The sequence below is a fragment of the Ixodes scapularis genome, unplaced genomic scaffold (assembly GCF_016920785.2).
Source record: "Ixodes scapularis isolate PalLabHiFi unplaced genomic scaffold, ASM1692078v2 PGA_scaffold2__306_contigs__length_199485367, whole genome shotgun sequence".
Classification (NCBI taxonomy): Eukaryota; Metazoa; Arthropoda; class Arachnida; order Ixodida; family Ixodidae; genus Ixodes; species Ixodes scapularis.
In genome coordinates this window covers 111,262,481-111,334,569 of record NW_024609857.1, presented here as the reverse complement: position 1 = coordinate 111,334,569, position 72,089 = coordinate 111,262,481, and the positions used below count along the sequence as shown (strand labels likewise).

At 45.8% G+C, this 72,089-nt stretch overlaps 1 protein-coding gene and 2 pseudogenes across 1 annotated transcript; 2 read left to right on the top strand and 1 right to left on the bottom strand.

The window, feature by feature from the left end:
• The first annotated feature begins 25,653 nt into the window (after positions 1–25,653).
• Positions 25,654–30,378, top strand: LOC121836569 (annotated as a pseudogene).
• Positions 30,379–35,372: 4,994 nt separating this feature from the next.
• LOC120849650 lies at positions 35,373–36,164 on the bottom strand (annotated as a pseudogene).
• Positions 36,165–66,177: 30,013 nt separating this feature from the next.
• On the top strand, positions 66,178–70,692 carry LOC115330938. The gene is made up of 2 exons (XM_029992967.4): positions 66,178–66,466; positions 66,746–70,692. Exons 1-2 carry the CDS (start codon positions 66,431–66,433, stop codon positions 67,748–67,750), a joined length of 1,041 nt encoding a protein of 346 aa, XP_029848827.4. The 5' UTR covers positions 66,178–66,430; the 3' UTR covers positions 67,751–70,692.
• Positions 70,693–72,089: the final 1,397 nt, after the last annotated feature.

Genomic DNA, 72,089 nt, shown 5'->3' with positions numbered 1-72,089 from the left:
CGCGGGGACGGCGATGGCAGCGGACGACGGGCGTGGGACCTCTATTTCAGAACTGTCGTTCGTGGTACCGGCGAATTCTGTCTACCGTTAAAAGAGAAATTTGGGACTGATCAAAAGAATTGGTATTCATCCCGCACGACACGCCCGGCCACCAAGCCTACTTGCAGGAAGACGTCGCCGAGCCGTCGCTACCTTCTCGTGGCTGAAGACATCGCTCGCGCAAACGTCAAGTACGACATGTCTACTTCGAGTTGAATATGCACCCGTACGATTTCTTTACTAGGTGTGAATGTCCCCTAAGCGTGGAGCTTCCCGACTTCGACCCGGGAGTGCTTTTGCTAGAGAAAAATCGACAGCAAACTTTCCAACTTAGTTTACCGGCTGAACTATTACTAAGGAAAGAGATTACTAGAAAAGAGATGCCCCATTAGCTCAGTAGCAAAGACGTCCGGTTCACACGCGGTAGGACTGGGTTCGATCCCCGTAGAACGTTTATTTTTTTTTTTTCAAACATTTTCCGATGTTTACATACCTTTTTTTTTTTTTTGCAATCATCACTGAAGAAACAAACAAAAAAATAACAAACAAATGTTGTGGACGATACTTCGCTGAATTAAATGGTATGGGATTTCCGTTTTGACACCTGCGAACTCAATGTAATCACTTTCCACAAAATGCAAGGAGCATATAATTCAGGTAGCGTCCGCTTTTTGAGGTGCCCGTATATGTTCTACAGGAATTGCAGCCAGGCATTGGTCCCGATCCCGTTGATCTTTCGGAAACTCTGTCGCCCAATGCCACTTTTTTTCGGATTCAGGACATGGGAGCCAGCTCTTCACGCAACATCTTGGGTGTATTCTTTTCGGAGCCGATCATGGAAATTCACCACGGGCACTCACTACTCATTTCCAACTCCTCAATGTACAAAACAACTCATCTTGAGTACAGAACAACGAGCGGAAGAAACATAACTGCAAAAGAATCGCACGCCGCATGTCGTGTCGTCTGCTACGGAGAAAAGAAAAAAACAAAACAAAAAAAGAAAAAACGCACGGTCGGGTGTAGCCACGTGACTTCCGCCACTCACTCTCTTCCCTCTACTTCTCCGACCTCCGTCGGGTTTCGGTTTCGGTTTCGAGCAGTTGCGTCTTCTGGCTTTATTAAAAAAATACGCTACTCTGTTGCAAAATATTAATTGGGTAGTCCTCCGACACCATAATAAAGCGCCTGGCAAAATATGAAAAAAAAAATTTGGGGGGCTGTCAGTGTCCCTTTAAAGGACACATGCAAAGGAAAAAAACATTTTTTTTAAACTGCTTAGATGGAAAAAGGACGCCATAAAACGATTTTACAACGAAGAAAAAAAATTTTTAGAGCTATATTTACGGCGCAAAACGAATTTGTAGTTGGCGCCCGCGGGCACCGCGGAAAAGTGGTCTGTATTTATCACGTGACTGGTCTTTATGTATCACGTGGTGCTTGCGTTCTTTCGGAAGCTTCCTATGGCCTCTAACAGTAACTTATTTATCTTTGTTTGAAGTAAAACAAAAAACTAAGATGAATAAGTAACTTTTAGAGCCCAAAGGAAATTCATGAAAAAGCGCAAGCAGACGTGATAGACCTGTGCGCCAGTCAGACGACGGCGGCGGCGCCCCGAAGCAGACGAACTTGTGCGGCGGCGGCGACGGCGGCGTGGAGAAACGCGTTGAAGCGGCGTTCGTACAACGCTCAGCGTGCGGCGGCGACGCAGCGCGGCGGCGCGCGGGCCTACCACGTGACCAGCGGCGGCTCCCGCGAGCGCCAACTACAAATTCGTATAGCGCCGTAAATATAGCTCTAAAATTTTTTTTTCTTCGTTGTAAAATCGTTTTATGACATCCTTTTTCCATCTAAGCTGTCTAAAAAAATTTTTTTTTTCCTTTGCATGTGTCCTTTAAGGTGAGGATTTCCAATTCTGTTTTCAAACATAAAGTTTTTGAATGAGAGTCCTAAACAATTATCTTTCTTTTGCAGTAAATGCCAGATCCTCCAGTTCAGGAATATGTTAAATATATTTGGTATGGATACGTCCAGTGTTTTGCTTTTTTATTCACAATTTCACAACAGCAACATTTTTTTAATTTATCACTCAGAAATACACACAAGAAGAGGCTGCGTTGCAGAGAAATGTTGCGCTGAACGTGATATTCCAACTCGTATATAGTTTTATTGGTAGCCGATAAAATATATTGGATTCCAATATCCATAATACGCTGAGTATATTGGAATCATAAACCCTTATTGGATCCCCATACGACACATGGGGATCAAATAAGGGTTTATACGGTATTGGATTCCAATATTTTCAGCGTATTATGGATATTGGAATCCCATAACAAATCCTTATTGTAATACAATACAATAAATGTAATGTTTTCCAATACACTGTCTATATTGTATTGCAATACAATAAAAAGATATTGTTTACCAATATCCATAATACGCTGTTCATATTGGGGTTTTCCAATAGGGTTACGCGGGATCAACATCAGCCACGGTCCGCAAGCTTCAAAATTTTACTGTCACCTCAACCCCAATTTAACAGGACCCAGCTGCTGCTATTTGGGACCGTCACATGACGCCAAAATTCAGCGGGTCGAAGAGCCGGAATGCAGCAGCTAAGGAGGCCCCATGAGGCTACGAGTCCGCAAGCACCGTTTGAATCGCGCGCGCGCGAAATCACGCGATAAAGAGACGAGCGACGTTAGAGCCCAGCTATGCAAATAATCTTACGTCAGACGACCATCATCACATGACCTGCGGTAATGACGTAACCTCTTTTTTTAACCGTATTAAAAAAGCCAAGTGGCGGGAAAACACGTGATTTGATGTCACACACGGACAACTAAGACGAGTTAAGCGCTTTAGGAAGCAATGTGCTTCTAGCTCGGGAGAAAAAAGACGCCGTTTCGAACGGTCGTGCTTTCATGCTCTCCGTTGAAAATCAACAGTCGGCCTCAGGCCGAGAAAACCCATCTACCCGTTCCTTTAGGGTCACAGCAGAGAGGGTAAAAAGAGAAAAAAATGCCCTCCCCCTCTCACCCATATGTCGTCTGCTCCGCCGAGTGGGCAGTACCTAGCATCCGGCTGGCGTACAAACTCTGTTTAAAATCGCGTCATTTTGGAAATTTCAAGTGCAGATGCGCATATTTTGGTATGCCAGTTATCGTGCATTACTATCATAGATAAAAAGACTGAGTCCAATTGAGCTGTTATCTGCGTGCAAATAAAAGAAAATAGGGAAAACTGTGTCAGACTGGCCGGTCTCTCCGGCGAAAACTGAATCCTGTTGCTGTGCCTTTTTTACTATACAAAGTTCGCACTGGTGTAGGCCTTTAGCGATCATGAGTGGATGTTTGAAATAATAAAACGTGCTCTCCTGCCGCAATACACGCAGTAGTTGAGGGTAGTACTGCCGGCTGACTCCACTGCTATTTAAGTAACGGAAAAAAGATGTGGCAGTTGATCATTTACCGAAGTAGAACAACAGAGAGCTCTAGGGTGATTTTGGAGTAGCCAAAACTATTCTAAGAACGCGAACCACTTCACAACGGCTGCCACGAGCGGGAGTTCGATGTTCCGTACAGCCCGCCAGTACAGCCCGAAGATGGAGAATGGCAACCTCCCGTTTGTCGTCTGCTAGCGGAGTCGGGCGCGTGCCCTCTCTCTCGTCTTACCTCCCCGAACCCGCTGAATTTCCCGGATGTATGGAGAGGGCGCTGCTGTCGAACAATATGGTGCCGCCCAGAGAGCGCTAAATGGAATTGTCTGTACACCAACACATCTCTGTGACGTCACGGCGCGGTGGTGGCGCGTCGGTCGCACTTCTGGTCTGGGGCTCTGGGCAGAAGTCCCCATGCCAGACGTGTATTCCTGCGTTGTTTTGAAGGGAACCAGACAAAAACCTGCCTTCTCGTAAAAACGCCGGGATTGGGGCCGTACCAATAGAGTCGAGAAAGGTTTGAAAGTCCGTTTTCACGTGCTCGGTTCGTCCGAGAATCTGGATATGTGCCATGAAAAGGGGCAAGCAGACGCCGTAGGACAACGATTGCTTGGGCAGGAAGCACTTTGAGTTGAATTTAAGGATACTTGTGGTCATCAGATTTATTTGTTTTATTCCAACATGAACGCCAGAAAACCATCAAGTTGTGCGGACCAGCTGCGGACTACGTTCAGTGCGTCTTCAAGTTCAAACGGCCGCCTGATCGTTTGAACTGTCGTCTGCTCTTTCAAACGTTTCTGCTTGTCGTCTGCTTTTTTAGACGACGCCGGCCCGTAGATTAAATGTTGGCCTGGTACTTGCTATATAAAGTAAGTGCAGGCCTCAAAAGACTTAAGTTTGAAGGTTGGTAAGCAGGCTCGACGTAAACAGTAAATACAAGGAGATGTTGATCATTGTTACGAGTGACCTTCACTGACTTGCCATGCCTAATTGGCTTGGTCCGATTCTGCTTGCGATATTCAGTATCGACGTCGACTATCTCAGCTACGGTTCACGTTTTTGCAGCCCGAGCGGCGTCGCGACTGAAAAATGCGATCGAAATCTCATCATGCGAGTCAGGTTTTAGCGTACATACTGCGGCGTCCACGTGGAATGAATCGCCACATGTCACATTATTCACGCGAAGTTTTGCGGTGTAACGAGCCTCGGTAATTTCGCTTACGCCGCTCAAGTAGTCAGACATCGCCATGAAGACGTAGAATGAACAATTCGAACGCGAGAAAGAGCAGGGGGACTCACACCGACGCCGACCACATCGCATTTCAAAGGTTTGTATGGGCAACGGCGAGCTTCTTGCCCACACTCCCATCGCGCATGCGCGGCGCCGGTGGCCTCCGCTAGGGGTGCTCCGGATTGTTTGTGAACATGAGTTTGTGTATACTGGTAACGAAAATCACAAGATGTACTCGGAGAACACTTCAGCGGCACCCGTGGCCCCAAGAGACGTTCCTATTTCGGCAACCGGCTAAAATGAGTATAAGATTATACTTCCACATTTTCTACCTGGAGCCTTGTGCTTAAACTCGGTCTTCCTCCAGACTGACCTCACGGGTCGGCCCTACCGTGCAGTTGACTTTCGCGATGGACTTAGAAGATTCGTCGACCTCAGCGAAGTGGTGTCTCTCGGGCAGTTTCAGATGAGCCATGTGTGGACGGCGACGCAGGCTAGTCTAGAAGCCACCGAAAAGTTGACAACCGCGAAAAAACTTAGCGTGAAAGGGAAAAGGTGTTTAAAATCATCGACCCGAACTCAAAGGACGTGAAGCTCAAGCTACTCTAGCTGCCGTCATACTTAGAAGATAAAAATGTCGTTGAATCTTTAGCACCGTTCGGCACGGTTCGAAGCATGGCGCGAGAAAGGTGGCGCGTGCCAGGAATGGAGAACATGGAGACGGCTGAACACGGAGGTCTGCCTAACGCTGCACGACACCGTGACGTCGAAAAACATCCCTCACCTAGTGAAGGTTTCCGGCATACAATCCCTTCTGGTGATGTCGGGACGACCACCCTTGTGACCACGATGCAAGAAGGTCGGTCACATTCGACGACAGTGCCGTACTCCAAAATGCGCACGTGGTAATGGATTTGGGCATGAGAGTGACGAGTGCTTTTCAAGCTATGCAACTGTAGTACGAGGCTCTGGAAACGACCCTGACGCCAACCCGGAACTTTTGATGGACATCTCCGAGGTCGTGGATGCTAGCGGAGATGTTCTCTCCACTCAAGTGCAGCTCAGAGAGGCACTGCCTCAGAGTTCCGGCGAGAAAAAAACGCAAGTTGAAAAAGAAGCTTCGGAGATACTCCAAGACACAACATCGACAGAAGTTGTGAAAGAAGCTTCCCAGGAAGGACCAATCAAGGACACCTTGTCAATACCGGAAACGGAGGCACCGAAACAGTCAGCGGTGTCTGCAGACGGACTTACAACGTTTGACAACAAAAGTGACCCGTCAGCAATAGACCTGAGCCCCAGCACGTGCAAAGACAATAGTGACACCAAGAGGAAAAACACCCGCCTGACACCATCGCGAGTAAGCGAAAAACCTCCCTTGCACACTAGAGTACATGAACAAACCCCACCCTACCCCCTCTCCTTGCCCTCCCTATTGGAAAAACGTACAAGAAACAAACCTGCTGCTTGTACAGTCCTGGTATGACACCACCATAATTTATTGTTATTATACATGCAGCTAGTTTGGTTTTGCGTTCTCCATAACTGGAGATACCGGCACCGCTATGGCTCCGTGTCTGTCTATACTGGCAGCCGGTTTGCTCGCCGATATGACTCGGTATGGCTGGTATGATTTTGCGTCCGATGACGTAGGCGACCGCCATCTTTCCAACGAAACGCCTATACCACAAGACCACCGGTATAACTAAACCATACATGCAGAAAGACGACCGCCATCTTCCAACAAAAACGTCCATCGTTTACCACCGGTATCGTTACATACATCATACATGTCGAAAAATAACATAAGCCGCGTTTACATGAATGCGACTTAGTCGCATTGAATCCAGTTGCCGCATTCAATATGCGGTCATGTAAACGGTATAATGCGCAAAGCGCATCGCATTAAAGTCGCTAGACAGAGGTGGATCGAGATGGCGAGTGCGCATTCATTCAGCCCATGTAAACGAAGATCGCATCGCATTTTGGAACGGGGAGGATTATCGGAAGGCGCTCGCTGCGGGAGCGAGTGAACAGCTGAGAACATGGTGGCGGCCAACCTCGTCGGCGGCGCGGAGAGCGGTCCCGCAATTTTTTTCCCGAGAACAAACGCAAGCTTTTATTGCGATCATAAGTAAGCGGAATTTAGCGGAGCTGCTCGGTGAGGGCGGCCCCGTCCAAACCTTTGCGAAGTACGACTTGCGCGTCCGAAGGGGTCACAAAGGCTTCGGTGCAAGCACGCATGACACCGAGAGCTCCGATCACTGTAGAGCACTGCATGGTTGCGCAGAACGAGCAGCTCCTACCTCGCTGCCGTTCCTGGCTGCGCAAGAGCCTCTCGGACTCGGGGTCTGGTCGCGATCGGCGAGGTCTGGCGCGGCGAAACGTGGAGGCTTCCTCAAAGCGTGCACACACACGTCGCCTCTCGTTCAGAGTGGACCGGCGGCCCGGACTGGAGTCCTAAACGCCTTGGTTTTGATGCTTCTTCCGTCTCCCAACTTCTTCCACAGCACCGAAGACAGCGGGCGCGATCTTTACGTTCACTGAATGCGTCGAAAGGCCTCCACGTGCGATGCACCGGAAAACGTGGTGCGGCTGGTGCCGGAACGGAACTGACGGAACTGCATAACTTCGAGCTTTGAGTCAACGTGCACGGCAGCAAACCGATCGTGACACTAAGCCGCGGATACCGCATCGCCGGTCGACAGGGGCAAATGGCCCGTTGCTCGTATCGTGGGCCGTGACTCGTACTCGGCCAACTCGGCGTCTTTTCATGGCCCCTCGCGTCGTCGCAACCAGCCGCAAACATACCAGCCCGCGACCGTGGCCGATGTCGGAGAAAAGCGAAACCGAAACGTAAAGCTTCCGCCCAGTGGCTTCCGCTGCCGCGCCTTTTCTAACTTCCCGGCCAGTCCCGGTTTACACACTTCCGGTCGTCGCGGAGATGGCGACGCAGCCAGACGTAGCGGTTTTGGCGCTGGCTCCTTCTGCGTTTTACGGGACATGTTTTACGGTCCGTTTCTACTGCGTCTCTGGCTCTCAACTCGACGACGCCTCTCATGGTTCAACCAGGCGTGGTCAGCCGGGGTCAGCACAGCGCGGCCGGCTCAACTCGTCCGATCGCCGGACCGCAGGCGACTTCCGATTTCGGCCGTTAGGCCTAGGATCCGAAGGACTCTGTTTCCGTGAAGCGGTAAGCGAATCTCGTCCCGTTTTCGTTCTACTTTTAAATTACGTTAGGTGCGCTACAGTGTAAGCATGCGTGCCAAGTGTTCGTGACAATTTTGAACTAGAATAATTGTGCTTCATTGCGGTTTGTCATTTACGAAAAAGTAAATCGAGCAATGAACGAGGAGCCATGCTTGAAAACGATGTATGTACGATGTTAACTTCTACCTGGGCGGCTTAAAAAAAAGTCAAGACTGGTTACGGTTGGATGCGAGGCTGGTCCCAATGCAATGGTAACCACCTAGAGCAACTTTCTGAACAGCATGTAAGCAATATAGCGATCAACGAGACGAGCGACGACGAGAAGCTACGAGTGCCGGCGCCGAGCGACGAAGATTTCTCACTCTCGCTGCTTGCGCCGCTCGGTTCCTGGGCTTCTAGAAAACGTCGCTCATCACCTTGATCGCTCGCACCAATCGCTTTCATAATGTGTGTCTCGTCGCGCAGCTGACTACCGTGTTTATTCAAATATATGTCGACCTTTTTTTTTCTTTTCTTTTATTTATTTATTTTTTTTTTTTTCGGAAATCGTGACTAAAGAATTTCGACACCTGTATTCGCGACCAAATTTTGCGACCCTACCGGAGGCATGAAGCTATCGAGTCACCGAGCCGGCGTTGCCGTAGAGCTGCGCCGCTTCTTGTTTCCAAAAGCTTTTGTTAAACAACCGAAAACAACAGCGGTGGCCGATGCCGCTATCGCGCGCACCTCTTGGGGCATTGGATTTCGCCATCGCACCTCTAGCGTTCCCCTTGCTGGGCAATGGGGAAGGAGAGGAACGCGATGCGCCATGCACTTTGTCCTCCATCCTCGCAAACGCGCACAAAAAAAGAAAAAAAAAAAGATATTACTTTTGTTAGTTGCTTGAGGCGGCTCGGCTCGCGTGTTGCTCATGGCGACACGGCGGCTTTGTTTGCGTCTTTGTAGTTTGTCTTTCGTCGCTTCGCACCTTCTTTCGTTTCTTGTCGTCATTTTACAACGGTGTCAGTGAAGTATTGTGGCGGATTTGCGAGGATGTCTACCAAGCTGTGAAGTGATGTAAATAAAGGTTTCTTTCTTTTGCCCAAAATTTCCCCTGTTCTTAAAAATAAAAAAAAAAAGTCGACCTATATTTGAATTTTTTTTTTTTTATTATTCTCGGTGGGTCCAACAAATAGAGTTCGACCTATTTTCGAGTAAATACGGTAACTTTAATTTTTATTTTGGGTTACGTCGGACGTAACTCGAATGCTTGACAGTTACGTTGGGCGTAACTTTAATTTTTATTTCGGGTTCCGTCGGACGTAACGTTAGACACTGCGTTACACTTAAGAAAAATAGGGGCTGATGGTTCATCATATAAACCAACCATTTGTGTTTAATTAAAGTGAATCACTGGCCTAAAAAAAATACTGCTGTCCTATAGGAATGTAGCGCTTCAGATAAATTTGTTAATTTTTGCTTTTAGTCTCTGCCCCACCAGATACAACATCTGGCCTAAAGCAGTGTTCCGGATCTCCTTCCAAGACCTCAGGCGGGTCGTCATTCAATCCAGGAGGCGGCGGCGTCTCATGGGCGTGTTGCTGGTGCTTCTTACTGGATGGTGCTACCGAGGGAAAAGTGGTCGTGCTTGGGAAAGGCAAGTATGGCCGCCGTAAGTATAGATATTGTTTTTACCTTTGCTCGAACCCACCTTTAAGAAATGCACAGTTCGCATGTGTGCATCTCTCAATGCTTCTACAGTCGGCTGTTAATATTTGGAGTGCTCCAACTCTGTCAGCGCTAGTTTCTCTAGATTATGCAAATGGGATGCAACACTAAACCACATATGCTCTCGCAACAAACAGTGCTCTGCTGAAGCACGCACTGTGGAATCTACTCTGGCTTTATAATGCAGCACAAAATAGTTGACGCCAAGTATAGCTACTTTTGTGACTCCGTTTTACCAAAAGCTCTGCCGAAATAAACTTGCCACCTTATAGGTAGTGCAAAAGAACCTCGCGTGCCTAACCTGGAGAAGGGCATTTTTTTCATAGGTCAATTTTTTCTTAAACCAATACCTTCAGCCTCCTTGAAATGTTAACATCATGTGACACTCAAAAGAACAGTAAACCCCTTAATGTTGGCGAACCTTTAATTTTCGCGGCCTTTAATTTTGCGGAATTCAGTGACTGCGATTATGTCCTCTGTGACCGATTCGAGAAGAAATAGGGGCCACCAAGATAAGGGGGTTTTACTGTCCATCGGAGGAGAGAGGTAGTCACCTTTGTTTGTATGCAAGAGTAAAACCAACAACAACAATCATGGTGCCGACACTTTGTGAGCCCATCTGTGTCTATTGAATGATATCAATTTTGTTTTTGTTCGTTAAAAATTGTTGCCTGTCCACTGTGGGATGTCGTCTTCAACACGAGCAGTGGTTTTCCTCTGAAGCAGGCAGCATGGACGCGTGCCGCAGCACAACATAGTTTATTTGCAGGTGGTACCGCAGTTTGAAGGATGGTTCGCACAATATGGGGGAATCGCAATTCAATGTTCTACCTCGGGCGTAGACAAGATTTGCTCATTCTAAATCATTTTGTCTACAAATCGGGAACTTGCAACGAATGTACCCGCATGGTTGGAAGGGCCAGACAAGCCTTGCGAGCGCTTCGTTTTCTAGCCTCTCAGTCCTGAACCTACTCACGCACCACATGTGTAGATGTTCCGGTACGTGGGAGCACTTATTTGGAAAATGGTGAATGGCAACTGTTGTTATCTTTAAGGTGGACTGCATATTTGCAGTACTTTTCCTCACTTAAAAATGTCTTACTAAAAATATGTAGTATAGCCGATGACAAAAAGAGAATGGCTGGGCGTCCTCCAGCACATGCTTGTGCTTTTCACCCCGCTTTAGACAGATGTGCTCGCTCCAGGCTCATCAGGCGCTGAAACGTCATCGAAGGTAGCAGACGGGCTGGAGGTCGAATAACGGAGACTTCTCCCTGCCTTTCTGATGGTGTCAGTGAGCATGTACTTCTATACTCTAACTTAGCTTAACCTGCACAGAGCTGAGTAGAATAGGCTTGGCAAGTGCCCTTATTGCATATGCATTTGTACAGCTGAGGCACTTTCTAAATCAAGAACATTGTGTACCTTACCTTCAAAAACACATAATTTTGAGGGTGCAAAAGGAATTCTAAGGCATATTTTTGTTTGTATTGTCCTATTACGCATCGACTCCTTCAACTTAATGCGGAGTCGACCCAGCCTCTTGAAAAATTTAATGCTTGCCAGGTAATTGTTTTGCATTTAGTTGATATATCAGTATTCAGTTAGGTATCCCAAGTCATTAGTCGTTGAGGTGGAGTCTCTCTGTAAGTCAGTCATGTTTAACAGTCATAGAAATGCTTGTCAAATAATGGCACTGTCGAGGACATGTATTCAGCTCGAACAATCGCTGGGCACAAGCTGGTCGTGTGGTTACAGGCAGCAAACATCCCGGTTGGAACGTCCTATTTCGCAATGTAGCTGCAGACTAAATGAGGGCCCCACTCATAAACGTCTATACTTTTAGTCTCTTTAAGCTGGACCACTTTTGAAACTACAAGCCTTTGCAGCAAAAACAGCATGACGCATGATTATAAGCTCGACGTACCATGGCGTCCAACTAGAAGGTCACATGGCTTGCTTTGTGCACTGAATTTGCAAGGATGGCTTGAGGCTTCTGTCGTGGTTAACTTTAAGCTGAGATAGTTTAAAATAATGCTCTCAGTTTTTAGTGTTGCCCGGCATGGTTAACAAGTTGGTGATATAGCGCTGCATTGAAAAGTCTGTGCATTCATGACTGTATCACCTTATGAATGCAAGCTACCTATTAAACTCTTCGTTTTTCAGAGAAATGAAATGCACTTTGCTTCCAATTGCACCCGCTTCTGTAACTTCATGGTATGAAGCACCTTATGGCTGCAAGCTCTGACCGATCTTGTTCTGTGGTCTGCGCAGGCCCATATGAGGGAGTCACTCCGAGAGCCTCACCAGAGTTTCCTGCCCGTGGTCGTTCTAAATGTTTTTGTTGTAGGTATGCATCCTTTCTGTCTTTCCCTTAATTGTACTCAAACGTCTTCTTTTCATTGTCGCCGATTTGCCTCAAAATTGGTTAAGCACACAAATGCACGCTGTACAACTATATTGTACATATTTTTTCCAAGGTAACTTTTCTTTGCCAAAGTTAGATTTTTTTATGAAGGTTAGTTTTTTTTTTTATTTTCAAATTTATGTGAGTTTCCATGGGCAACACTAAAACGTTATGCCAGAAGCAAGGACAAGTTCACTGCTCTAATTTGTTCTCAACTGATTGCAAGAAATTTCGTTAATGTCGTGAAACCTCCTTCCAGCGCTTGCTTTGCAGCATAAAAAAAAATTATACATAGGACATACTCTGTTTCTTAAACTGCTTGCTCATTCTGCAGGTCTGCCTGCCATAGATGTCGTGCTACTGGAGAGCAGGCGAATTCGAATGCTGGTTTTGCCATTGCTTTTTTTTTTTTTTAGACGTTGTCTTAGTAGTTCTTGTAAATTTAGAGATTTTCCTAAAAAGCAAGCCGGGAAGAATATTTAGTTTAGTTAGGAAGCTGAAAATAATGATTTAGTACCCCTTTGTCACTAAAATAGATACTGTGTGCCGCTGTTAGTGTCAAGCCGAGATCCACGCTTTTTTGGCATTTTGCTCAGAGTGGTACCCATTCTTATTTGTTAGCCTCTTGGTGTGCCAACTAAACTCTTTGTATACAGACACCTGCCCTCTGCTGGTACACTCTACCCTCATGTTCAGCGAGTGTATGAACCGGAGTTGTATCCACAGTCGACACTCGCTGAGCACGAGGGTAGGAAAATCTTTCCATTGCAGCAGAGCCATATATGGGGAGAGTCTGGCAGTCTATGATTTCGCTGCCGTAACGTCTCCCTTCTGAGTGAGCTGATCAGCCCGCGGCACAGAGCAAGAGGCGTGAGCGCATGCGCGTGAACTCTAGGCTGCTCCCAGCTGAGCGGGGAGGGCCGCCATTTTCATTCATTCGCCCGGCATGGGATCGATATTCAAATTTCGGTTCTTTCCTTTTATTTGGCAGGCTCTGGCAATAAAATGATATAGTGTTATTCCTCGGTGGCTTAAAAACCTAAAGAAAGAAGTTCCTCCATGTTTGAACGCACTTTTATTTAGGCAAAAAAAATAAATAAGCCCGTAGCAGACGACACGTAGCCTCAACAGTGCTCCGTGCAGACAGCTTTGCGTCAAAATGGTGGTCGTCTCCTCTTTGTTTCTCTGCTGCCTTCTCTCTCCCTCCTTCGGCGTTCTCCTCCCTTTCCTCCTCTCCGGCGCCTTCGTTGCCACACTTGCTGGCTAAACTCTCCCACTATACGGCTTTGCATTGCAGTAGTAGTTTTATTTGTAGTCTTCACAGTTGAATGTGAATATTTGACAGAAGTCTCAGGTTGGGGCGAAAGGGGGTTAAATGAATGCATTTGATCATTCACCTAAATTCGGTACCCATCATTTTAACGCCTACGTAGCTTTGTCCTGGGGGGTGACTATGACTAAAATAAGAGGATCTATGTGCTGATCACGAAAGAATATGCTAGCCATTCTAATGTAGCTCTGCCAAGTACTTGATTGTGATTTGTTTTTATTTTCAGCTACTTGGGTGCCTCAAGATCTGGAGATCCTAGTGGCCACAAGCTTGGACTCAATCTTTTTCTGTGGTCTGGGCAGGACCATGGGGGAGGTAATCCCAGCAACAAGAGCATCGCAGTATCTCCCTGGCTGTGACTTTCGGTCTGCGTCACGACAGGGGAGTCCTCATGCCACCAGGTGTTAGGTATGCCACTTGAAATAAGCATTTTTCTTACCTATTAATAGAACAGCAAAAGCACTACTAAGCCTAAAATGAAAAAAAAACATATTCAAATCTTGGGTTGGATGAAATTCCAATTACAAAAAGGAGTCTGCAGACATGATTAACATGTGAACTTAAAGCTTGCGGATGTAGGTTCGACGGTGTCACAGAAATAACTTCCCGCAGATCGCCTTGCTCGTGCTATACCCAAACAAATTCTTAAAATAATCATTGTGTTTCGTTGGTGTCATCAATCTTATGTCCCGACCACACTCACCAGTCGGGACATGTGAAATATAAAAAAACAGGAACTTGCACATTGTCAGCTCTGCAAAGATTTATATAGTAAACAGAGCATAGCACGTTCAGCTTAAGAAAAAAATTCAGTGCAGGCCTATATTCATGGTTCACATATGTGCAATTGCTCTTTATAATGAAGTGAAAACTGCTTAAGTTGTGGCCCACTACAGGCTTTCTATTAGTGTTAAAAAGTGCGGTAGAAAATATGATTGCGCTTGGAAGACGGGGACATAGGAAGGACAGACACAACAGAGCACTAACTTTCAACTGATTTAATTCAAGAACCTCAGCGTAGAAACGGACTGTGTCACCGCACCACATCTCAACCAATCCGTGGCCCTGCCATGGACCGCAAGTACGCCAAATCCTTATCCGCCAAGTCAATTGACGCCACACTGACACAACTTGTGCCGGAACTATTTATAGTGTCAGCCTCCATAATCTCGCTAACAGTCCTATCTTTGTGCCTCTCAAGAACAATAGACAAAACAAATAATGGTTTGCACCCGCAGTCATGACAGTGACACGACAGATCGTGACTGCGAGTGCAAACCATTATCTGCTCAGTCTACTGTTCTTGCTAGGCACAAAGATATGACTGTTAGAGAGATTATGGAGGCTGATGCTATAAATAGTTCCGGCACGTGTTGTGTCAGTGTGGCGTCAATTGACTTGGCGGATAAGGAGTTGGCGTACTTGCGGTCCGTGGCAGGGCCACGGATTGGTTGAGATGTGGTGCGGTGACGCAGTGTGTTTCTACGCCGAGGTTCTTGAATTAAATCAGTTGAAAGTTTGCACTCTGCGGTGTCTGTCCTTCCTATGTCCCCGTCTTCAAAGCACAATAATGTTTTCTAACGTACCGTACCAACTTGCCCAACAATCAGCACTTGCTAAAAAGTGCTATTGTGTTTTAAGCAGCTCGCACCAAATATTTTCTTGAAATACATAGGTTCATGGAAATTATTATGTAGATGTTGGCAGACAGTCATGGTGAGGCCAATCTTTAATGCCAAGTGGTCCACTTATTCAGAGTTAATTGAGTTTGTAAATATTGTAGGTCGCAAATTAAATTTTTATGGTACGCAATGGGCACAATCATCCGTAATGACTAGCTCTACCTAGGGGAACTTCATATGTTTACTACGGCAAGATGGTTTCGAAAAACAAAGTATTTAGTTTATTCAACTCCTGCACTAACCTTGTCTTTAGAAACTTTTTATATTCTTTGCGATGCTGAGATAAGATTCTGGAAATAGTTTTTCTAGGACTACTCTAGATATTTCCAGTTCATCATTTTTCTCGCAAAGCATTCGAGAGAGCCAAACCCTGTAATGTACGGAGGGAACTCACAGAATGATGCGACTGACAGTTTGGAACATTCGGCACTGTAACAGTAATAATGACATGTCACTTATGTAATGTTCATTATCGCAGATCAAACTGCTTTTTCCGTCTACACTCATTTTCAGTAGACTCATTCAGCGAACTCCCACCTGAGACTGCAGCGCTGGGTTCTGCAAAGTAATTTGAATGAATATAGATGCAACAGGTTTCTTTGAGCGTGCGTCTAACACATATTCTTCATATTGAATCTGCTAACTGTATTCATGTCCATGTCCATAATTCCACATTCCAGCTTATTTTTATTTTGACATTTGAGTTTTCTTCAGTACTTTTCTCAACATCTGTGCTTGCTGAGCCGTACTCAAGTCCATACATCTTGTCTTTCGCTATTACATTAATATATAAAACTGTTGATGCCGAGTGAGAATTCAAGGTACCGAATCTGTCGTGCGAGCTAAATAAGAACCAATAAAAAGCTCTACAAAGGAAATTTTGTTAAAGGATGCTGTATGGGCATTAGAATAGCACATGCCATGCTAAAAAAAAATACAAATTCTTGTTAGGTATGCGAGGATGACAGTGCTGTGCTGTTTCTGATGTGTCACAAAAAAAAATCAGTGCCATACAGTGTTCCTTATGGAAGTACAAACTGTTGAATTCGAAGCCCAGAAGTTTTATTCAAGAATGTTCCTCAATACAAATGTATTTAGAGATCTGAGCCACTGACTCATACATGACTATGTGGCAAACATTAATTTTCATGTGGATTATAGTTTACAAGGTCTAGTCTGCATTGATTTATTGCATTCATGCTGAAACTGGGAGGGTTTCTCTGGGTATGAATAAAGAGATAAACATTTCTTGAAATCAAAACATTTGAGAACGGACAAAAGGAAGGATCTGAGAACGGTATCTTAGATTCTCTTCTTTTTCTTACAGTATGTCTAATGTTCACTTTATTTCACCTGATGCATTTAGTTTTTAGTGCAGCTCTTAGCACCCGTTTCCGCGTTTCGCGGCGTCGCTGTCGGCGTAACCACCCAACTAAACTTGGCAGGAAATTGAATTAATGTTGTGGTCATGTGACGTTAATATTTCCGCTAAGTCTAGCTGAGAAACTGAATTTTTTTATGGCTGACGTGACACGGTCATGCGACGTCATTTTCCCTGCTACTTTTAGCGGAAAAACTGCATTTGTGTTGAGGTCATGTGACATCAATTTCTGCGCTAAATTTAGTTGGAAACTTAACCAGCTAAATTTAGTGGGGAAATTTTCCCGCTAAATTCAGGGAAGTTTCCTGCTAAATGGGAGGGAGCAGAAGAGGAGGAGGGGAGGGGGAGGAGGGGCATACCTTCCCATCCTCCTCTTCAAGATCTGTGCTCTAATTTCACGTTACATAGAATTGTAAACGTCTCATATTTCATCTCATGTTTATTCAACTTTTATATTGCAGGTGCGCTCGCAGCACAAATCTGGGTTGTGCTGATCCTCTACGCACAAGTTAGGAACTCCTGAGTGGCAAGAGTGGGAGTTTGGTCTGACAGCTCAAGGGACACCATTGTTCAGTATTGAATTTTTAATAATCTTCTTTTAAGCAAAGTTAAGCTTTGCTGCATGCAGTTCTTGTAAAAATAAATACCTGCAACCAAATTTACCAGGTCACGACATTTCGCCTCTGCTCTTAGTGGTCCTGGTGAGCCTCGGATAAGAGCTTACTGGTGTGCAAACACCATGCTTGTTTGAAACCACTCACTGATGTAGAGACTCGCTGACATCCAGCATTCCAATGAGAAAGACTTGTGGACATCCAGCGTTAACGCTGGATGTCCACAAGTCTTTCTTGAACAATGCAAGCGGGGAAGGAACCATACAATCGTATCGTATTGGGGGACATTCTACAGAGTTTTTTTTCTATGTTTTACAGATTTTTTTTAAAAAAGCCGTAAAAGCTACATTTACGCGGTCTGTGCACGTGAGTTATATGGCCAGGGCGGCATAGTATAAAAGGCTAATTTGTAATGATCCGTCGGCTTATTACAGAGATGTGCCAGACTTCTTTCAGAAAACTAGATGGAGGTGCATTCTAGCGTAGTTTTATCCCGCGAATCTGAATATCCCGTTCGTTTTCCTCAAAGATATAACTAAACGTGAGAAAACACAAAAAACATCCCACCAACAGTGACATCGTAAGAAGACCTTTCGGCCGCCAAGCGTGTGTCGCTTAAGGGCCGCGCGTCCAATCGCAAGTTTTCTAGGTATATTCTCCGGCACTGGCACCAGTCGCGACACATTTTTCTGCCCTTTTAAAAAATAGCATGTGCGTGCATAGCTTTGATAGGCGCTGAAGATGCGTGAACAAAGATTTTGAAAGCTGCTGTTGTGACGTCGCTCTCTAGGGAGGTGCTTTCACAGCGCTTTAAGAATGACTATGCAGCCTTGATTAATTAAATTAGCAAATAATTTTGATATTTGAGATTCTGGAGGTCGAATGAAGAAGATTTAAAAGTGTTTTCTCAAATACAAAACTGCTTCAGCCTCTCTCTAAGTATAGTATGTTCGTGAAATTTTAATCAGTGAAAATAGACCCATGGTTCTAAATCAATTTTCTTTGTAAAGATATGAGACGAGTAGCATTTTATGGCGTTATAAAAAAATGGTCAATTTGGACGCATTTCCAGACTTCGGTTTCTTACCAGAGCGCATCTTTGCACCTGCGGTCCAGCTGCCCGGTGACCGCAGTGCGAAGCCGCCCCCTCGCCTCCCTTGTAGGATGAAGGGAAGCAAGGCGCATGTGTGTTGCGTGTCTATGCCCCTGGGGAACAGGACCGTGGGCGCAGAGATGAGCTCTGATAAGAAACTGAAACCTAGAAACTCGTCCAAATAAAGCTTTTTACAGAATGCATAAAACGCTACCCCTGAATTATATCCTTCTAAAAAAAACTTGATTTTGTGGTTTTCAATGACTCAGCAAGTTTCTAATTGAAACCATATTTTCATTTTGACTAATTAAAAAGTTGATTAACAAATTGTATTTAATTATCTGACTGATCGTTACGACTAGGTCCCTATACTACGTACGCCTGGCCGTATAACTCGCCTGCACAAACCGCATTAATATAGCTTTCACGACCTTTCTAAACATATATGTAAAGCTTAAAACTAAATCGCCCTGTACAACAGTGAAAAGGCGAAACCAACACGCTGGAGCCATATGGCTCCACCATGCTGGTATCGCCTTTTTGCTGGTATAGGATGTCCCATATTACGTTATGCATGTATGGTTCCGTCCGCCTACATGGTTCCGCCTATATCCACTACGCTGGTATAGGATGTCCCATAATACGACACGCTTGTATGGTTCCGCCCACCTGTATCATTCCGCCTTATTCCACTATACTGGAGCCGCCTTTTTCGCTTGTATAGGATGTCCCATATTACGGTTACGCTTGTATGAGCCTTTTCCGTCATCTTTCCATCATCGAGATTTTCCAACAGGGAGTGACAAGGCGAAACCAGCATTGTGGAGCCATACGGCTCCACCATGCTGGTATCGCCTTTTCGCTGGTATAGGATGTCCCATATTACGTTATGCATGTATGGTTACGTCCGCCTCCATGGTTCCGCCATAATCCACTACGCTGGTATAGGATGTCCCATAATACGACACGCTTGTATGGTTCCGCCTACCTGTATCATTCCGCATTAATCCACTATACTGGAGCCGAGGTTTCGCTTGTATAGGATGTCCCATATTACGGTTACGCTTGTATGAGCCTTTTCCATCATCTTTCCATCTTCGAAATTTTCCAATAGGGCTTCCACCTCCCTCCTCTATCCTATCCTCACCCCCCTCCTCCCCTTCCATTACCTTTAACTGATAGCCTTCGTATTGTTAACCTAAACGTAAGAGGATTTAACTCCCGAAAGGAACAATATCATTTGAAACGTCTACTTGAAGACAAAGGGGTAGACTTTCTAGCCGTACAGGAAACAAAACTGCCAGCGGTAGAACAGGTAGAACAGGCCATACAGCATTTCCTGTATGACTACGAGGTATGCGTTAGCCATGCTGTAGGTCTCTCCGCCGGATGTTTATTGTTTATTAGAAAGTCTTTTCATTTGTCTGATTTAGCTGCCACGACAGACCTTTGCGGGTGCATCATTATGTGCGACTTCCGAGTTTCTGACATAATGTGGAGAGTGATATGCGTTTATGCGCCGAATGACGTGAATAGTAGAGTAACTTTTTTGATCACCTGCGACCTTCTTTACTTTGTGATAGAATGGTAATTCTGCTTGGAGACTTTAACTGCGTTTGCGACGGAGCAGACAGAGCACCATATAAACTTCGAATTGACAAAAGTGAACGACTGCTACAGGACATTGTGGACGAGTCTAATATTTTTTTATGTTGCAGCATTTTACCTAAAGGAAAAACACTTACCATATACCCATTTTCAAAACACATCACACGCAAGACTTGATAGGATTTACTGCTCAGAAGACCTTATTGAGAATTTAAATGATTATGCCGTAGATCCAGTTTTTTTCACAGACCATGCATTGCATGGTATCAATAACAATTGGAAGGAAACGAAGAAAAAAGTGTATAAATTGGAAAGTATGGAAACTTAATAATCAACTGTTAAAAGATGAAAACTTTGTCGCAGCTGTGACCGATCTTTTTGAGCAAATAGGGAGAACAACTGAGCATATATCTGTTAAATGGGAGCTTTTTAAACAAGAATTTAAACAGATAGCAGTTGAGAGAGCTAGTGTATTAAAATTCCAAAAGTCTGAGACCGAGGGGACGTTAAAAAGTAATTTCCGTGCCTTAGTTCAACTTGGATGTCAACGATCTGTCGGACGCAACTCGAACCCGGGGAAAACACGAACCCTGTGTGACATCACGTGAGCGCCCTCTGTCGGACGCAAGTCGAACCCTTGGAAAATCACGTGGTTAATATCACGCGATGAGAGCGGTGGTGACGGCATCTCCGATACCTGTCTTTCCCACGCTTCTGGCACGGGTACGTGACTGATAACATCGGCTGTTAACACCTGGTGATTACATGCCAAGTGCCACGCTTCTGGCACGCGCCGCGTACGTGACTTCACACCTATACCGCGTACGTGACTCGAGGGCGGGACCTCGATGAGCTCCGATGGGTCGCTGGCCAACGCCCATGCCCTGTCATTCGTCCCCGGGGGTGGGAGAGAGGGAAGAGGCACCGTCCTGCTGCTTTAAGATTGGTCAGGATTGGCCCGCCCACTTGGGGCTGTGATTAACAGGTGGCCGAATCCGTACACATCTACTACTACTAAGGCATCACGCTACATCATGCATGACTATTCACGAACTTCGAGTGTCACAATTATTAAAACCAGCTTGGAGTTGAAACCCCTAGCCGTTAGAGCCAAATTGGCCTTCCTTGCCTTCTTTCACGACATCTGCTACTCATCATCGGAATTTCGTAATCTCTATCTTCATAAATTCATCTTACATTTCAAACTACCGCGATCATCCACTCGAAATTCACCCTTTCTTCTCCAAAACTAACAAATTTTGAAATTCCCCCATTTTACTTGGTATTGGTAACTGGAATTCCTTACCCACTTACGTCGTCCATAAAACTGATACCGATAAATTTCGCGACATTTGTAGATCCCATGCGTAAAGTGTGATCAGCGTATGCCTCTCAGTGCTTTGCTGTTTACATTTTATCATTGTGCATTGAATATTGTATTTATTATCGCCTCATGTAAAGTATTCAAATCGGGATTCCTTTCAGGAAATAAATTCCTATCTTAAAATATGATTCACAGCCCTCTGAGGTCAATCGAAGCAACGGAGACGAAGCAGGTGACAGCCCTTTCAAAAGGTTTCAGGTTGAAAGAGTGTAGCCCCAAGCAGTTGGAGAAAAGGGGAAAGATCTTTTTCTTACCGGGACCCTTTTTTGTGTGTCTCAAAAGTTGCTTTTCGCTCCCTCGAGAATGTGCTCCGTTCCTCAAACTTCGTAAGAAAGCAGCTTTTCTCTATCCCTCTCCCACCTGCGGCATCGACAGCACTGCGCGCTACTAGTAATCAGAGCATGATCACCTATCTTTCTCGTGGACGCGCTGATTGACTGATGTGCATGGTGCTCCGAAATTTTAACCCAAACGTGCTCATGCAGAACCTGAAATCGGACACGCCAGTCGGGGAGGGTATTTTTATTTGCCTGAAAAAAATATGTAATTGCCCCACTTTCGCAAGAAACAAAGCGGCTGATTAAATTTTTTTTCGATCATTAATTTTCCTCCACAAAAAATTCTTGAGTGAATCAATGTGAAATGATACAAATCGGTTACTTGCTTTTTATACATAGTTTTGTGGATTGTAATAAATAGGTAAAATGGAAGCACTTAAATGTTTTTTTTATAAATGTACAATGCGTAATCCTATGCTAAACATTTTAGAGTGCAGCAGTTAGGCGCACGTTTCCGGCTTGAGCTGTGTCGTTGACGCCGGCGTAACCGCGCGTTGCATTATGGGACTTTTCCCATAATGACGTCACACGTAACGTCTCGTGTGACGTCACGAAGATTACCCTGGTGAGGGCTACCCTGATGAGGGTCGCAAGGGTTATGGGGGTTACCTTCACGAGGGTCACGAGTGTTAGGAGGGCTACCCTTGCGAGGGTCACGAGGGTAACATCACGACGTTACCCTCTTGACGTCGTACGTGACGTCACATGTGATCTTTTTATAACAAACACGTGACGTATGACGTCACACGCATCTAACATTGCCAATTTTCCCGTTAATTTTAGCGGAAAAGTTTCCGCTAAATTTGGCAAAACAATATTCCCGCTAAATTTACCCTCGTGACGGCACTTGTGACGACAAGTGGGACGTCCCACCTGACGTCACGTGTGACGTCACAAGGGTAACATTTTCCCGCCAAAATTTAGCGGACAAGAAAGAAGGGCATACTCTCCCCTCCGTGCCCTTCCCCCTCCTCCTCAAGAGCTGCGCTCTAGTTCGGCCTTAAAGAAAATGGTAAAGGTCTTTTATTTTTTTTGTAACTTTATAACTGTTGTGTTTGAGTATTGTTTTAATAAATAGCGCGAGGCGGCGGGCAAAGAAGTGAGTGCGCGCCTGGGATGTGCGAGACAAAACGAGGGCACGGGACATTAAAACCGTTTGGCTCTGGAAGCTACATCGGCTGCACTTCGTCCTGTTTCTTGTCGTAAGCACCGTGGCTGTAAGCCACGACATAATTTGCGGCGAACTATGGAACGTCCATCACGACTGCAACGAACATCATTGAAGGAATCCACCGGGCCACGGCAAGGACGAACGAACATGGCAGGGTTGGGAAGGTTCGATCCATTTGTGGAGGATGGTGACGAGGATTTTGAATCTTACGTCGAAAGATTCGAACACTACCTAAAGTCTACGAAGGTAAGCGAAGCCCTAAGGCTCTCTGCCTTTGTCACCGCAATTGGCCAGAAACCGTACAAGACTCTTAAGACTCCACCCGGTACAAGACTCCATCCGGTCAAACCAGAAGAGAGAAGCTGGGAGGAGTTGGCGGCGGTTCTGAAAGGTCATTGCGCTCCGAGGCCGATGGTGATAGCCGAGCGGTTTAAGTTTAACCGTCGCTACCAAAAGGAAGAGGAGACGGTAGCCACTTTTTCAGTGGAACTGAAGAGGCTCGCGTCGACTTGCGAGTTCGGCAGTTTCATGGATGATGCTTTGCGCGACAGGTTCGTCGCGGGATTAAAAGACAAGAAAACACAGTCCGACTTGTTGAAGAAGACGACGTTGACGTTTGGTGCCGCGTGTGACGTTGCTAAAAGCATCGAGCTCGCACACAAGGAAACCATCTCGTTTCAGCCTACTGCAGGTCGTCAACGGTCGTCTAGCCAACGAAAAGACGACGACGTGAACGCGGTTCGGCATCAGAAAAGGGAAACGTGGCGCAAGTCAACTAAGGGTCCACGAGCTTCCACGACTAAACAGACATCCGGTCATACGGGAGACACCACGTCTTCATGTTCCTACTGCGGACAGGTACACACTGGACAGCCCTGCAAGTACCGCAAGTACAAGTGTCATGTCTGTAAAAAGGTCGGACACCTGGCAAAAGTTTGTAGGTTCAAAACAGACTCCGTTAAACACGTCGCAAGTGAGGAAGCTGATGATATGCAGCTTTACACAGTGTACGCGTGTGAAACGGGTAGGCGTAACTATGATGTAGATGTTAAAGTAGCCGACAAGCTCGTAAGAATGCAGATAGACACTGGAGCGTCCGTGTCGGTAGTGCCTGAATCGTGGTGTGTGAAGTACTGGGCAAACATTTTCAAGGAGCCATGCAACCTTAAATTGAGAACGTAGGGGGGAATTCTCTCACAGTGACTGGGAAGTTGTCAGTACCAGTCGAGCACAATGAACAGAGAAAGACACTTCCTCTTATTGTAGTTAAGGTACCAGGGGGCAACGTAACCCCGCTGCTTGGTCGAGACTGGCTAGAAGAGCTGAGGCTAGATTGGTCATGCGTAAACTGCGTAAGAGAAGAAAAGGAAGCAAGGCTTCTTGAGAAGTACGCGGAACTTTTTGGAGAAGGTGTGGGTTGGATAAAGGGACAACAGGTCAAACTGGTTTTGAAGGAACAAGGCACACCTGTCTACTGCAAACCGCGACCTTTGCCCTATGCGCTAAGAGAAGCTGTAGAACAGGAAATTGAATCATTAGTAACAAAAGGAATATTGGTACCAGTGTTGCAAAGTGAGTGGGCGACACCTTTGGTAGTGGTACCTAAACCGAACAAACAGGTCCGGTTGTGTGGAGATTACAAAGTGACCTTAAACCCAGTCTGTCGGACGGATCACTACCCTCTCCCGCTCATGGAAGATTTATTCGTTTTGCTGAGTGGTTGTAAGTACTTTACCGTACTTGATCTGTCTACAGCCTACCAGCAGCTGGAAGTACATCCGGAATCACAAGATTTGGTCACTGTGAAAACACACCTTGGCTTGTTTAAGTCCACGAGATTGCCTTACGGCATCACTAGTGCTCCTGCAATTTTTCAGTCCGTCATGGACAAAGTACTGGAAGGGCTGAGAAATGTCGTGTGCTATCTATACGATGTACTAATAGCGGGCGATACTTATGATGACTGCTATAAAAAGGTGGAAAGCGTGGTGGCACGGTTCAGCCAACAAGGCATCAGACTAAAGAAAGAAAAATGCCGATTTTTTCAGACGTCTGTTTATACTTGGGACATGTGATAGATCAACATGGAGTTCGACCATCGGAAGAGAAAGTAAAGGCCATACGGGAGGCCCCATGCCCCAAGAACGAATCAGAACTGCGCGCCTACTTGGGCATGATTAACTTTTATGGCAAGTCTGTGCTGAACATGTCAACCGAGCTGAAGCCGTTGTATGACTTATTACAGGAGGGCACAAAATGGCGTTGGTCAAGGGCAGAAGACAACGCATTCAACAGAAGTAAGGCGTGGCTTACGCATGAAAACGTTTTAACGTTTTATGACCCAAAAAGGGAATTGGGGCTTGTATGTGACGCTTCAGCGTACGGAGTGGGAGCGGTTATTTTTCACAGAGTTGGGAATGATGAGAAACCGATTGCTTATGCATCACGAACTCTGAGCAAGGCTGAAAAGGGTTACGCCCAAATTGAAAAAGAGGCCCTAGCAGTTGTTTTTGGGCTGAAAAAGTTTCATAAGTTTCTGTATGGCAGAAATTTCAGCATCTATTCGGATCACGAGCCGTTGGCAGGGCTGTTAGGTCATGGAAAACAAATTCCGGCGATGTCAGCAGCCAGGATGTAGAGGTGGGCTCTCTTACTTGCTGCCTACAGTTACAAGTGGGTTCATCGGAAGGGTAGCCAGATTCAGAATGCTGATGCGCTGTCACGTCTGCCTTTGCCCAACGTGAACGATAGCTCAGACTACGTCAGTTTCTTTTCGGCGGGGGATGAAGTGCCATTGTCAGCTGGTGAAATTAGGAGAGAAACTGAAAAGGATAGTGTGATGAAAAGAGTGTTATTTTTCACACAGAACGGATGGCCTTCACATGTGAACAATGAGGCATTGCAACCGTACTTTGTGCACCGTCACGAATTGTCGGTTGACCAAGGGTGTGTAACATGGGAAAATCGAATGATCATTCCCGAAGTGTTTAGGGAAAAAGTGTTGTCCCTGTTGCACGAGGGACATCCAGGCACCACCAGAATGAAAATGCTATAACGTAGTCACGTGTGGTGGCCTTTGATAACATATGATGTCGAAAACACTGTCAAAAACTGTAGTACTTGTCAACTAACGCAGAACGCGCCACCACGTGTTCCATTATTAACGTGGGGTTGGCCAACGCGTAGATGGCAAAGGGTGCATCTTGATTTTGCATACCGGGATCATAACTGGTTTTCGATTCTCGTAGATGCTCATTCAAAATGGGTAGAGGTGTTTCTAATGAGTTCCACTACGACCAAATGTACAGTCCTAATCACACTTGTCTATAACGCGCGAGCGAGCGGCTTTCTTCGGGGAGCGCATGACTGGTGGCATTCGCGGAAACTAAGCTAGTCACGTGGCGCAACATAGAACGGCTCGCTCGAGGGGTGTCCTGCCCACTCTGTCAGCTTGATAAGCGATAACAATAAAGTGCTTTATGATATATTTTTGTTTTTTGATGACGACATCGTTGATACGCCTTCATGCTTTGCTCTGTTTATTGTTCGAGCAATGATGTTTGTAAAAAGCGTGCGAGCAGCCCTTCCGCGTTCGCCGCCAGCTGATAGAGTGGGCAGGACGACACCCCTCGAGCGGGCCGTTCCATGTTGCGCCACGTGACTAGCTTAGTTACCGAGAATGCCACCAGTCCAGCGCTCCCCGGAGAAGGCCGCACGCTCGCGCGTTATAGACAAGCGTGATTAGCACTGTACTATCGAAAGATTGCGAAGTGTTTTAGCCGCGTTTGGACTACCAGAAGAGGTAGTGACAGACAATGGACCCCAGTTTGTGGTGACAGAGTACGTAGAGTTTCTGTCGATGAATGGGGTACGCCACACGAAAAGTCCTCCGTACCATTCCGCCTCAAATGGAAGCGCGGAACGGTGTGTGCAAACCGTCAAGCGGGACTTTCTGAGGCAGGTAATCGACGAGCAACGGACGGGTGTACCGAAATCGATGAAACATCGAGTCGACCAGTTCCTGTTTGCATACAGAAATACCCCAACTGGTACGACCGACAGAACTCCAGCCGAGCTGTTTCTCTCTTGGAAGCCTAGGACCCGTCTGAGCTTCCTTCATCCTGAAATGGAGAGACGCATGAGAGATCGCCCGCAACAAATCAAGACAGCCGCCGACATGAGAAGAGGTTCTTGGCGAACTTTTGAAGCAGGCGACCAAGTCCTCGTCCGGGGATCACGTCCAACAGATCCTGCATGATTGGTGGGACGTGTTGTGAAGAAAGTAAGTGCATCAACCTACGTCGTGATAGTGCAAGGACAGCATCGCTATGTGCACGTGGGAGATGTCCGTCCGGGACACTTCGAAGATTCGTCTGCACAGAGAAGAAATGTCGACACTCCGGCTGCAACACCACGAAAGGCGTCCGGTGGTTCTCGAGACAACATGACAGAGCCTCCTGCCCTCGATATGTAGCCTGTTTCCGAGACAGCGGTACCGACCACACCAGTGCTTCGAACTAGTATACGACAACGTAGGCCACCGGAGAGGTATTCTTGTGTGAGTCAGCCAAAACATTGATGGAAAAGGGGTGTTGTGTTTGAGTATTGTTTCAATAAATAGCGCGAGGCGGCGGGCAAAGAAGTGAGCGCGCGCCTGGGATGTGCGAGACAAAACGAGGGCACGGGACATTAAAACCGGTTGGCTCTGGAAGCTACATCGGCTGCACCTCGTCCTGTCTCTTGTCGTAAGCACCGTAGTCGTAAGCCACAACAATAACCAGAAATGAACGTTTTGGTAACATATTTGGAACCTGGGGCCGCTTGCTCGAAAGAGTTGAGACACAACTTGAGACAGTCTCAGCCGAGACCGAACGTGAGCCACTTGCTCGAAACGAAACTTAGTCTGGACTTGAGACTGAAACCGAGTCTCTGACTCAAGTTGTGTCTCAAGCCGGGAGACAGCCCCGTATTAAATTAGCTGGCGGCCGATTTAAGACCCAAACTGAGACCCAAACGGAGACCCAAACTGAGACAGTCTCAGAGGTTAGCCACTTGCTCGAAACGAAACTTAGTCTGGACTTGAGACCAAAACCGAGTCTCTGACTCAGCTCTAGTCTCAGATCTTGAGACAGTAACCGAGGAGGCTCACTGGCGGTCTCAGAGTAAACAAAATGTCGGACGTGGCCACAAGTCAGCGGCTCCAAACAATCTTCGCCGCAAGAATGCACTCCGCGGCACCGTCGGACCGTGTTTTCCAGGACCGATTTCGCCCCTTCGACGTTTCTGACGAGGTTTCGGTTTCGCCGCAACAGCAACATGCGCATCACCGGAGTCTTGGAGGTAAGAAAACAGTCTTATTTATAACGTTCCTCTTCGACCATATGTTACACTTATTAAGCGGCCAGCTGCGAAGTAATTTTGGAGCAATCGAGACTTTTGTTTTCGTCAGTTAAAAGCCTCTTCTGATCAACATGCAGCGCCGTCATTGCGTCCTCAAAACGTTGTGTAGTGGTCCTTCCCCAAGCTCTCTCTATTTTTATTGTCTCTGGCTCTGGTGTGGCACGGTCTTTCGTATCACGGTGAGTTTCTCATTACGAAAACAGTTTTGAAATAGCGAGTTTCACAACTTGTCAGTGGAAACAGCTGGTGGATACTTGAGTGACTTTTGAAAAGGAGCATGACTCTTCAAAACGGTAGCGAATGACATGTATTGATCATATCTCGCGGCAAGCTTCGTTCTTTTGAGGACTATGTCGGCAATGGAAACTGTTATAGTATTCGACTGACGGTGTAAACCACGTTTCCTCCTTCGGATGGTCAACAGCAGCGGAACTCTCCGAACTGCAGCAGAAGTTTTACGCCATGGGCGGCTTTCCGGGCGTCGTGGGAGTCATCGACGGCGCTCACGTTCGGATCCAAGGGCCGCCGTGCACGAGGAACTGTTCGTGAACGAGCACTACGGTCACTCCATCAACGTGCAGCTGATTGTGGACGCGCGCTCGAGGAACCTGAATGTGGTGCCATGTGACCCGGAAGCATCCACGATTCCTACGTGGTGTCGCAGAGCAGTGACGGGGAGAACGTCGCGACGGGCGCGTACGGCGGCCTCCTCCTAGGCCATTGCAGCTACCCGTGCAGAGCGTGGGGCGCTTTTCCGATCGCCGACCGCGCCAGTGGAGTGTACTTACAACCAGGCTTACGGAACAACACGGTTTGTAATCGAAAGGTAGGTGTTATGGAGAGCTGCTTTCAGAGAAACAGTGTGCCTGTGAGATGTCTCGGAGCTACCTTTTTCTAAAGCGCAAAGGGCACACTGCGCATTGAATAGCCAGGCTATGAACAAACTGGTTTATGTGCACAGCGTATCCTACGATAGCCAGCATGCCAGGTTGTAGATAAAATTTGATTGTAGCCAGACTGCACCGAATGGCAAACAGCAGCAGTATCATGGGGCCTGGCAAAAGAACTGCTGAGTACAGTTGTATCGAGCATCACAATAAGTGGAGTCCAGAGTTCTGTTTGTTGTTGTAACCCCACAAACAATGAGCTGAAACACCCGATCCTAACTTCTCTGTGTCCATGATCCTCACAGGCCCTATTACCTCAGTTCGCTAGATTTATGGCTTTTGGGTACATCACGCTGTTTTCTGTTCTTAAGGGTGCGGTACGTTCTGAGTATCTTAATTTCGCTCCTCCGCCAATGAGCTTTCGACTTTTTCCAGTAAAAAATAATTGCAAACCTAGAGGCGTGACCCTATTAAAATATGCTCTGCGCTTCTTACGCTGTCAGACACAATAATGAGGCACGTTAATTTTTCTGATGCCAATGAGGGGTCAACTTTCTGCGGAAATACAGATACAGAGCCAAAGCATGCCATTTCACTGCGTAGCTAAATATAGTTTAACCAAAATAATTTGCTGAGTATAACTTCACCACTTTAAAAAAACTCCTATTGTTCTTTTTAGCCTTGTTTCCGCAACATTGCTACGATATTAGTCAGAATGTGTCAAACATGTTTTTTATTTTTTAACTCTCTTGGGTTTCCTTCGTTTGTTTGCCGCAGGTTTTCTGTACTCCATTACATCATAACTGGGTTGGGAAACAGCGAAGGCTACATTACAGTCTAAGCAAACCAATCAGCAGGTTGGGAAGAGACACTTGACTCACTAGGTGCGCGCAGTGCGGTCAAAGACATGGGCAAAAGAGAGAAGAATGCCGCTTTTGTGAAAATTTTGAGTTACAGGTTAAGTTTCAGGGGAGAGAAAGCAACTTCCAAGTTCCTCCTTTCCCACTTCCTCAACTGCTCGGGTTACGCTTTGCCTCTGTCACTGGTTGAATGGAGGGGACCGTAGCAATTGCTCTTTGCAAAGTGACGGTGAGACAGAGTTTAGTTTCCTGTTGAACAAACACGGCGTCTTTCTCTTGTGCAATGGGCAGGGGTGTGGATTGAGCTACAAGCTTTGAGCCGAGGGTCCCTGGGTTCTGCATTGCGAGTTTTTGCTATACAATTTCCGAGCTGTGGTACGCCACTGACTCTACCTAGAGCCAACAGTAGTTGAATGTGATCCAAATAGGATTTTGCTTTGTGCTGTAGCTTGTGCATGTTCCTATTTTGGTGTATGTGCAGACGCTATGATTTTCCAGCACCAGAAGAGTTATATCAATAACCTCAAAACTGCAGTGCCGGTGAACTTAACGGCGTTGCACTTCACGGCATTCACGGCACGACACAAATACTAAACGCATTGACGCTGCCTGCATGCCACTCGGTGGTGAAGTCTCAAAAAGCCTGTACAAATGCGGTGGTGCGGAAGGCAAACCTTTTTCTTGAGGTGCGGCCGTGGCAGGCATTTTTGTGGTTTTGACGTTCGCTTTTAATTGGCTGAGTGTCTAAAAGTTGTTGCAACCTTTCTATGAAGCCATAATTTCTTTAGTTTTGCATGCTGGCAAACAAAATAATGAAGTGGAACGTTTGTGCATGCTAGAAACTAAAGGTGGGGACATTGAAGAAGACTAAACAGAAAAAAAAATTTTAATATGTTTACAATTCCCCCATTCCTCCCTCTTTTTTATGGGCCTTCTTGTTGAGCAGCCTGCCCAAGCAGGGCAAAGACTTTTTTGCAGTGTTCTGCATAAAAAATAGCCGCAATCCGCGTCTCCCTTGTTGCTTTGTGCACTGCGCCTGTGCCGTTCTGAGCTCCTCGAGGGCTGTATTTAGTTAAGGAAGGACACATTTTCATTTGAGTGGCATGTTTTCCGCCTGTTGCGCAAACAGGTATTTATAATACTGCCTGTCTGCAGCCTGCAGGCGGTATGCTGGGCCTCCAAACTGGTTGTGGACAACACGGTCCCGGTCGGCGTGGGCCTGGTGGTGGTGGTCGCCCTTCCAACGGCAGCAGTGCTGCCTCAGGCTGAAGGGGCACCTCATCCTCGTCCAGTTGCCAGTCCAAGGGCTGGTAATCTTTTGTTCCCCGGACTTCGGCATCTTGAGGAAAATGACCCTGGGGGCCACAAAGACCTTGTGGCCGAAGGCCCAACCTTCCGGGCCAACCCTTGTTAGTTGCTGGCCGCACATTGACTGGTGCTTTGCTAATCCTGAGGACAATCCACAAGAATGTTTTTAATGTCACCCCTGTACATAGTTCGAGTGCACTCTTATTTGTTTCTCAGGAAATCGTTTTGTGTGCATGTGGATCAAGCTCGATCACTCAGCTTTCAATCATTGTGGCTATTGGTTGTGAAAGTAGCTAGGCTTGAGCGGAGCCAGTCTACGGTGTAAAAATCGAACCCTGTCGTAGCTGTTGCGGCTATTATTTCTGAAAGTAGCTGGGTTCGTGTAGAGCCAGTCTGCAGTGTGCATGTCAAGCCCGATCATAGCTGTTGCGGCTATTAGTTGTGAAAGTAGCTGGGCTCGAGTAGAGCCAGCCTATGGTGTGCAGGTCAAGCGCAATCTTAGCTGCTGCATTTATTTTTTGTGAAAATAGCTTGTTTCAATTTGGGCCAGTGTGCAGTGTTGATGCAGCCCACCCAATTTTTTGGTTGCTTGTCCCTGTGCTGCTTTCCAGGGATAAAAAGAATACCATGCTAAGTAGCAGGTGTGCTCAGGGTGATACCAAATTTAGTGAGTGTATGCCGGTCGGTGCTTAATAGATGGTACTAGCTTACTGCTCAATATGTGCAAGCAGAGGATGACTTCTTATTAATTGTGTTCCAAAAAAATGAGACGTTTACAATTCCCTGTAATGCCGAATAAGAATGCAGCTCTTGAGGAGGGTACGGAGAGGAGGGTATTGTTCGTTTATCTTAAGTGCGCAGAGTGACCACATTTCTGGGACGCGGATCAAGTGGATTTGGGGATGAAGAAACGACATACAGCTGCCAAGCTGCCATCATGTTTATCAGACGGGAAGAGAGGGGAAAAATACAAACAATAGCGGAACGGCTGCACGATCTTAGCGCTGGATTCGTGGCGCCATCTGGTAACGGTCCATTACACTACCAACACTCCCCCTTAATAGACTGTCGCCACGTCCACGTTCTTGACACCCAAACGTTCACAATGCTTGAGGGTCAGCCTTCCCTACAAGGCCTTGGTGAAGAGGTCTGTAGAGTTACTGGACGATTCGTTGTACTGGAGTTGCAGCTTTCCCTCTTCCACCTTTTCTCTCAGGAAGAAGTGCTTCAGATCAATGTGCTTGCTTCTCTCTGACGTGACTTGATTTTTCGCCAGCGTAATTGCACCCTGGTTGTCAACCAGCAAGACCTGTGGTTCCTGTAGAAACTCGTGCGCACCAAGCTCCTTCATGAAGTTCCGTAGCCGCATAACTTCCTTTGTAGCATGACACATGGCCACATACTCTGCTTCGACGGTTGACAGTGCAGTACTTTGTTGTTTCCTGCTGCTCCAGGAAATTGCAGCGCCGGCTAGCGTCAACACATAACCATTGAATGACTTCCTGTCAGCCTTGTCTGCATCGCAAAAGACCTGCACACACTTCCCAGTTCTTTGGTAGATTAGTGCATAATTATTCGTATGCTTCACATAGCGAAGGATGTGCTTTATGCCACTGCAGTGCTCTTCTGTGGGATGTTCGTTTAACTGACTCATGTAAGTGGTGGCAAAAGCCAATTCCGGTCTTGTTCTTTCGACAAGGTAAAGCAACGCACCAGTAGAGACGTGTCCTCGACTGTTCATTTTTCTTCTACTTTGAAACTTTCCTCTTTTCCTGCCTCAGTCTCGGGCTAAGAACAAAATGGTTAACATCCACCAGCTCGCCTGCGCAATCACTACATTACCAATTGCCTTTCTGTACCTGCGTGGCAGGTCTTCTCTTGTTCGGTCGTCGCTCTCTCCTCTTTGGTACTTGCTTCCAGGATCCAAAAGAGATGATGCTGCCTTAGCATCTGCCATGCCTCAGTCAGTTTTCCATCCCTTTCTCTTTTCAGTCATATGGAAACGATGTGGCTAGCTTCCCCCAGGTCTTTTGCGTCAAATTCATTTTCTCCTCTTCTGCGATGATCAAGAGGTTATCAACGTAGACTCCTATGATGAGCTTCTTCTCTTTGCTGACATATACACAGCGGTCTGCTTTCTATCTTGTCATCCCCTGCAACTTCAGCAGTTTGTCCAAGATGAGATTCCACTCCCTTCCAGACCGTCGCTGTCCATACAAGCTCTTCTTTAGAAGGCAGACTTCATCCTTCTTGCAATCGCCGTAAGGCTGCGGTTGTCTCATGTAGACGGTCTCCTTCAGTGTACCGTTCAAGTATGCTGCCGTGATATCAACCTGGTGGATCTTCCAGTTTCTTTCGACTGCTATGGCCAGCAGCGTCCCGATGGACTTCAGCTTGACAACAGGAGAGAAGGTCTCCTTGTAGTCAGTTCCTTCCACCTGGGAGTATCTGCACGGTACTAATTGTGCCTTGTACCTCTCCAGGTCACCGTTCTCGTCGTATTTCTTACGGATTACCCACTTGCACTTTACGACCTGTCTCTCCTTCGGTCGTGGCACCAGTTCCCATGTTCCTGAAGCTTCAAGGCCGTCCAGTTCACTTTGTATAGCTGCTTTCCATCTCTCTTTGTCTGATGCAGAGAAGGCTTTGTGTAAAGTTTCTGGATCTTCCCGGTTGTTTTGGTTGGCTTGCAGCAGCTGTGACATTCACTTTGACGTGTTCCCTTCTTTGCCAGTCTCGCCAACTTTCTGTATGCTTGCGTACCACAATCTTTCACGTTGGATATCTGCTGTGTAGCTCCGTTGTGGTCTTCATCAGCTGATGAGCTAACCTCTTCGGCATTGTTGTGGCCAGTATCATTCTATCTGAACCACCAACCTCACGTGACCCGCTCCAGCTGTCTTCTACTTAAAACATGATTGTGCCCTCGGTGTCGCCACATACATCAACGTCGGTGCTTGGAACCTCGGCAAGCTTGCACGGGAAGGAGTCTTCTATAAAGGTGACGTCCCGACTCACGAAGAAGTGGTCTTCTTTCTGGTTCCACAGCTTGTACCCCTTCACTCCTTCTGGATAGCCAACCAGTATGCACTCCTCTGATTTCGGTTTCAACTTGCTTCTTTTGCATCGTCTGTTTCGCAGACTCCATGTTCTGCATCCGAACACTCTTAGGTGGTCCAGTTTCACTTCTCCCCCTGTCCACAGAGCTTCTGGCGACTTTCCTTCGACTGCTTTCGATGAGCACTTGTTTGATGCGACTTGCAGTGACAACGGCGTCAGCCCAAACTTCTTTGGGGACGCCTAACTAGATGAGGAGACACCTCGTCATGTCAAGCAGAGTTTGGTTCATTCTCTCGGCAACTCCATTCTGCTAAGGTATGCCAGGAATGGTGAGCGAACGCTTTATGCCATGCTTGGCCAGGTACTCATCAAACTCTTTGCTTGTGTACTCTCCTCCATTGTCACTACGCAAAGTCTTCACCTTCGTGTTGTGGAGAACCTCAACCATTCGTCTGTACTGGTCGAATCTGTCCAGCACTTCATTCTTCCTCTTCATTGGGTACACTACAGTGAATCTGGAGTAGTCATCAATGAATGTGACAAAGTAGTTTGACCCTCCCTTCGAGGCAGGCGGGATCTTTCCAACTACATCCGAGTGAACCAGCTCCAGTGGGGCCTTAGCCCTCGTTCCACCCTTCTTCGGAAGCTGCTTCTCTTCAATTTGCCGAGCGCACATGTCGAGCACTTTGCATCTTGACTGCTTCTTCCACTTTGGCAAAGTTTTCCACAGCTTCATGGTGGAGATGACCGAGTCGTCGATGCCACAAGGCGACGTCTGTCGCCTGTGCTAACTTCAGTGCTGCAAGTGACTTACTCACAGTGTAAAATTTACCATCGCACTTGGCTGCGAGAATTAGGTCACCATTTGCTTCAATCACTTTAGCTGTTCCGTTGCTGAAAGTCACGCTCAGTCCACGTTCCTCCATCTTCCCAACTGACAAGAGGTTACCGTCTAAGCTTGGTACGTAGAGGACATCTTGGAGCTCGACGACAGTGCCACTGCAGTCTTTCGAAAGTTCAATCTCTACCTGTCCTCTCCCGACGACTTCCATGACCTCCTTATTTGCTGCCTCAACAGTTGAACAGCAGGGCTTGAAAGTGGTGAATTTGACTTTGTTTGACGTCATGTGTTCAGTTGCTCCACTGTCAAGGTACCAGATGTGTGACCCTGAGGAACTCCCACCTCTGGCACAGAGCGCCTTCTTCGGTTCACTGGAATTTCATCTTCTCTGTAAGCCGCATTCTTCGTCATCGGGACCCTCCTTGCATTCCCTGGCAATGTGTCCAAATTTTCCGCACCAAACTCGTTGTTTCGGTTCAAAGCACCTTGTACCAGTGCCAGTTGCTTTTTTCCTTGAAAAATGTTCTTGCCCGTTATGTTTGTGGAGCTGACTGCTCTGCATAATGGGCTTGTTCTTGTCATGAGGGCCTTGTTTTCTTCACTCTCATTTAGTTTGTCTTCTTCACGTTTGACTTGGCGCTTTTCTTCTACCAGCAGCCTTGCTTTCACCTCCTTCGTCGTGAGTGTTCCTTCGTCTTGCTCAAGATTTAGGTAAGTGATTCATACATTTCTGGCAAGCCCATCAACATCACCAGTGCCACTTCCCTGTCAGTGAAGGCGTATCCTTCCTGTGTAGGTTCATTGTTCGATCCAAATAATCCTTCATGGTTTCATCTGGCTTCATTCTGGTGTTGGAAAAGTCTCCCACCAACTGAAGAGCATGCAGTAGTCCACACTTTAAATGTATCTCTTCCAATGTATTCCAGGCCTCGCGAGCTGTCAAACATTCCCCAATGTCGTACAGGTAGGTGTCTTCCACTACTAGGAACATGAATGTCAAAGCCTTGTTGTTTATTTTCCTCTCGTCGTTTGTCATTTCTCTCCCACCATAGCCAGGCTCTATGGCTTCCGAACAGCCTTTCTGGATGGGTGCCGCTCTGGCTCAAATCGCCCACGCATGGTAATTTTCGTTTGAGAGTTTTGGTATTTTGAATTCGTCCAGTGCCGCCATCGTATTGCTTTGCTTCGTCGAGAGCGGTTCGAAGTGGGCTTACAGCGATGAACTTGCGTTGGGTTCCCGTTGCACGTCTTGTGGCACCCAGCGAAGCAGGAACACACGTACAGGTTTGGCGACGTCTTCCACGAACCGTCGATGCAGTTCTCCTTTGTTCACTTCTTTGCCGAGAAATTCGTCATTGGGGTGTCAGTTACTTCTTCCCGACGCTTTCGTCACTGGCGCGCACCGAACCGATGTCAGTACTTCTTTCCGACAACCACAGGTGTCGCACGATGATCCGTCCTGCTCGGAAAGTGCAAAGGTCACTTCTTACCGACAACTTCGCTGTACCCACGCTTGGTGCATGTAGACGTCTTCCGAACATAAGAGCCCATGGAGTCTGCAGTGAGACCGGTGTTTGGCGACGCTCCGTCCGTCTGACGAAGAACGTGCCACCTTTTACTTTCTTGACGGGCACACACCACTTGTCAGTCACTTTGTCCTTGACAGTTTCACTACACTCACGCCCGTCTAATCTTCTTCAGGCATCGGCACGACGTAACGAAGACAGTGTTGCTTGACAGTTTCTTCTTCAACGTGGTCATACCTTTTCATCACTCACTAAAGGTGATCCCTCTTCTTCCGAAATAATGGTCGATGTGCCGTCCTGGGCCCATAACCTGTTTGTTTATCTTAAGTGCACAGTATGACCACATTTCTGGGATGTGGATCAAGTGGATTTGGGGATGAAGAAACGACATATAGCTGTCAAGCTGCCATCTGGGAGGGGGGGAAATGCAAACAAAAGGGGAACGGCTGCATGACCTTAGCGCTGGATTCGTGTCGCCATCTGATAACGGTCCATTACACTACCAACAGGTATGCCCCTCCCTCCTCCCTTGTGACCCTAGTGACGTCACATGTGATGTCGTTATGGGAAACGTCCCAATGGAGCGGGCAGTTATGCCAACACCGACGCCGCTCACTCCGGAGACGGGCGCCTAAGAGCTGCACTCTAAAAGACATTCTTCATGTGGGCGATGTGCATGTTGCAGGTGTTGTGGAAGCTTGCCGTCAGTATATCTGCTCTGCAGCTGCGAGCTCAGCTATGGCCGCCAGTGAATACTACCTGTAAAATGAGCTAGATGTAAAAGTACCTGCACATACATATTTATGTAAGAGACTCTCAGCTTTGTGTGTGCATTTGTCTGACTTGGCATCTCAATACAACGGACCCAAAGAAAATGAGTCCCAAAGGAAATGAGGTCCAAGTGTTGTGTTTGTCGCCTTTGGACCTACGGAGATGTAGAGTTCTCGGCATAAAACATCAAATTCATGTTACTGCTTGCCACGTTTCGGCTTCACTTCATAAGCTTCTAGCCTGTGTATTTTGTGGTGATCGTGCAATGGAAACACAATAACCTTTGTATTGTTTGCATTGCTTAACTCTTTTTTAAAATGTACCTTCTAGCATTTGAGCAGTGTACAAGATTAATTCTGCTATCGATAAGTGCAGTGTTCTTTCATTAAAAAATACCGACCTTGACTTCTAACCGAAATGACATGGCTCAAAGTTTCAGTGTTCTTGAATGTGCACAGATCCTTCTTGCTTTGGAGTGAACTTGCCGGAATGTTTCCTAGAGTGGGCCCAGTATTTAGTATTTGCATACCCAAGATACAGTTATGAAATCAATGTTAGCTTTGCTAGTAGAACCCCCAACCATGTCAACCCCAAAAGGCTAGACTTGTCTGCATCAAATGGCACATACTGTATTCTAGTATATTTGTAGAAACAGCAGTAACATGACAGCTCACTGGTCCTGTGCCTGTGGAAGACGGCTCTTTTTACATTTTCTTGGGTCATTGGATTTTGTCTGATTGCAGCAAGTGCATTCATTGTTTTGATTTGTTTGTAATAAAAGTTTTCAATCCAGAACTCTTGACAACTTCTATAATTTAGCCAGGAAAATTGGAAGTGAACGAAATTCCATGAGCTCATAAAAGGTGTTCTTGATTGTATTAAAATGTTCAAATCCAGAGCTCTTGACTACTACTATAATTCAGCCAGGAAAATAAGAAGTGAAAAAAATTGATTGAGCATATAGAACGTGTGCTTCATTTTTATGTGCAGTAAAGACAAATTTATAATAAACTCGCCCTTGTGGTAAGCGTCAACTCTGCAGCTAAAAAATTGTACGTTCTGCAACTTCTTTTTTTTTTTTTTTTTTTTTACTTTTTGTCTTGTGCGTAGCATCGGTTGGTACCGCGAGTTCAGTACGGATAATATGTATGATCTCTATGGAACGGATGCCGTGCTTTCTTTTCAGCAACTTTTGTAATCTTGTTAAATTTCTCTCGAATTACGCGTTTTCGTTCTGCATTTCGTACACCAATTGATACTTTTTATCTTTGCACCAAATTACATTCGTCTTTACCTTTGAAGGGGCGTACAGTGCTGTTCTTTTTTCTTAGAAAATGCATCGGCACGAACGGACATTTCTGTGGACACCTTTATTCGGCGTACGCACTCAACGTCGACGATGGTGGTGACAGACACGTCCAGAACCGCGGCTTGCTGTCGCTTTTCACGTGTAACCACGGTTTGCACGAAAAACACGACGCAGTTATGAGACTGTCGTCGTTTGTCGCTGCCCAAAACGACCGCGGCGTAGCAGAAGCAGACGACCCCGTGTCACATCCACGTCCGGGTTCTTCGTTTTCCCTAGATTCCCTCTCGAGGCACCGCTCACTCCGTTGTAGGTACCGGACTCAAGTCCTGACTTGGCTGAGACGGTTCCGATTTCGTTTCGAGCAAGCGGCTCAACCGGCGTCTTACGCTGGGTCTCAGCTGAGACCCAAGATGAGACCCATAGAGATGAGACCACACGAGAAAACAAAATGTCGGACGTGGCTACTACCAGCCACTACGCTCCGGCTACAAGTCATTTTTACCGGGTGAATGCTTTCGTTAAAGCGAGTTTAGACTGCTTCTACGCCATTGACGTCTTCGAGAGGAAAGCCTGCCACGACTGTTTCGTTTTCGGTTTGGTGGTTTCGCAATCGCTTGTTTTCCTGTGAGTTTGACTGGTCACCCATGTCCTGATGCAAGTGCTCAGGTAAGAAATAATATCAATAACACCACTGTTGAGTTGTGCTGTTTCGTAAAGGCAAATGTGAATAAGTTTGGCATAATTATAACTTATTTTTGCGGTTCAGTTCCTGACACAAATGCAGCGCCATCCATTCAAGAATGAACGGAAAGCAAGACGTAGTACGTAGTCTTATTCAGACGATTTTCAACCCGAGGATCATGGAGTTGGTCGAGGTACAGTTCCGAGGCAATCCTTTCTTTGTAAAATGTTGTGTTTCGTGTTTAAAAACAGTCGGAAAAGCAAACAGTTTCTCAAAATGCCAGCGTCAACTCCCGACGGACGTCATGTTCCAAAACATTTTGGAAGATAGCGAGTAGCTTGATACGTTATAGCAGTGTTTATGACCCTTCGCTAGGAATTGTTATGGCGTGGCTTTATATATTTAAATCGAAACTGCGCTAGTATTTTTATTGTCTGTCGTGAACGAATCTCAGACATATTTCTCCACTTAAGGTGGTCACCAGCAGCGGAGCTCCTCGGAACCAACGCCGGACAAGTAGGTAGTCCTCTTGGTAGTCGGCATATGCTCACAGATCGTGAGGTGGTCGCCAAGTGGCAAGGAAGCACCCATGACCTCCACGTGCTATCGCAGAGCTGTATCAGAGACAACTTCGGAGGAGGAACTTCAAACGGGCTCGTCATCGCGGATGGCGATCGGCTACGATGGCCGTGATTGATCGTGCCCTACCGCTGGGTAGACACGCCAGCGGAGTGCGCATACAACCAGGTGCACGGAAAACTGGAAAAAAAGTAAGGGTTAGAGGTAAGGTTTGGTTTTGAATTAGTTAGGTAGAAGTACTAATCATGCTGTCTACGAATATCTCGGGGCCAACGTTTTTTAAACGGTCTGATCATACTGTGCTTGAAATAATGAGGCCGTAACTAACAAACTTTTTTCAGTACACTTCAAGTATAGTCACTGTTAGATCCTGGCCGGTAGATGACGACAAGATAGCATTAACTATTTATTAACTCAAGATACAAAGGCTACATGACGACGTGACAGGTTTGTTGGCTGGTGTAGGCCGTTGACTGCATGCTTTGCAATGTTCCCGCGGTGTGGCATGGTCTTCAAGGTTTGGCATCTGTTTCCAGATGGTACCACCACTCAATACACAACACTCCTTCCCCCTAAGTGAACTCCTTCTCGAAGAGCTCGAGCCCCATCTGATCTCTTCTGCCTGGCCACATCCACATCTTGCACTGGGCCCATCACCGACGTGTGCACTGCGCTGCCTGTGTCCGGGTGCCCAGGTGGTTCAGGACGAGCAGCTTGCCGCTCTCCGTGGCTGATGCTGTCTGTTGCAACTCTCAAAGCACCGCTCCTACACACTTCGTCAACAGAACGTCTCATGATAATGCCCTCCTGGGTGCGGGTTTTGTAGGAAACTGGACCCGTCATTTCAACCACTGTCGCCAGTATCCATGAAGGGCCACTGCTGTAGCTGCATGAATACTGGGTCTTCTGGTCGAAACACTTGTGACTTCGGTTGGACTTCTTCGCTGGAATTCTCATCAGCTCCCTTCCTCATGCTCTCAGTCAGGTCCGGGTGCAGTCGTTCAAGTATCGTCTTCAACCTCCTGTTCATCAGCATATCCACTGGGCTCTTGCCTGTCATCATGCATGGTGTTACATGCTACTGTAGCAGAAAACTGGCCAGATGCTGCCCTCGTGTTCCCTTTTACAATACGCTGTAGTGAATCTTTCGTTGTGTGCACCATGCGCTCTGCTTGTCCGTTAGTTCACGGGTGGAAGGGTGCTGACGTGATGTGTCTGATGAAACCAGCTTTCAAGAATATGCGGAATTCTTTGGAGGTGAACTGAGCCCCGTCATCCGAGACCACGGTGCTGGAGTTGCATTCCATGCGTCTACTGAGGCACGAGGAGGTGCAGGTCGTTATTCTTGGCATGCCATGCTCTTGATCATATGCTCTTCTATGTTTCTTTCCATCTTGGGCCACCACACATAGCTGCGAGCCAGAGCCTTCATTTGGACGATGCCTGGATATCCGACATGGAGGGCCTCCAGCAACACCTTCCTGCCTTCTGGGGGAATTACGACCCTGCTCCCCCAAAGTATACATCCTTTGTGAACCGGCAGCTCATGTTGTTGAATCTTGAATGGCTGGAAATTTGCCTCAAGGCCACCTGGCAGCTAACCCTTCAGAGCCCAGTTGAGAAGCCTTCAAATGGCGTTTTCTGTTCTCATTTGTGCGACGTCCTTGGCGTGGAGCGGTGGATTGGATGTGTTCTCCAGAAACAAAACTTCTAAAGGAGGTGGCACCACAAACTCTGGAATGGTAAGTGAGAGGCGACTAAATGCATCGGCATGTTGTATGTCTTTCCGAGGTCAATGATCCAAACTGTAGTTATAAGCATTCTGTAGGATCGTCCAACGCAACATTCGTGGAGACAAGATGTATGGCATTTGCTTTGCAGGTGTGAACAGTCCCAAAGGTGGTTTGTGGTGTTATGATCTCGAAGGCGATACACATAGTCATGGAACTTCTTTACGTTTGCCAGCACTGCAAAGGCTTCTTTGTTGATTTGAGCATAGTTTGGCTTGGTAGATGTCAATGTGCGGGAGTAAAATGCGACGGGGATCTCTTTGTCATCTTCTGGTCGACGGCCAAGTACAGCCTTAATGTATGTCTTATGGCGAGGCATCACAAGTGAGCACAAAGGGCTTTGTTTCATCATAATGGTACAGCACACTTGCTGAGGACAGCAGCTGCTTGCGTTCGTTGAAAACTTGTTCATGAAGAGGCGTCCACTCCCACCCTCTTTGTCAAGTAGCTGACGTAGTGGCTCGGCCACCGCTGCCTTTTTCGTAGAAAGATGCGATAAAAGTTTAGCAGTCTTAGGAAAGCCTGTAGTTCCTGTTTGCTTGTAGGTACTGGTGCCTCATGAATCGCCTTCACCTTTTCTTTTGTTGGGCGCACACCCGTCTCGTCAATAAGAAATCCCAGGAACTCGAGCTGCGACACTTCAAAATGGCACTTTTCACTTTTTACCCTGAGTCCAGCATCAGCAAGACGGTGCAGGACTTCCTCGAGGTGGCCTGCCAACTCTTATTTGGTGCTTGCAGCAATTAGAACATTATCGAATTATGACACAACCCCGGTGATCCCCTTCAGGAGGTCGTCCATGAAGCTCTGAAAGATCCCAAGAGCAACATTTACTCCAAGCCGTAGCCGCTTTACTCGAAATGCTCCTCGATGGGTTGTGATCGTTTGTGCCTCCGCCGCTTCTTCATCAACCACCAGCTGCTGGTAAGCTTCTGCCAAATCCAGTTTTGCAAACAGCCTCCCCCCTGAGAGTAATGCCAGGAGGTGCGGTACCATGGGGATCAGGTACGGGTGTTGAGCCAGTGCCTTGTTGAAAGTGCACTTGTAGGCGCCGCATATTCTGATGTCTCCAGTTGCCTTCATGGGCGTCACAATCGGGGTCTCCCACTTTGGTTGCGTGACCGGCTCCAAAATGCCTTGTTCAATAAGGCAATCATGTTCAGCGTCAATTTTAAGCGTGAGTGCGAAGGGCATTTGCCAGGGTTTCATGCGGACTGGCATCATTGTAAAGTCAAGGTGCAGCGATACTGGGGGTCCCTCAAACTTCCCAATCTTTTACCCAAAAACGCCATCATACTTTGCAAGCACACCTTCAATAGGCAGCCCTGTGACCTTATTTACCCCTAGCAGCCTGATTCCCAATGGTTTAAACCAGTCCATGCCAAGGAGGGTTGTCCACTGTCCCTGTGTTACTAGCAGTTTCAGGTCTCCTTCAAAACTACCGTGCTTGACATGGACCTTATACACTCCCTTGATCTGCACCGTATTGCAATGGAAATCTGACTTGCGATTGAAATGGCTGACCCGGTACAGCATCTTCTTCACAACCTCATTTGTTTGTTCTGGGATCATCGATCACTCTGACCCCGAGTCAACTTCCATCATTGCCGACGTCCGGTGCTTACGTGTCTGCGATGCCTGTGGCGGGGCTAGTTAGTATCGTACACATCATCAGATTGTATGTCCAAGTTCAGAACGATCGCCGTGGCTTTGGATCCTCTTGTTCCCATGGCCCGCTCTGCGCTCATTGTTTCATGCGACAGACACAGTCGATGCGGCCGATTTTTCTGCATAAGTGACACTAGGCATCCTTAAATTGACAATACTCCCGTGCGTGAGCTCCTCCGCACCCATTGCAAGGCTTTGTTTTCCCGTGGTATACGGTTCCCTTGTCAGTTGCCTAAGCGTGTTTTCTCCTTCCACTTAGTCCTGACATATGGCAACGTCGGTTGCCACAGCTGGTTCTCCTCCCCTCACATCGGGGGTGCTTTGAGCCGCCGCTTCAGCTGCCAGCACTTTTTCCTGAGCGATCTTGAACAAGAGTTTTTTTTTTGCGAAGAGTCAAGCTTCAAGAGTTTCATCCCTCAGGTCACACACGAGTCGATCTCACAGTGTTTCCGCGAGATTTGGAAAGTTGCAGTTTTGTGACAACCGCCGTAGTTTCACAATGAACAAGGCCACAGACTTCTCGGGACCCTGATTCCGCCGGTAAAGGCATTCTGGCGTACAATCTCCGACGGTTGGCTGAAGGTCTTCGTTTTGGGAGTTGCCAACGCGAGTAGTGACTGTACTAAGTCAAAAGTGGCAGCTCCGCAAACGCTTAAAAAAAACAGCACGTTTTCTGGTTGGGTTGGTGATATTGTTTTCCTCGAGGTGGAAATTCAATCTTGCCTCGTAGGCATCCCACTTCTCCGGAAACGCAGGGTTGAATTCTCCTATCTGTCCCAGGGTCGCCATTTCTCGTCGAGGGTACAAGGAGGGTATCCGAACAAAGGGCGATGTTCACAAACCTTGTGCCTCACCTGTACGTTGCGATGTGGGGCCGTAGAGTGCAGCAGTCTCTATGCAATCTTATCCTCATCACCACATGATAGATCCTGGCCAGTAGATGATGACCGGATAACATGAACTATTTATTGACTCAAGATACAAAGGCTACGTAATGAAGACATGATAGGTTCACTGGCTGGCGTTGGCCGTTGACTGCGTGCTTCGCATTTTTTCCGCGGTGTGGCGTAATCTTCTAGGATTGCGATCCGTGTCCCAGATGGTGCCACCACTCTACACACAACAGTCACCATGAACAATCTATTGAAACTGTGGCTATTGCCAGAAACTTTTGAATAGGACACTGAAGTAAAAGTTTTTGTCAGAAACAATGGGTGATTACAAGCACAGAGACGTCAGAACCATTCAGCAGATGGGGGGGGGGGACGGACGGACGGGGCGGGGGCGGGCGGGCAACAGTGGTGGGGGAAAGGGCAAGTTTGCACCCCTCCTCCATATCTTTTCCATTAAATTTCTGACCTGTCAGGAGGGCAGTCTTCCCCCCCCCCCCCCCCCGCTCCCCTATTTCTTTTCGACGCCACTGTACAAGCAGAATGTGATTACAACCATCGTGTCTGTAGTCGACTGTATACTGGTGGTTGAGGCGACGGCCATTTGCAGCGAGAGCTATGGTAAAATGCGTCTGATTCAGCTGTAGCACTTGCTATGTATCGCGGCAATAGTTTCATTGAGTCGCCCCGCAACAGAGTAACCGTCGAAGAAAAGAAAGTCCGAGTAGCAGAGGAGGGCTGCGGCTGCACAGTTGGCAGGACTCTTCGTGGCGGTGCATTGACGGCACTTTTTAACATTTATGTTCACACTCTTTGCATCAGCCTTGCCTGTTCGTGATAACAATGCCCTTTGCCTTTATCTTCATGATGTAGTTTCCATGTTTTGAGCGCACCTTCGGGGTCTCCTCGCCGAGTACGGGAAGCATGCCTCGCCGCGAGCTCGGCCAGGCAATGATCAGTCGGCAGTGGCCCCCAAATGCATGCTCGCTGAAACGCTGCCACCGAGACGTCGGCCTTTGCGGTCCATGACATATGGATCCTTGCATTGTTTACCAGTACTTCACTAACTCGTAACTTTACTATGAGTGGCATCTAGAGCCGCTGGTCAAATAATTGCAGGATTCCAGTTACGCCTTGAACCGCATATTTAAATTTGTTCTTCTGACACAATAGCCTTTCGCATCAAAACTTTGTCGGTGGCATATTGGAACTTTCTGGTCGTAGCACACTTTACCAACGCCGAAATATCCCGTACGTGCTGGTTGAATGTCGTCATCGTAAGTTTGGCACAGTTTTTCAAGTTCACATGCCAAAAACCAGGTAGTTTTGCAGAAAATATGGTGCACATCAGTGCATGTCCGGGCAATTTGTGGCATCCTATGCCTTGGTAAGTGCTTCCATGTGGTGGGAAGTCAATCGCCAGCATGGTGCGGGGCCCCCGTTCGTTTGCCGTCTGATAAGCAAGTTAGTTGCTTCGTTTTATATGAACCACAGGCAGCCCAAGGAGTTGTGGCTACTTTTCGATACAGTGCAGTCAAACGCACTGAAACGAAACTGTGTGTATGGGCCTTTACGCCGCTGCGCTTCCATTTTGGACCTGCAGTTTGTACTTTCTTTCGTTGTCGTTCCCACTCGGTTTTGACGTCAGTGGATCATAGATGAAGGTTGCTCAAACATAAAAAGGGAGATGAATAGTTAGGTGTCTTGGCTGAATGTGCCTTAAGCAACTTCGACAAAAGGCAGCAAGAAGGGAGATGATAGTAAGGATTGCAAAGGAAAAAAAAGCTTTGATGCTGACTGCATGCCGCGTCGGCGGTGACATCGCTCAGGCCTGTACAAATGCAATGATGCGCAAGGCAAACATTTTTTTTGTGGGTGCGGTCCTTACGTGTGTTTATTACAGTAATGACTTTCACTTTTACTTAGCTGAGTGTGTAAAAGTCGTTGCATTTTTTTATGATGCCATCATTTCTTTATAGTTTTGCATGTTTCTAAATGAAATACATAATGCAGTGGAATTTTTTTGCATACTTGGAACCAAAAAGACATTGAAGAGAACAAACCAAAAAAAACTGTTGATTGTATTTACAAAGTAAAGCTAAAACGGCAATGCCTCTTTGCCAAACTGAAGGCCCCTCCTCCCCTTTAAGGGCCTTGTTGTAGGGCCTTCCCAAGTAAATTGAACATTTTTTCTCCCTGTTCAATATAGAAGTTTGCTGCCTTTTTCATCATTTCGGCAGCCTCGCAGGCTGCCCTTGCCTGCTCTTCCGATGCCCTTGCCTGCTCTTCCGTCGCCTTCAGTTTGGCAAGGAGGCATTGCCGTTCTAACTTTACGTTCCCGTGTTGTTGCTCTACGATGTCTCTATAGAACTGTTTGTCTGCAGCCCGTGTGCTGGCTGCCGAGCCTGCGGGTGGTGCGCTGGGCCTCCAGACCAGTCGTGAACGAGGTGGTCCCCGCCGGCCTAGTGGTGCCGGTCGCCCTTCAGCAGCAGCTGCTGCCTCAGGCGGTCCCCCTGCCGCAGGAGGAGGCCCCTCCCGACGTAGCAGCGCAGCTGCTGCACCAGACTCCACGGGTGCCTCATCCTCGTCCAGCGGCCAGTCCGGAGGCTCGTAGTCCAGGGTTTCTTCGGACTCCGGCACCTCGAGGAATGCGACCCCGGGGTCCACTTCAACTTCGTAGCTGAGGACTCGGTCCTCTCCAACCACTTCGTCAGTGGTTGGCTGCACGCTGACTGATGCTGTGCTGGCCCTAAGGAAAATACACAAGAATGTTAGTCTTGTCACCCTTGTACATAATTTGAGAACACTCTTATTTGTATTTCATTCATGCTTTTTGTGTGCATGTGGATCAAGCTCGACTCCTCAGCTCTCGGCCATTGCTGCTATTAGTTGTGAAAGTATGTGGGCTTTAGTAAAGTCAGCCTACAGTGTGCAGGTCAAGCCCGATCTTGGCTGTTGCGGCTATTAGTTGTGAAAGCAGCTGGCTTCATGCAGATCCAGTGTGCAGTGTTGATGCCGGCCACATTTTCCCGGTTGCTTGTCCCTATAATTCTGTTTTATGTCAAAAAGACTACCATGTTGAGCAGCAGATGTGCTCAGGGTGATTCCAAATTTAGTGGTAGTGTCTACTGGTCGGTGCTTAATAAATTGTACTCACTGTACACCATATTTGAACTGACTGCTCAGGATTACTTCTGATTTCTTTTATTTATCAATACTGTTCACACTTTCAGGGTGGTTTTATTCCAGAAAAGACGTTCCTCATGGTATGCAATGTGCATGTTGGAAGTGTTGCAAAAGCTTGACGTCAGCATATGCTCAGCAACAGTGAACTCAGCTGTGACAGTGAATGCTACCTACAAAAAGAGCGAGATTTCAGAGCACTAATCTCACACAAATATGTTTATGTAACAAACAGACTGTCTCAGCTTTGTGCCTTCATTCATTTGGCTTGCCATCTCAATACAAGGGACCTGAAGCAAATGAGGTCCAAGCTTTGTGTTTGTGACCTTTGGGTCTACGTAGCAGTAGAGTTTTCAACATAAAACAATATATTTGTTTTGCTGTTTGTCATAGTTTGGCTTGACTTCATAAAAGTCTAGCCTGTGTACGGTAGTCTTGCGATAATTCAAACTCTGATATTATACTTCTGGTTAATTCAAACAAATTTCCTAAGTTTGGTTGTCTCGCTATGTTCTTAGTGTATCCATATGCCACTTAAACCGAATGCCGTTTTCCTGTAATTCATATTTTTTGTTCTTGCAGCCCTTTTGTTGAGTGTGCTTCTTTCCGAGCATCGGTTCACTGCAGAGGGAACACCCATGGGGTCCATATCACAAGAGCGAATGACATTTTAGCGAACGGCGACGTTTGAGCGAATGGTCGTTTTAGCGAATAACGGGGGCGCGCGTTAACCCATCCGTCGCGCTGCGCTTTACGCCGCTTCGCGGCGACAGTCTTCGGCAACTCATTACAAAAATATGAACTCGCTTGGCCCACCCGAAAACGCCGCTTCGCGGCGTCCGACTATTCGCTAAAGTGTCGTTCGATGAAACGTGGGCGTTCGCTAAAACGTCATTCGATCAAGTGAGTGCCTCCCCACCCATGGAGCTGTTGCTTCTCCGCAATGCACCGGCGCTCGGTGATAAGCGCACTCAACGGGGCTCATGCGGAAATTTCTACAGCAACTTGCGCAGACGCTGTGATCTGGTAGCATGGCATACACCGAGCACTGGCACATTGCGGAGAAGCAACAGATCCATGGGTGTTCCCTCTGCAGTGCACCGATGCTTGGAAAGAAGTGTACTAAACAAAAGGGCTGCAAGAACAAAAAATATGAATTACAGGACAACGGCATTGAATTTAAGTGGCATAGCATGGGCAAGTTGCAACGTCCTCACAAGTTGCTATGAAAACTGTGGCGCAGTGCCCGCTTTTATTGTTCACGTGTCCCCCGTTTAATAGTTCACACTAGACAACTTCTTGACCCGATGAATAAACTGAATTTTGTTTTGAGTTGTCATGTGGTGTTTGAACAGCCCACAACAATGAACATTTTTGAGGGATAAATAAACTTTTGTCTTACATTTCACGAATGTTTCATGTGTAGCATACCTGGTTATGATCAGTAGGCCTATGTAAAGGAAAGCATGAAATATCTTCTGTGTATGTGAAGCCACTCATAAGGCGAATCATATTTTTATCTTGCATCATTATTTAGATAAATTTCTGATAAATCAAACAAAATTCATGGCTTCCTGGAGTTTGAAATCATGAGAGTATAATGTATTTTGTAATGGTAGTGTAGTAGAAACACAATCCCCTTTGTCTTGTTCGCATTGCATGATACCTTTTTAAGATATACCTTCTACCATTTCAGCAGTGTACCAGCCTAAGTCTGCTATCATTTTTCTTTCCCAAACTTTCAAGACTCGGCCAACGGCGCTTGCGATGTTCAGAAGACTGCTCCGTCCTCCCCATGTACATGTCGGCTCATAACCACCATCATTTTAATCTTGCATCTCACAAGATTAGGTCGTGATCTTACATCATCACATAATCACCATCAGAAGATGTGGCATTGCGGGCGTACCTTGCACGGGCTGCTGCCTTTCTGCAGTGCTGTGGCTCTCCTAATCCAATAATTACTATTATTATTATTGTTTATATTATTTTTATGATAATCATTGATGAGCGCAGTGGTCTTTCATTGACATGCCTGGCTCGACTTTAACTTCAGGTAACATGGCTCAAAGTTTTAGAGTTCTTGGATGTGCACGGTTCTTTCTTGCTCTGGAGAGAACACACCAGAACATTTCTTTGAGTGGCCCAGTATTTAGTACTTGCGAACTTCAGATATGATTATGAATACAATATTAGCTTTGCTAGTAGAACCCCCAATCGTGTGAATCTCGAAAGGCTAGACTTCGTACAAATAGCAGTAACATGACAGCTCACTCGTCGGTGTCTATGCCTCCTTCGATACCCAGAAGGTTGGGGCTTGTGGAACCGATGACCGCCAGCACAGCCTCAGCCAGCGGTGTCAGCGTGTGGTCGTTGCGCCCTGCGCCTGTGGAAGAGAAGGTTCTCTTTATATTTTGTTTGAGCATTAAATTTTGTCTGATTGCAGCAGGCACATTCATTGTTTTGATTTGATTAATAGCTTTATATCTTAATTGCTTCTATAATTTAGCCAAGAAAATGAGAAAGTGGAAAAAAACTTCTTTAGCACGCAGAATGTGTGCTTCATTTTTATGTGCAGTAAAAACATGTACAGTAAACTCACCGGTCGTGGAGTCTGCTCTCTTCGAGAGGGTCAGTTCAGCGCGGCTGCGAGATTTGAGGTTTTGCCACCGCTTTTTGAGTTGCGGCACAGTGCGCAGCGTCGATGGATGCCGCGAATTCATCACGGATGCGATCTCCTGCCACGCTTTTCTTTTAGCAGCTTTTGTAATATTGTTGTTAAATTTGTTCTTAATTATACGTTTTCGTTTCTCGATTCCGTAAACCAATTGAAACTTATCATCTTCGGACCAATTTGATTTCTTTACCTTGGGAGGCATCCGTGATGGACCGGCGACATCCCTGTCTGCGTGCAGCAAACTCAGACGGTCGTCTGCTAACTTAATGATTGAAACATAATTATCAACTTTTATTGCAAATGCTTACGAGAAAATACGTCCAGCGCATTTTTTTTTCTTAAAAAATTGGGCGTCTAAGGACACGCAGGCATTTCTGTAGACAACTTTATTCGGCGTACGCACTGGACGTCGACGACGGTGGTGACAGACGATCGCGATACGAAGCAATATGACAGCGTTGGTGTGCACTAAACTCTACCCAAAACCGAGCATCGCTGACTCTTTTTTTTTTTCTTTCTTCTATTTTGCACGGAACCACGGTATGTACGAGACATGTGCCGCAGTTTTGCGACTGTCGTCGTTTCTCTTTGCACAAACCGATCGCAGCGTAGCAGAAGCAGACGATCTCTCACTTGCCGCCTCGCGTCGCCGGCGCTTTCTTATTGGACAGGAGGTCACAACTCGTCACTTCCACGTCCGGAATCTTCGGCCGTGTTCCAAAATTTACTCGGTCTCACTCTAGGGTAAAGGTTTTGTACCTTTGCGATCGAAAACCTACCCGCGTCCGGCATTACTCGATTTTTGTTGTCACGTGACATGATCTGCCAGGGTAACTCGGATCCATTCGAGTAGATTTGGAACGCACCCTCTGTTTCCTCCGGTATTTCTTCAGTTTTCCCTAGATTCCCTCTCTAGGTACTGCTCACTCCGTTCTTGGCGGTCTGGGTGCCAGACTCAAGTCCGAACTTGAGTCAAGACCGCGCCGGAGACCGTGCTGGATCCGTCTTGGTCTCAGCCACGGTCTCAGCCGAGACCGCCAGGCGCCTGAGTCAAGACTTGAGCCAAGACTTGTGTCAAGACTTTCTAGCAAGCGGCCCCAGGTATCTTAGGGGTCATCACAAATGTTGCTTACTAAATAATTTACGGCGTTCTGATAAAGAATTTTGCTATTTAAAGAACCAATGACACTGGCATTTGAGGGGCGTGTTTTTTTAGACCATATCTTTGTTTTCTGCCAAGGGCGGCTGCTTTTATATATTTAAAATTGTCCCTTCAAAATAAACCATTCTGTTGAAAGTTACGCCGCGTCCTGTATAGTTCTTTCTTCGTTTTCTTCCTTGTTGTTTTGGTGTATTACACCACAATACTAATACTGTACACCTGCAGTCCTATACATGTGCTATCGACTGGCACCACTTTAGTACAATTTATTTTGGCGGTGTTGTGTCGCGCCGAAGCGCCGAAGAGCAGAAGCTCCCCCTCAGAGGAACAGCACACAAAGAACACTTTTAATATTGCGAAGACACATTTTACAGGGCAAAGACCAGCGCACCCTGGTGGTGAGAATGGGAACCTGTTTCATTGCTCTATACATACACAACACTCCTCCACACTTACATAAAGGAACACGAGCATACCAGTCTATTTGGAGGGCGTCGAGCTCTGCTCGACCGTCGAACTTCCTGAGCAGCTAGGCCACTCTCAGCATTCAGTGGCATAGTCACCTCCCATTCGCCCGGTTCATCAACACTCTCACTGTCACTCGATCCACTCTCCGAAGAGGCTGATCGGGACGAGCCCTCACTTCGAAAGCGCAAGTGATCAGCATGCACATAACGAATCTGGTTAGCCACCCGCACCAGGTATATAAACGGACTGATTACTTTCTTTAAAATTCCTTTAGTCCAGTTTACTCTCTCCCCCTTCATATTTCTGACCCAAACCCTGCCGCCCACTTGAAAGATTTTCGTTGGACCTCTGCGCTTGTCACCCAGCTCCTTTTTTTTTTTTTTTTTTTTGCTTCTCTCGTCGTGGAAGGGACGTTGCGCCTGGCTTGAGCTGCGACAGTCGGGTCCCCGGAAGCCGTCCAGGAACAGCTCTGCAGGGGCCTTTCCAGTACTTGTGTGTGGTGTCGTCCGGTAGGAAAGTAGAAAACACGACAACGTCTTCTGGATATTCCTTCTTTTCCCTTGGAGGTCGTCTTCAAGTACTTGCTTGAGCAGCGCTCGCTTGACTGTTTGCACAGCCTTCTCCGCAGCGCCATTCGAAGCCGGGTGGTAGGGTGGCGTCATGGTTTGCACGACTTTTTGATCCTTCAAGAAGTTCTTGAGCTCCTCACTTCGAAACCGGGGGCCTCCATCAGTTACCAGTTCTTCGGGTAGTCCAAACTGTGCGAAGACAGCCATAAGTTTCTCGACTGTCAGGGGTGCGATTGTGGAAGACATGGGCAGGACCTCAACCCATTTAGAAAAACTGTCAACCAAAACAAACAGGTTGGTTCCCGACTTGGTTGCAAAGTCCAAAGGAATACGTTCAAAGGCACGTGAAGCCATCTTCCATGGCTGGAGTGGTACTGGAAGAACGTCGTTTTGGACCGCTTGGCAGATCTCGCATGACTGCACCTTGTTCTGGATCATGGCGTCGATTTCGGGCCACCACACATGCCCTCTCGCAAGTTGTTTCATACGCACCATTCCTGGATGTTCTTCAAGCAGGCTCTTGAGGACCTCAGCCTGTAGTGCCTGTGGAATCACGACTCTCATCCCCCACAGTAGGCAATCTTGGTCCGTTGACAGCGTCTCCGGCCTCTGCCAGAAGGATTGCATCCCTGGATTTTGCACGGATGTTGGCCAACCTCTCTTGGTGTGTTCAAAGACACGTTGCAGCAAGGGGTCGCTTAGGGTCTCTTTCCCCACATCGGAACTTGAAAGAAGCGGTTGCTCTGCGGGTGAAAAATATTTCAACATACTTTCCTCTCCCACAGTTGTCTTCAGAGGAAGTCTCGATAGGGCATCAGCATCCTCGAGCTCCCCGCCCTTGCGGTACAGGATCTTGAAGTTGTACTCTGCAAGTAACAAGCGCAACCTCTGGATCCTCGCCGCAGCTATTGCTGTTGTAGACTGCTTAGGTCCCAGGATCGACGTTAGCGGGTAGTGGTCAGTTAGCAGGCTGAACGAACGCCCAAAGAGATACCGGTGGAATTTCTTGACCGCAAATGCAAGTGCCAAGGCCTCCCTTTCCACTTGTGCGTAGTTCTTTTCAGCCTCAGTAAGCGTCCTAGACGCAAACTCCACTGGTCTGTATTCCCCGTTTCCCATGTCTTGTGTTAAGACTGCTCCGAAGCCGTAGCTGGATGCGTCTGCCGTCACCCTAAGTGGTAGACTAGGGTCGTAGAGGACAATCACCTCAGCACTGCACAATTGATCTTTGCTTCTGTCTACAGCCTGTTAGCATTCTTCCGACTAATGCCACTTCTTGTCTTTCTTTAAGAGTTCATACAAAGGTCCCAGTGTGGCAGCTAAGTCCGGGAGGAAACGAGCATAAAAAGCTAGCAGCCCCACAAATGCCTTAACCTCCGTCACGTTACTCGGTGCGGGTGCCTTTTTGATAGCCTCTACCTTCTCGAGGCATGGCTTCAAACCCTGGTCACTCAAGAAGTATCCCAAGTAACGCACTTCGCGTACAAAAAATTGACACTTGTCCTGATTCACACAAAGTCCAAGTTCCTGAAAACGTTTCAACACTTTCAAGACTCTCTGGTTGCAGTCATTTTGGTCTACGCCACCCACGAGTACATCATCAAGATAGCACGATACCTTGGTTAGGCCCAACAAAATCTTATCCATTACACTCTGGAAAATTGCTGGTGCGCTCGAGACTCCGTAAGGCATACGTAAAAACTCAAACAATCCTAGGTGAGTGGTCACTGCGAGCAGTTTTCGCGATGCTTCGTCAAGGGCTAACTGCAAGTATGAAGTCTTTAGGTCCTCCAAAATAGCAAAGATGCCACACCGCCGAAAGTTGTTGAACACCTAATCTACCCTCGGTAATGGGTAGTGATCCACCGTCACCTGTGGGTTTACGGACACACTGTAGTCACCACAGATGCGAACTTTACCCCCTGGCTTGGGAACCACAACGAGGGGTGTTGCCCATTCACTACTTTTTACAGGCCTCAGAATGCCCTGCGCCACCATTTTCTCAAGCTTACTCTCTACTTGCTCTCTGAATGCGTATGGCACCACTCTGTGTTTACAAAACCCAGGTTTAGAGTTTTCTTTTAGTACAATCCTTGCCTGAAAACCCTTTATCGGCCCCACTGGACCTTCAAAGACGCTAGGGAACGACCTTTTCAGTGAGTCTGTCATCGTCTCGTTCTCGATACGACCCACGCGCGACCAATTAATTTCTAACTGCTCGATCCAGTCTCTGCCTAGAAGAGCTGGCAGCTGGGCATTCGGGGATTTTACCACAATCAAAGGTAACTTTTCGCTTGGTAGCTCCCCGTCTTTTACATTAACGCTCGCTACACCCTTGATTGGCGCTAGAGCCCCGGTGTACGCACGGAGACATATGTCACTGGCCTCAAGGGGCACGTGAGAAAATAAATTCACATACATTCTTTCTGGCATCAAAGTAACTGCTGAACCAGTGTCGATTTCCATCGTCACCGGTTTTTATTCGATTTCCAATGCCTTCTGGAATGCCGCAGACGCGTCATTCTGCCGCATACAGGTTACCCTCTAAGGTCCGCGCTTGGTGTTCGAAGTAGGCTTAGGCTTGGCCCTACACACCGCCTTAGTGTGCCCCTGCTTCCCGCATTCAAAACACTTTGCTTTCAAAAACGGACACTTCTCGGAAGCATGCACGATATTAGCGCATCTAAAACAAGGGCCTACCGTACGCTGATACTGGACCTGTGGCGATGCAGTGGAGGAAGGTGGACACCGGGAGTGTCCTTCACCATCACCTTGTACACGATGCATGTCCATTGAGTCCGGAACGTCGGGCTGTCAAATCTCGTCCGTTTTGCGCAGTGAAAGTTCTTTGGCCAAGCCTACCTTCAGAACTTCGTCGAAGTAATCGTCGTCGAGCTGGATGAGTGTCCGCTGTACCTCAGGGTCGCGACACCCCGCCACGAGCCGGTCCCGAAGAGCCTGGTCGAGGTTGTCCTTAAACGCGCATGTCTGGGCGAGCGCTTGGGCGCGTAGTGGCGTTTCAGCACCTCGGAAAGTACGTCGCACGATTTCGATACCGGCGAGTCTGGGACGAGCAAAGTTTTCAGAACCTGGTACGACGCTTTCCTGATGTAGTTCAGCAGCGTCACGGCCTTGTCTTCCGTCTTGACAGCGTTCACTCGGATAAAAATCTCGAAGCGTTCGAGATACTCGTCGTCGTCGCCCTCCTCCGGCTTGAACTCCGTGAACTTCGGCATTGTGCTGTTTGCCACGTTGTTACTCGGCTCGTTCGATCTTCCATCCCATCGTCGTCGCCATTGTTGTGTCGCGCCGAAGCGCCAAAGAACAGAAGCTCCCACTCAGAGGAACAGCACACAAAGAACAATTTTAATATGGCGAAGACACATTTTACAGGGCAAAGACCAGCGCACCCTGGTGGTGAGAATGGGAACCTGTTACATTGCTTTATACATACACAACATGCGGAAACATTCATATAAATCTTAAAATTTATTAAAACATTAAAACAAGCTCTTGTTAAGCCCGGTATATTAAGAAAAGAGCAAATTATTATGTCTCATATTCTTTAAAAATTATTTTCAGTAAACTTTTATTGGCTTCAACTGAGTTCCCCTGTTTTGTTGTAGTTTCAGTAGGAAAGATAAATAGAAATACTTTATTCGCACAACTCAGGTCCGAGTCGTGCTTTTGTTTACGTTGTGGCGCCTTTGGTAGAAATCGTGGCTTCGAGATCCTGGCTTGGTGTCAATAACAGTTTTGTCTGCTCGGGTTCCAGGATGCCGTGGATATGGGTGGCGAGGAGTGGCGACAATGTGGCTCAGAGCTCCGTAGGTGGGGCGGTCCAGCACCGGCAGGTGTGGGGGATGTGCGAAGGGAGGAAGATCGGGAGGTGGAAATGGGGGATTGTGTGACTCTGGTGCATGTCCAGTAGGTATTCGTTGTCTGGGTACACTTGCAGGTGTGGGTGTACTGAACGTTTGTGAATGTAGTGTTGGAACATGTTACACGATAATGAGTGCGTTTGAGCTTGTCAAAAGTAAGTGGTGTTGCGTTGTAAGAGAGGGTAGAAGGAGGACGGAAGCTGACAACGGTCTATGCGGTTGGCCTAGAGCCTTGCTCTTTGCATCTTGCGGTGGTTGGCACGCTCTTCTTTGAGGAGCGTGCCAACCACCGCATGACCTCTTTGGGGGGACAGTCTTATCTTGTCAAAAGAAAAAACACACATGATATGCTTAGAGTTATTTTTTTTTCAACGCACAGAAAAAGTACAAAGTACATGTTTAAACACAGTGGTGACTATTCCATCTGTGTCCTGCGTCATTTTTGCCTTTATCTTGAGTATTCTGTACTCTTAGCAGCGCATAACTCGCCCAAAAGCTTCTCTTTTTTTTTAAGTGCACGCACTTTGACACGTGAAAGCCTCCTATGATCTATGCTGTGCGGCCCGAAGACGTCAACTTTCAGAAAGCAGACAGGCATATACATTTGCACATTTTCCACCACGTGCAAGTTCTGCCGCCACAAATTAGGTGGCAAGATTGTACGAACTGACGGCAATTCAGATGAAGATGTAATATGTCATCAACAGTGAAGTAATTGCAATGACTGCGTCAGTGGAGGAGAGAGCAACCTGAAAGTTGTTCATTTGATGAAAGACTTTCCTCGATAATAAGCAAGAACCGCTGATGTTAACAGTAATGTAAATATATGCAGGACACTTTTATATATAAAACATATGCGACATTCATTTGGAGGAGCATCCGGTTTGGTTGTCATACGTCCGTCTCTGGGCTATCTGACAGAAGTTCGATTGCTTTAGTTTTATCAAACTGGGAAGCGAAGTTCCTTTTCTTCGCCCTGCGAGTTGCAAACGAGATGTTATCAGTAAGACAGTATATGTTGGCAACTGGTTACATCAGGCTAAGAACGGTCAAAAATAAATTTAAAAAAAAGATTGCCTCAGAAGCTGGAGACAATCACAGTCAAAGTTAAAGTCAAAGTTTATTTCGATACAAATGGTTTTAGTCCAAATACAAGGTACATTCAACCAAGGGCCGCAAGTTAAAAAAAAAAAAAAAAACTGTTCAAGGTTTTTTTTTTTTTTTTTAGCAAGGTGAGTAGGCGATTCACCAATGAACGATACACAATTAAGACTGATTAATTCTAAAAGGCGAAAAAATGAATGAAAGCACTGATTGTTAACGCGCTTCTATTCATGCTAGTACTAATGAACCACAAAGAGTGGGCCTGGCAGCAACTGCACCATCAAGATGCCTAAGTCTTTCGTCGTCTCGTTTCAGCTGCTGCTCACTTTCCTGGTCCCGCTATGGCCTATGCCAACCGGCGACGGGAACACTATCATCGGCTGCAACACTACATCATCTACTTTCGTGGATCCTGCTGGAAAAACGTACATGTCATCAGAAACCTACTCTTTGTGGGTTGTGCCAAAAAACGTGTCCACCGCGGCGCCGTTCCCTACGGTGCTGTTACGAATCAGCCTACCTACTTCTACCATCACCGCTACCTCAGCGCCACCGAGAAGAAAAGCGCCTGCTTTCGTCAAGTTTGTCAGTGGGCCTGGCAGCAACTGCACCATCAAGATGGCTAAGTTTTTCATCGTCTCGTTTCAGGTTAGTAAATTTGAACATCTTAAATTCAAAGGGAATGACTTGTGCTGTTTTGTGCTGCCGAGCCCCAAGGCATGCTTTCAGTTGTATCTCAAATGTATAGACCTGTACAACATTGCTTGTGCATCTATATCTACATATGTCGACAGTGTTAGATTCAGGGTGCTCTTACTCCTCGGTCTGGATATTGAGCCTAACCCTGGGCCAATGACCAAAGAACAAGAAGCTCTACTAAATAAAGTTCTTGATATTGTAACGACACTTCAGGCAGGCCAAAATAACATCCTCCAGGAAGTTAGAGACTTAAAAATAAAACAAAGCGGCACCGAAGAACCCCTAACTGCGCTCACATTACGGGTCAGCCAGTTAGAAAATGACCTTGTCGCTAGAAAATCAACCGGCATAAACAGCAGCGTCAGTTCTGCCCACTTGATGGAGTCTGCCGCCGCCGAGATATCTCAGCTCAGAACACGCTGCGATGACGCCGAGAGCCGAGCGCACCGGACTAACCTTCTTTTCTCAGGCTTCCGCGATACAGAGAGAGAGAAAGACTTTGGTACAATCCGAAAAGGCTATCCTTGATATATGCCTCGAAAGATTAGGTTTAGAATTTCCCGCGTCATGTATCGAAAGAGCTCATCACCTTGCCCAGTTAAGTCAGCGACGGTGTCGCCCAATTATTAATAGAATGGCTTCTTACAAAGACAAAGAGGCTGTGCTTTCAAATGTTTACTAATTCAATGGCACCAACTTCTCACTAAGTGAAGATTTTATCCCCTCGGTGCGTCTCACTCGGCGTAAACTGCTCCAGTTTGCGAGGACAGGGTGACAGCCTTTTAAACTGCGGTTTGAAACTGGAAACAATTCCTATGTCTATGTACCTGCCTCTGACTCGGTTATTGAATTGAACTCCCGGAAGCCGGAGCACACTTCATTTGAACATAATACCGGAGCTTCCAACTCTCGTTCAACTCTCTACTACACTTTAATTTGCCTCCACATAATGCCTCTAATCCCAATCAAACTCCACAATAACATGCAGCGAGGGGTGGGAGCTGTGGTGTTATCACTTCCACTAATATTATTCCCGTTATTTTTACTAACATTAGAGGCGTCATGAACAAGAACGATGACTTATCTTCTATTATTTATTCTTCTAACGGTGACGTTGTTGTTCTTTTTGAGACCTGGTTATCAGGCAGGATACGTAACAGTGAGATTTTAAATTGTCAGAAATATTTTTCATATATACCGTCATGGCAGGGCTCAAAGAAGCGGTGGCGGCGTATTGATTGCGGTATCGGAAAACATAGCGTCATTTCATATCAACGTGGTATCTGAATTGAGTTAATGTGGTTTGGTCTCAATTTAAAAAAACAAGAAATACATTTTAGGCGCGTGTTATGGCCCTCCCCCTAGAAGTGACACTTTTGTTTCTAAACTTCACGATGCAATCAACACAGTCATTGTTCGTTTTCCAAATGCTCCAGTCATTATTTTGGGCAATTTTAATTATCCTTTTATAGTTTGGTCCGATGTTTCTACTCTTAGTTTTTTCTAGTCTAAGTGCAAGGAATGCGTGAACTTGTATATTGATTTGAATCTCTCACAAACAGTTGCCCAACCTACGCGTATTTGCTGCTTCTACCTCTTCTGTTTTAGACTTCATCTTAATAACATCGCCTGAGCTCATCTCTTCGGTAACTCATTTGTCAGGTCTTAGTGATCATTCCTTATTGCAGTTTTCCTTAGATATACCTACATGCGTTGGGTCAAAAGAAAATAAGCGAATTTCTGATTACGCACGAGTTGATTTTGATTCCATTATTAGGAACCTTTGCCTTTTTCTTGATTCTTACTTGGATTGTTTTGATGAGCGCTCAGCTGAGAATAACTGGTGTTTATTTAAGGAACAAGTTGAGTACCTCATGAAAGCGCACGTGCCACTTCGTATTATTTCGCCCTCTCCTGAATTGCCTTGGTATAACGTGTCTTTAAAAAGGCTAGCAAACAAAAAAAAAGTAATTACGTGCTGCATAGCTATCAGACAACGAACAGTGAAGGTGCGAGGGTTGGCGTACCGTACTGCAGCTGGTGTTTATAAAAAAAGTACTTCTAGATGCAAAATCCCATTGTTTTAATAATACGTGACCCTCTTTGTTGTTAAATAACCCGCGTCACTTTTGAAAGGTCATTAATCCCTCTTTCTCTTGCAATATAACTCTTAGAGATTCTGATGGAGATGAATTATCCAATGATCAGTGTTCTTTCGTTTTAAATGAAATGTTTACTAAATCTTTTGCTATTCCAGTTAGTTCTTGTTTCCCTATATTTACCGCCTCTGAATTCTTGCCTATGTATCCTGTTGTTGTCGATAGTGAAGGAATTGCTAAGATTATTGATCACCTAAAATATCTTTTGTGGGAGGCACTGATAACATTAACGCAAAAGTTTTGAAAAACACTAAAATGTATTACAGCATCATCCTGTCCAAGATTTGTTCTCAGTCACTTCAACATGGTGTCTTGCCGTCGGAATTTAAGGTGGGAAGGTGGTTGCTGTACACAAAGGTGGCGATAAACAAAATCCATATAACTACCGTCCCATCTTCATAGCGAGTATACGATGCAAAATCCTTGAAAACGTAATTTCCTCTCAACTTCCAAACTTTCTGGATTCTTACTCTTTCTTTAACACATCACAACATAGTTTTCGGAAGTTTTACTCATGCGAAACCGAACTTCTTACCTTTGCTCATAATCTCCAAGCCACACTTGACCAGGGTTCCTGAACTGACTGCATATTCCTCTATTTTTACAAAGCTTTTGACAAAGTTCCTCACGCTCTTCTTCTCCATAAACTTAGAACCCTTAACATGTGTCCATATATAGACGCCTTCCTGACTAACCGGCTACAGTTTGTCCACGCCAACGGAACTAATTCTCCATGCTCGCCTGTCAACTCCGGTGTCCCACAAGGTTCTGTACTCGGTCCACTACTATTTTTTATATATATTATCGATCTTCCTACCCCTGCCTCATCTTCTACTAGCCTTTTTGCTGACGACTGTGTTATTTACAAAGAAATCCTTAACGACTTTGGCATCTCTGCTCCTCAAACCGATATTAACAATGTAACCCAATGGTGCAACGTCTGGCTTATGGAACTTAATATCTCTAAATGTAAATCCACGTCTGTCTCTTGTCAAATTAATATTTGTCCTTCCTACTCCATCAATAACTCTACCCTCCTTCCTGTGTCCTCCTACAAATACCTCGGTGTTCACATTTCAAATGATCTGTCCTAGAATATTCATCGCGACTATGTCACGAAAAACGCTAATCAATTATTAGGATTCATCGAAAGAAACTTTTTTTGCGCCTCTTTCATTAAAGCTTCTCATTTATAAAACCTCAATTCGCCCTAAACTTGAATATGCTGCCTCAATCTGGAACCCTGGTATCACCCTTGCATGTGCCGTAGAATCCATGAAAAACCGCTCCGCCCGTTTTATACGTTCTAACTATCACCGCACAGCTAGCACCACTTTAATGAAAGCCTATCTATCGTTGCTCTTCGTCGAACGATATTCCTCCTATGCCTGTTCCATAAGATTTATCACTCGAACCCTACTCTCCGCTAAGCACTATTTTCTGAACCACTTTGCATACAATCACGCAGCGGTCATCAATTAAAAGTTGGGATCCCTCATTGCAGCACATCTACCTTTAATGCCTTTCGTTTGCCTCAAACCTCGATTGACTGGAACCGCCTTCCCGCAGCCATTGTCAAAATCACTGCCTCAGATAAATTTAAGATTTCCATTACTAACCTGTTATATGATGTTTAGTAGTAAGTTTGTGTATTGTATGCCTTTTCATTGATATTCGTTTTATTCCATGTACAGTGCCATTACTAATCTGTTAAATGAAGTTTAGTTGTTATTTCGTGTAGTTTTTGCCTTTTCATTGTTATTTGCTTTGTTCTATGTACCGTGCCCCACTCTCTTTAATGCCTTCGGGCCCTGAGAGACAATAAACGAAATGAAATGAGATGAAATAAAAGTCTCTCAAATAACATAGGTTTTTTAAACATATGCGAGTCCGACCGCCCTGTTGTCCTTCGCAACTTTGTCATTTCTCCGCGACTGCTTCCCAGAAAAAAATTGAAGTGTAGGGAATGTTTGGACCATAAGCTTGTTTAACGTAAAATATGTTTTGACTCTACCGTTTCAAGAAATTGCTTCATGAGTTAAGTAAATAAAACTAAAATAATTCAAATTAATTGCATGTCTTCAACTGTATTTTTTATTTCAGTAGCACTGTTTGTGAATACTATTTTAATATTCCAAAGAAACTATATATTTGTTGCCATGACTAATATACTTTGCAAATGGGCTTGGAAATCAAGCATAAGATATATTTCAGTATTCACCTTTCACCGTTTTTTTCCTCACCCTCTTATTCAATAACGTGGCCTGATGCTTGACTGTCTTCTTGTACATTTGTCCGGGTATTAATGGTGTCTTAGTACAGAGCTGAATTTTATGTAAGAGGAGCTTGCTCGAAGATAATTCTTTCGCAAGTTTTATACAAAATACCAGCTTATAATACTACACCCGCAACGTTGCTATACTTACAAGTCACATGCGAATGCGTATTAAAGTTTGGTACTTTTTTATGAGTTCGAAAAGTGTTAATATGAGGACCTTTTTAACGGGGTTAATTCGTTAAAATATAAACATTGCATATTTGTGACGGACTTGTGAACCAGTAATGTAGTTTCTTAATCAAGCGCTCCAAACGAAGAAGAGGAAGGAGCCGCAAATAATATTCGAACATTTGATTTTAATAAAAAAATGTAATAGGAATATATGATATCATGTTTCTTAGCTCAGTACATGCGATTACTTATTTTCTTGCGATTAATCTTTCTTAGCGTGCTTTTAAACTGTCGTAAAAGTGTTTTAGGCCGATACTATACATACCTACAAGGAAACTAGGGAATGCGACATTATTGATTCGTTTAAACTAAACGTTTATTTTTATTATTTAACATCGCGACATTTTAATTGTGTTCACAATGTGTCCAAAATAAATTATGAAGTTTTTTTTTTAGTTTCAAGAACTAGGACGACTAATTATAACATATATCTTTCACTTTCGTAAATTATAGAACACAAATTATAACGTGTTGTTTACAAGCAGTAATACTCTTGAGAAAAACGCAAGCGCAGCCCAAACTTCTCCCGGAGTCCGATAATTAGGAGTAGCTAGCTAAGTCTAAAAATTGCTTGTTTTGGCGAACTCAATAGTGGTGGAACAGAGATCCCACTACAATGGGGCCGCACGTTTGCAGAAGAACCGACCTCGAACAAGAAAAATACTACAGCAGCCAACAATCACCTGCGAAACTAGACGTGCCACCGGAAAACCAAGTTGGTCTCAGAAGGACGTAATCGCGGGAAAAAGAAAAGAGAAGGAGAAAGCATCGGGTTCCTTACTGCCTGTTTTTCTTCGGGGTTTCATTAAAATTATACCAGATGGGCGTTGCATTTTCTTTTTTAGCTCAAATACCTATTAGTTTAGTAAGCAGTAAACCAGAAGCTATTACGTGGATGATATGACAATTTAGACGTTTGAGCTGACGCACAGTGAATTCCGAAGGCATAAGCCGTAGTTTCTTTGAAGTGCCCGTATAGTATAACGATTAAGGGAGTTTCGGAATATTCTGAAAGAGGGGCATCGCTTTCAAACGTGGACAGGAAAGGCGCGCTCCAGGAAATGTCGCTGCTAAAATATTTTCAGAACAAGCTGGGGTACTTTATACTCTTAAGGCTGTGTTCAAAAAAGAAAAATGTAAACAAGTTTGTTGGCAACTACTTGACGAAGCAATAACAACAGATAAATGAAATGCCATGGAATCTTGGAAATTGAGTGAAAATTATTTGGGATTCCGTGTTTTCAGAGCTTATTTTTCGTCTGATTCGGAGGGGGTTTTTCGGACTTCAATTTTCCCGAAAATTCGAAGTTTGTGAGAGTTTATTTCCGTTCACTTGTTAATTTTCTGAAATTCAAAGTTTAATTTCGCAGTGTTTTTTTTTATTAAACGTGAATAAATAAATAAACAATATCCGAGTGGAACGGTATGCTAGATAAAAAATATATCGCTCCTGTGTCAATTAATATTTCTTTAGTTGTATTTGGCGTTGGTGCCATTGCCAATGACAATAATAATTTGTACCATGCCAAAAGTTCACAGAAGTGTTGCTTCGACAAACCTCAATTACTTAAGAATAAACCTCTGGAGATAGTCGCTGGGAAGCTCGTATTCATCCCATCCTATTTCATGAACTTACCCTACGCCCGCGAAAGGTGGACTGGTAAAGGATGCCATATATAAGTTTGAACTGCCCCTCTTCCCCATTTTATGCAATCTCTGTGGTTGATAGTTTTACTGTTTTAAAACACAACCTCTTCTTTCTCTAAAGCACACATAGTAAGTCACAAACTGGAAAACCAAACAGTGGCTTTTGTTGTGACCTGAATTTACAATGACCTGTTCTCCTGAAAGAACCTTGACGAGATAGCGTAAGACCACTTTTAAAAATGGTCAGAGATTTGAAAGGTGGTGTCATTTTTGCAGGACTATTGACCCGGTGCTCTGATCAAACTTAATTGTAAAAATATTGTCTTTTTTATTATAATTATTTATTTATCTTTTATTGGGGGAAATTGGAACATCAAAATTTGGAGTTTATTGGATAAATCTTAATTAACAGAAACTTTTAGCGGCATTTTTTTTCCCCGGGGTTTTCGTATTGATGCCAAAGGGCAGAACCCTAAACGATTTGCACCCATATTGTAATATCAATAAAAATAACACAAATAAAATTTTTATTTAAGAACAATGCAAATTTATTTTATGAGCATATGTGTTGATAAACTGTTGGAAAACACGTCTTTAGGAAAAGATGGCTTTTGTGGGGATCAAAACAATTTGAAATATTTTTATGTAGTTACGAATAGCACGCGATGTTGACATATTTTCGCATCGGGATACCCGCAATCTGTCAGTAAGTGTTGAGCGAAAGTGTATTGTTTTGCCCTGTTTGGGCATCAGACGTCTGAGTGAGAACCGAAAATACAGCTCTAATTAGACACCCAAGTTGTTACCAGGAAAACAAATGTTTACGTCTGTGAAGGGAAAAAAAGTGTCCCATATTATAATTTTATGAAGTGACTCAAACTCACACATACAATCAGCCATAGTAACTTCCACCTTAAAGGCGCCATGAGAAGGTTTTGGAAATCGCCTAAATATGGTGATAACTCACTCTGGGGGATCCAAGCACCCTCAAAATCCGTAAATTAAAACGATGAGCGACCGATTTTCCTATTAAAAAGCAATAAAAAATCGAACACTCCGAGGTTATCTCCAGCGATGGGAGAAGCATTGTTCCGGCAGCGAGGACATGTGACCAATGAAAACGCGACATTTTGCTGAAATTGCAAACGCTGGTTACCACAAAAAGTGTATGCTTTTGAAGGTGATAAAAGCAAATAACAGTAGTCGAAAAATGTTAATTGAAAAGGGAACACAATACCGCAATAATCGCCTCAAAAACAACGCACTAACTTTTTTTTTTTTTTTTTTTTTGTCTTTTGCGGAAGTGATGTTGTGAGCTTTCCAACGCTCGAGCGCGGGATAGGTCCATTCGTCACATGCACACTCGTCACAGGTCGATTGGTCACAGGACGATTCTTCACTCTGGAACATTCGCCATAGGATGACTCGTCACGCTGCCGACCGGTCCTTCAATGGTTCATCCCCCCAAAAATGTATTATTCAATTTAGTTCGGGCGGACAAAGTGGCTCGCCTCATATCTTAGTATGTATTTGGCTGCTGAGAGGTGAAGATATTGTAACAGACGGGTTTGCTTCTGGGTCGGTCGGGACATTGAATGTTGGTTCGGCCTGACGAAGTGGGTCACCTCTTATTTTAGCATGTCTTTCGCTTCTCAAGGCCAAAGAATTTGTAACAGACCTTTTAGCTTCTGGGACCGTCCCGAACGGTGAATGCGGAGGCCATATAAGACCGACTATTTTTGAACTCAGACTACATTCAAAAAGATGGAGGTGATCACAACAGAGAGAGGTAGAGCCATGATGCTGCACGAGGGGTACTCGTACACATTCGGCAGAAAGAATTCCGATACGTATTATATAGAGTGGGCATGGGAACAGCGTCACGATGAGGCTCATTCACGTCGTGCGCTTGCTTACGCAGGTCACGGCATGCCTTCAGTGCTGCTTGGGATCGACTGCCTCCACTTCCTGGGATTCTGCTGCACTACAGCTTCAAGCAGCCAACGGCGAGGACGGCTTTTTGTGCGCGCCCTGCTGGCAACCATGCTGGATTATTCCTCAGTCAAGCAAGGCAACGTCATCGACAGCATCATCATCTTCACTCTTCGATAAGAACGACTGGCGGAACCCTGGCACTCCCAGTGGGCATGGGAACAGCGTCACGATGAGGCTCATTCACGTCGTGCGCTTGCTTACGCAGGTCACGGCATGCCTTCAGTGCTGCTTGGGATCGACTGCCTCCACTTCCTGGGATTCTGCTGCACTACAGCTTCAAGCAGCCAACGGCGAGGACGGCTTTTTGTGCGCGCCCTGCTGGCAACCATGCTGGATTATTCCTCAGTCAAGCAAGGCAACGTCATCGACAGCATCATCATCTTCACTCTTCGATAAGAACGACTGGCGGAACCCTGGCACTCCCAGTGGGCATGGGAACAGCGTCACGATGAGGCTCATTCACGTCGTGCGCTTGCTTACGCAGGTTAGTAATGATACGTCTTTATTCGGAAAAAAGTGTGATGACGTATGCCTCTTCCTGTTCCCATGCCCGGGAGTGCTGTTCTCTTTGTGCTGTCAGTGCTTTGACGTTCTTAGCCAAGTACTGTTAATGTCAGGGGACGTTGAATTAAACCCAGGACCTAAGCGGACCCAAGATGCCGCTCCATCAGAAACTAATAGTCCAATGACTGACGCAATGCAAAAACAGTTTAACGATATGTTTGTCATGTTACAAGGTGTTAACTCGCGCACAGTAAAAATGGAAAAAGACCAGTCAAGTTTAATCAGCACCGTAAATGACATTAAGAAAAGCCAGGAATTAATCGAGAGCAGAATCACAGATATCGATAAAAGGCTGACTGCGGTAGAATCTAAATCTTCGTCCAGCGACCTCCTACAGCGAGACTTGTCATTGTTACGGCAGAGGACTGATAGCCTCATTGATGTGAACTCACGATTACGGGCTAGCCAGGCTGAGCTCGAGGACAGGTCACGACGCGATAATCTTTTGTTTTACGGCTTGACGGATGCTCATTCAGAAACCTGGGCCCAGACTGAGGAAAAGCTACTGAACGTCGTGTCGACCTCTCTGAATTTTCCTATTTCAAGTGAATCTATCGAACGTGCACATAGGCTCGGTGTCTTTTCAGATAACAAATGCAGACCAGTGATAGTAAAATTTTTATCCTTCAAATTAAAACAACAAATTTTATTTTCAAGCGCAAAATTAAAGCCTGGTGGCATTACCGTCAGCGAGGATTATTCTGTCCCGACACGTCAGGCACGCAGAAAGCTGATTGAATTTGCGAAAACGCAGAACTCGGTGTTTAAACTAAAATACAACAAACTTTACATGAATAACAAGACCTACAGTTACAACCCAGTCGATGACTGTGTGTTTGAACATGTTAGCACCCCTAATCAGCGCAGCCTGAATCGAAGTTCAAACGCTGAAGGTGACGCATCACCGGCAAGCACTTCGCGATAACAACACGTGAGGGGTAGTGGACTGGCGTCTGATAACAAAAATAAACTTTCTCTTCTTTTCACTAACATTCGAAGCGTCTCATCTAAACGTGATGAACTGGGCTCTGTCATTGACTCATGCGATGCTGATGTAGTGGTACTTACTGAAACGTGGCTTTCCGCAAAGGTTGGGAGCAATGAGCTTTTTGAGTGTACCAGGCGATTCAATGTTTTTCGGCATGACAGAGGAGAAAGACGCGGCGGTGGTGTTTTGATTGCCGTCGCCGATTACATTATCTCGTCTACTGTAGATGTCGTAAGCAGCCTGGAACTTGTTTGGGTTGAACTTCGCATGCGTTTCAAAACGCTTATCTTGGGTGTTTGCTATCGTCCACCATCGTTCAGTGCGACTTTTGTTGGCAATTTACATGATTCAATTAATACAATTATGGTACGTTTCCCAAATGCTTCAATAATGTTACTAGGCGACTTTAATTATCCAAATATTTTATGGTCGAACGAATCTCCTTATCTTTGTTCCTTTTCTACCGAGTGTAGCAATTTCTTGAACATGTGTGCTGATTTCAATCTCTCGCAAGTTGTAACCAAGCCAACCCGAGTTACGCCCACATCATCAAGTGTCTTGGATCTTGTATTGACCACCTCCCCAGACCTTGTCAGTCCCATAACTTACTTAACAGGTTTAAGCGATCATTCTTTGCTTCACTTCACATTGGACATTCCTGTTCCTAATCAAGATAACCACTATAAATGTATTAGAGATTATAAAAAGGCGGACTTTGTTGCTATTAATCGAGAGCTATGTCTGTTTCTGGATAAGTTCCTACAAGGGTTTGATGAGAGATCTATAAATATGAACTGGAATTTATTTATAAATGAAGTGGCTTCACTCACAAATAAGTTCATACCATTGAGAACCATCAGATCGAACCGGAAATCACCGTGGTTTAACCAGTCACTGAAAAGGTTGTCAAACAAGAAAAAACGCTTGTTTCGTTCCGCGAAATCATCCAATTCCCAGTCTCGTTGGGACACGTACCGATGTGCAGCTACTAATTACAAAGTAGCACTAAAAGAAGCGAAATACTCATTTTTTAGTCAAACTTTACCTTCCATGCTCATACATAACCCTAAACAATTCTGGAATGTTGTAAACAAGACTGACAAGCATGTTATAACACTTAGATGTACTGATGGCACAGTAGTTCCTAGCGGTCAATGCGCTAGCATTCTCAACGCGGTGTTTGTTTCAGCGTTTTCTACTAATCTAAATGCTACTTACCCTGCCTGTCACACTTACGAGTTTTTTCCAATGGACCCAGTTCTTATTGACACAGTTGGTATTGCGAGAATAATAGAAAAACTGAAGATGTCGTCATCCTCTGGTATCGATAATATCAACTCTAAATTTTTGCTTAATACTAAGATGTATAGCTCTATAATCCTGAGTAAACTGTTTCAGCAGTCTCTTGATACAGGTAGTATACCAGAGGATTGGAAGATCGGGAAGGTGATTCCTTTGCACAAATCAGGTGAAAAGCATTGTCCAAATAACTTTCGACCCGTGTCACTTACCAGCATTCCCTGTAAAATCATGGAACATATCATTTACTCCCATCTTGCAAACTACTTAGAGTCCAATTCTTTTTTCAATTCATCCCAGCATGGGTTTCGTAAGTCATTTTCATGTGAAACTCAGCTTTTGTGTTTCACACATGATCTACATTCCATTCTTGATCGTGGATCTCTGGCTGACTGCATATTCCTCGATTTCTCAAAGGCATTCGATAAAGTATCTCACGAACTTCTCTTTCTCAAGCTGACTAAACTAAACTTAGACATTAACGTTCTTGCATGGTTGCGCTCCTTCCTCACTAACCGGTCCCAATTTGTGACGGCTAATAATATCAATTCTGATTTATCTCCAGTTGGCTCAGGTGTGCCCCAAGGCTCGGTTCTGGGGCCCTTACTTTTTCTCATTTATATTAACGACCTTCCCACTAATATATGTTCATCCGTCAGTCTCTTTGCCGATGACTGCGTCATTTATCGCGAAATTAACAGTGATTCTGACATCTCACTTCTTCAGTCAGATATTAACAGTGTTTCTGAGTGGTGTGATTTGTGGAACATGAAACTAAACATTAATAAGTGTAAATCTATGCGTGTTTCCCGTCTTGACACTCCTTGTGCTTCTTATCGTCTAAATAATCTCTCTTTCGAAACCGTATCATCGTATAAATATCTGGGTGTGCATATATCTGCTAATCTGTCCTGGTCGTGCCACGTTGAATATATTGTAAATAACGCCAACCGCATGCTTGGATATCTCCGAAGAAATTTTTGTCTTGCTCCCAGCTCATTAAAATTACTTTTATATAAAACATTAGTTCGTACTAAATTGGAATATGCAGCTTCGGTTTGGGATCCTGGTCAAGAATCACTTATCTCCGAATTAGAAGCGATTCAGAACCGCGCATCCCGTTTCATTCTTTCAAATTATCATCGTACATCCAGTGTGACCGCAATGAAGTCTAGCCTATCATTACCTCTTCTTTCACAACGTAGAAAAATGTTCCGTCTGTGCTTGTTTCATAAGATATATCATAATAATCCGATTCTAAAAGAAAGACTACTAACAACACCTTATTACGTTTCAGCACGCATCGATCACCGTCATAAAGTTGCCATTCCTTCTTGTTGTACTAAACATTTTTACGAGTCTTTTATTCCTAGTGCCTCAACAATGTGGAATCACCTTCCCGGAGCCATTGCCGAAATCCCCGATATCGAGTGTTTTAAAACTGCCGTTTCCAATATTTTTTTGTAAAGAGCCATCACTACTGTATAATATTTTCTGTTGTACGCTGTATGTTATGTTGTACTTTTTTAATACCCACTCCCCTCTGTAACGCCTCTGGCCCTGAGGGTAAATAAATAAATAAATAAATAAATAAATAAATAAATATTGTTTTCGTCCAATAGGCGTATGCAAGGCAAAAGTAGAAACTGATTTGGCTGCCAGTCGGATTATGGCTCGTTCAAGCCAGCAACTGAGATCAACCTGCTGAAGACTCGTAATATAATGCGAGGAAACGCGGATGAGTATTGTACGGTTAGTTGTTTTTTTTTTTAACCATTGGTTTATGTGACAGTGGGAAGTCGTGAAACTCCTCATCGGGGAATGTGGGCAGTTGTTGAAATTTACAATTTACTTTCGTCCCCTGCCCGATTGATGTGACTAGTTGCTCGCATGACGAGTCATCCTGTGACGAATGTTCCTATTTGGCGAATAGTCCTGTGACCAATCGTCCCGTGACAACTGCGCATGTGACAAATCGTCCTCATCCCCTTCATGACAGGGTCACCCAAGGGGCTGAGTGGGTCAGTGGGGACCATGGACTCCTAGCCACCAGGTGGGGACAAGCTTCCTATCCTGCCCGCTCAACAATCACCCTAAGACAAATGAAGTATTTCCTCCTCCCCCTCCTCCTTTCGCTTTTCAAGGTCAAAGAATTTGTAACAGACGTTTTATCTTCTGGGTCCGTCCCGAAGAGTGAATTCGGAGTCCATATAAGAGCAACTATTTTTGAACTCTAACTACATTCAAAATAATGAAGTGATCGCAACAGAGAGAGGTAGAGCCATGATGCTGCACGAGGGGCACTCGTACACATTCAGAAGAAAGAATTCCGATACTTATTGATTTTGTCGAATAGGTGCATGCAAGGCAAAAGTGAAAACTGATTTGGCTGCCAGTCGGACTATTGCTCGTTCAAGCCAGCAACTGAGATCAACCTGGTGAAGACTCGTAGTATAATGAATGTAAAAGCGGAGGAGTATTGTAAGATTAGTTTTCCTAACCATTGGTTTATGTGACAGTGGGAAGTCGTGAAACTCCTCATCAGGGAATGTGGGCAGTTGTTGAAATGTAAGATTTACTATCCGATCGATGTGACCAGTTGCCCGCATGACGAGTTATCCTGTGACGAATATTCCTATGTGACGAATCGTCCTGTGACCAGTCGTCCTGTGGCGAGTGCGCGTGTGACGAATCGTCCTCATCCCCTCGAGCGCGCGCTCGCTGGGTTGAATCGGAGTCCGGGCTGTATGGGCAACGAGCCGCGCGCGTTTGAGTTGTTGGTGTTGGCGGTGTTAAAACATAGGGAAGGCGGTTGGGGGAGGGGGGGGGGGGGGGGGGTGCAGGAGAGAGTTAATCGTGTACGCACTCTGGCGCATTTGTCACTGACTCTGCGCATTTAAGATATCACTCCGCGGTTCCACTGGTCGGAGGCGCCAGCATCTTTCGCTTTCTATTGGCTGACAGTGGTCCTGGTTTC

Excerpts from the sequence above, each read along its gene's own strand:
- LOC115330938 (XM_029992967.4), top strand. The coding sequence starts at position 66,431 with ATGAGGCTCATTCACGTCGTGCGCTTGCTTACGCAG. Across the intron at positions 66,467-66,745 it reads TCGTGCGCTTGCTTACGCAG|GTTAGTAATGATACGTCTTT; the intron begins GTCACGGCATGC and ends TTGCTTACGCAG.